Source organism: Diadema setosum, chromosome 6 (assembly GCF_964275005.1).
Source record: "Diadema setosum chromosome 6, eeDiaSeto1, whole genome shotgun sequence".
Lineage (NCBI taxonomy): Eukaryota > Metazoa > Echinodermata > Echinoidea > Diadematoida > Diadematidae > Diadema > Diadema setosum.
The window spans coordinates 21,477,004-21,549,092 of record NC_092690.1 but is presented as its reverse complement, the minus strand read 5'-3'; the positions used below and the strand labels follow the sequence as shown (position 1 = coordinate 21,549,092).

General features: G+C 39.8%; 4 protein-coding genes and 1 pseudogene across 4 annotated transcripts in view; 4 read left to right on the top strand and 1 right to left on the bottom strand.

The window, feature by feature from the left end:
• Positions 1-10,841: 10,841 nt before the first annotated feature.
• Positions 10,842-15,226, top strand: LOC140230009 (UDP-glucuronosyltransferase 1A1-like). The gene is made up of 4 exons (XM_072310216.1): positions 10,842-11,696; positions 12,059-12,224; positions 13,355-13,574; positions 14,581-15,226. Exons 1-4 carry the CDS (start codon positions 10,869-10,871, stop codon positions 14,858-14,860), a joined length of 1,494 nt encoding a protein of 497 aa, XP_072166317.1. The 5' UTR covers positions 10,842-10,868; the 3' UTR covers positions 14,861-15,226.
• Positions 15,227-18,480: 3,254 nt separating this feature from the next.
• LOC140229632 (UDP-glucuronosyltransferase 2A3-like) lies at positions 18,481-24,111 on the top strand. The gene is made up of 4 exons (XM_072309878.1): positions 18,481-19,458; positions 20,436-20,601; positions 21,578-21,797; positions 23,832-24,111. Exons 1-4 carry the CDS (start codon positions 18,481-18,483, stop codon positions 24,109-24,111), a joined length of 1,644 nt encoding a protein of 547 aa, XP_072165979.1.
• A 10,148-nt stretch (positions 24,112-34,259) lies between these two features.
• Positions 34,260-37,890, top strand: LOC140229631 (UDP-glucuronosyltransferase 2A1-like). The gene is made up of 4 exons (XM_072309877.1): positions 34,260-35,234; positions 35,734-35,899; positions 36,691-36,910; positions 37,611-37,890. The coding sequence occupies exons 1-4, from the start codon at positions 34,260-34,262 to the stop codon at positions 37,888-37,890; spliced, it is 1,641 nt and encodes a 546-aa protein (XP_072165978.1).
• A 4,614-nt stretch (positions 37,891-42,504) lies between these two features.
• Positions 42,505-47,416, bottom strand: LOC140230267 (UDP-glucuronosyltransferase 2C1-like; annotated as a pseudogene).
• Positions 47,417-61,514: 14,098 nt separating this feature from the next.
• Positions 61,515-72,089, top strand: part of LOC140230008 (uncharacterized) — an 88,402-nt gene continuing 77,827 nt past the window's right edge. Inside the window, exon 1 of the mRNA XM_072310213.1 lies at positions 61,515-61,551. The gene's annotated coding sequence lies outside the window, so the exon portion shown is untranslated. The remainder of the gene's footprint in view (positions 61,552-72,089) is intronic.

The window sequence follows — 72,089 nt, the reverse complement described above, 5'->3', positions numbered from 1 at the left end:
ACGGACGACTGTGCCAAACAAAATAATACTTTAAGAAGACAAGTAAAGAATAGTTTACGCAATACCAGTTTCATAGTTCTTGACTACGCTCCCGAGGCTCACGTGTTGTTGTTGTTGTTGTTGTTTTTGTTATGAGTACAGCATGGGAACATAGTAACGGATCTTCCATGTTGTCAGAATTATCAAATTTGTGTCTCTCTATCTATGATGTACAGTGCCCCTGCTAACTTTCATCTCTATTTCTCTATCATCGCAGCTCTTTCTCACACGCTACAGCAGATGCAAGAAAAGACAGATCCCCCCCCCCCCAACCTCCGGGCTGCCAAGTGAAAAGGCGATGTGCCATCATGTGTCTAGACCCACACAGTATGTTCTCGGCACTCTGTTATTCTCTCCATTGTGTTTTTACTGTAGGCGATGCCAGGAAAACACCACAAATGGGGGTTAAAAAAAAATCTCAGACTCTCCTCCACACGCCGCCACGCGACTTGATGCCAATGGCGATGCCAGGAAAACACCACGAATTGGGGTTAAAAAAAAAAATCTCAGACTCTCCTCCACACGCCGCCACGCGACTTGATGTCAATGATCCGCATTGTCGTTGGATCAACCCGCCCCTAAGCAAAAAGCAAGATCTGCTCCTGACACACGCCTGATCGGTCAAGCGCCGAACACGAACCAAGGAAGTAAAGATAAATGTGATGAATACAATCAATGTTACACAAGGAAGTAAAGATTTAGAAGAAATGGATATCTTCACCTTCTTTGGGAGTAATGGAGAAATCAGAAACACCCGATGTAGATAAAAGAGTTGAATTTGGCAAAACAAGAAAAGCCTTAAAACAGCTGAAGAACTACTGGCGGTCGTCAACCATGTATTTCAGAACAAAGATTAGGATCCTCAACACACTGCTTAAAGAGAAAATCCACCCCAAAAATAAACACTGAAAAAAAAAGAATCCGCAGAGAGCGTTCCAAAAAAAAGGCAAAAACTAGATAAGAAATAAGCAAGGTATGATCATTTTTTTTTTCCTGGAATCAATTTTTAACCAGTCTTTATGAATATTCAAATGAAGGAGTTGATGATTTCATGCCCTCGCAATTTTCATGTATGTTATATACAAAATCGAAAAAAAAAAGTTATTCTTAGCTAATACAGGTAGAAGCATCTTCCCATACCAAAATGTATCAGAGCTTACACCATGTGTGTGTGTGTTGTTGGTTTTTTTTTTCTTTTTTTTTTTTGGTGGTTTTAAGGCAAGTTTTACATTTATACAGCTGAGATATGACATTCTTGTCACTTCTGTATATATGAAATGAATAAGAAGTTATGAGAGCATGTTATTGTGAACTTGCTGATTGAATATCCTTAACGACTGGTCAAGAAGGATTAAACAAACCAATGAGATGCCAAAGCTTCACTATTTTTCATCCGTTTTTTATCTTTTTTGCACTGTTCTGCAGGGTTTTTTTTCTCTTTCCTATAAAATTATAACATTCTGGAGTGAATTTCTTTTTCAAACCTGCATATGTCTATACTTTCATATTGAGGACTAGAGTGCAGTAATTATGGTTAGATGAATGCAGACGTTTATCAACTCTTGCATATGGAGAACACTTAGAATACGCTTTTCAGATGTGATCAGCAATCAGGAGCTATTGGAAAGGACAATCCAGCAGCCCACTGAACAGGAAATACACAGAGACACTAGCGATGGTTACACACCCTCCGAAAACCAACTCAAAATATCACAAGGGAGCACACAACTGGAACCCACACGGCAAAAGGAAATGTAGCCGTCCGTCAAAGAAACACATGGTGAACGAGGCTGGATTCTAAACTGTACCTGGAGGAAAGTGGAGAGACTGGCACCAGACCAGCCTGTTTGGAGAAATCCTGTTGGTAGCCTAATGTCCCAAGAGGGATAGGTAAGTGAGCATCGTTGCATAGGTGGTTTCGCGTGGATGTACTACATAGTTATACTGAGTTTGAGTCAACAGTTTACTGTTCGTCTACATAATTATAGTATACACACGACAAATGTTTATGGGGGCAATGGACAGAATACTTCATGGGGTGAAAGATGAAAATGCAATAATAGACTGAATTGATCAATAATTATTCTCTTTCACCGAAAGGAATATTGTCATGGATGCATATTGCATGGATGAAAAAAAAAACAACAACACGTTCATTATTTGTTTGATATAACACCTAAAAGTCATCCTTGTCATTAGATGATCTATGAATTCAGACTCAAGAAAGAATGTGGGAGATCTGACTCTGAGATCGAGAGAGTGCTCACTGAGTGCTATACGCTAGCGCGCTCTTCGTTCATTTTTGATCGCAGTCATGCACACGGCAACGCCAATCAATCGCGTACCATCACCGGGCTTACGGCGTGCGTGCAATAGAGCAAATCGCATGGATCCACGATTGCACGGTATGAAATTAGGCCACAATTGCACGAATGATGACGTAATAGTGAAATGGTACAACCAATAAAATTATAACGATTTACATAACGCCTGAGGAGATCCTTGTCATTTGATTGGTTGTTTAACATTGATCATTCGGCCCATTTCACTATGACGTCATCATCCGTGCAATTGTGGCTCCATTTACCGTGCAATTTTGGATCCATACGATTTGCTCCATTGCACGCTCGCAGAGAGCCCGGCACATTACGCGCTTGCGTTTGCAGTGTGTGTATGCGACAGCGCGCCAGCGTAAAGCGCTCATGAGCACTGCACTCTCGCGATCTCAGTGTCTCTCTTGTTTCTAAATTAATAAAACAGCAAATGACATGGATCTATTTTAGGCGTTATATAAAACAAATAATAAATGTTTTTCATTCGTGTAATGGACAGAATATTTCATTCGGTGAAAGATGAAATGTTTGGTCCATTCAACTGCCCCTCGTTGAACGGATCATTTTATCTTTCACCTCATGAAATATTCTGTCCATTGCACTCATAAACATTCATTATTTGTATACTATCTAGGTGTTAAAGCCTTACCAAAAAGACATTATGAATCATCATGAAAAGATGGAGAAAGCATAGGCCTATAAATCATCGAACATGATTCAGAATATTATCGACAGCTGGGTCGTGGATGCACAATTTGAGCTCAGGCAGGTCCACGGCCATGTAAAGTTAACAGGCCACAGAACGGGCAGCGGACGGACAGGCAGCCTAGCGAGATATATCAAGAAGAAAATCGTTTCAAGCAAACGATTAGGCGGGAGTAGCTAGCTAGCAGAATGTCTCGCTATCTCGCACCCGCTTGTACATAATTTAACTCCCGCGGATACTTTTTTTTTTCCCACACTGAACAGGAGTTCTTGAGTATACATAACACCTGATTATGTACATGCTGTGTTGAGTTCTGGCTGTTCTAAATGATGATTTCGTGATTTTAACACAAAATATCATCGCACATTCAAATAAAAATAATATAGATTATATTTCCAAATTTAAAAACACGTTTTTGCGATCCATTAACTATTTTTCTGTCAATAAATTCAACTTACAAACATCATTATCTTTTAAAAGTGTCAGGAGCCAGCAACTTATGGTGATAGTTATGTTAAAACGTCGTTACCTATATTTCTATGCTTACTTTCGCTGAAAAGGAGTAGATATATGCATTACAAAAATAATAACAGTTCATATAAAAAGAAGTAAAAATAAGTAATAGACCTATTTACCAAAACTTGGAATGACATCTGTAACCCGATCAGTTGCTCGCTGTCTGTCGACTCTCGGAAAAAAAAAAAATCTCTCCAGTCTCATGTTGCGCCTGTTCACTCTGAGCGTAAGTCACCTGAATGAGGCTCGAGAAGTTCTCGCGAGCTTTTCCGATGTGCCACTCGAACGCTAACACAATGCACCCCATCAAGTTGGACAATTCTATTGAAACAGCTGTCGCGTCCCGCGCAGGTGCAAAACACTTTTTTTTCTTCTTTTATCCTGGTTAGAGACATATCAGTAGTGAGCCATCTGCAACACGAACGCCTCCCTCGCACACGTGCAGTCGTGTTTTTTCGCGTTGGAGCGGGCGCTGCGCGGCCCAACTCTGCGTACTGGCTTCTCAGCCTTTTTTTTTTCGTTTTTAAAACCTGATACCAAGTTTTTCGCGGCAGAATTACAATACAAATTTACGGCCTTGAAACACCATCGATTTTCGTTATGTGTGATTCATAGCCCCTACCCTCCTCCATAATTAATTTATCATTTGGTTAACTACATTGCATACTAGTTTGTTACTTTTAGGTTTATCGTAACTTATACTACCATGCTGTATGTTAACATTTTAGGGCCCTCTGAGTGATTTGCTGTTTATTTCAGGGCTTCAATTCATTTCGCTTTATAATTGTTTTACTGTGCTGTACACATTAAGATGGAAAGAGTTCGTTGTGTAGAACATTGTAGAATATTGTTGGTGTTTTGATTTTGAAACTGAAAATAGTTAAATTTAAATTGACAGGGAAACCCATTTCCTCTTCATGGCCACAGATCATTTATCAATACATTCATCTTTGAAGGCTTCCGAGCATAGGCACCCACCAAAGAATGTTTGGTAAGATTAAAATCAGACCCGCAGGGCATATGACACGAACCCGGTCATGCTCGTCGAGTTGCAGTGCCATTGGAAAAAAAAAAATCAGCCAAAAAACGTCTGATTTTTTTCTATTTGTTCCTAGTTTATCCGCCAACAACATTATTAAAATGGCTTGGTGGTACCTTTCCAAAACTAATAATTCCTAAAAGTACTGTAGAAATCGGAACATTTCTACTCTCAAACTGCTATGATTGTCATCTTCTTACATCTTAACAATGTATATAAAGTGGAAGAAGAATGTTTTATACTAGAGGGAAAGAGTTTATCTTTCGTAAAAATTTAAATAGTTTGAAATTTCAATTGTACTTACAATCCCTATTTGTATGGCCAGGCATTGTGCGTGCAAGGGGAAAGGGGCAATCGAGGAAATCAAGAAGCTATCACTTAATTGCGAACATTCAAAAGAGAGAAAAGTAAGAAGCACTCACAATCCAACAGGATAGAATAAAAGACTGCTAGTGTGCCATAGCAGCGGTTTGATTCATTATAGTTCTATTTGCAGATTTCGTGTACGAACAGAAAAAAGTGATGAGCAAATCACTTTTCGTTTACTTTTTTTTGTCTAACTTTAATGACATCATTCAACAAAACAAACAAAATGTAATATTACATGGCACGAGTGAACATAATAACTCTTTTCTTAAGTTAAATTTCTTAAGTTCTAAACTGCTAGAGGTTGGATAGCTCCTACAAAATCAATGCCCTATGTGATGTGCAGTTTTCCATACTATTTCGTACTATTCACCATGCATGCATTGGGAATGGATTATTTCGCCTTCTTCCTTCTCGATACCCATCCTTTAACTTGTTATCAACAATATACATATACTTTCACCTGTGCCCGAACAAATGGAAAAGTCTTAAAACTATCAGAATTACACTATTTCTTTACTTGTTTTGTTTGACAAAGATATTTATTCAAATAACACATGAAATCACTAGCCGATATTTAACCTTGTAATCGCACATAGACGTGTTCGCGGAAGAGTTTCTTATAGTTCCACAGTACCTACCTTTTTTATGTTTGACATCATTTTATGTTCTCCACAATCCCTTCCCACACAATCCCTTCGAACAGATGCCCTATAGGCCTAAATATTGTATGAAACATAATATTGCATAACATACCACTGTCATTCATATAACGCCTTTCCTTCAGCAAGCGCTGTAACATGAACCCCAAATGTACAAGCATAAAATAAATTTGCATGCATGATTGATTTCATAGTGAAGACGTTTCCAATTTGATGCTCCTTAGAAGAAAAGAAAGTGAATGCTTTTCCAGTTAACGTTTTTCATAGAAGATTTTAATCAAAATCAATACATAATGTATCATATTAAAGGGATCGTATAGCTTTGGTTGAGACCTAGTTTCAGGTTTCAAACATTTTTTTGTGAGATAATGAGAAACCTCTTATAAAATATGAAAGAGCATGTAATTTCATCAGGAATTCAATGTTTATTTGATGAAAATTGGTTTTGAAATGGCTGCGATATCCAAAACAGAGCGACTCTAACAAGTGTGGGACCCACACGTTATTACGATCGCTTTGTTTTACTTTGTTTTTGGATGTTTCAGTCATTCCAAATCCGATTTTCATCAAATAAACTTTGAATTCCTCTTAAAATGGTATGCTCTGTACTATTTCGTAAGTGTTTTCTTGGTATCTCGCAAAAAGTTAAAAGCCCAATTTTTATCTCCACCAATACTGTACCATCCCTTTAAAGGTGATTTATTTGGCTATCAGGCTGGTAGGTCAATACAAAGTGAATCTTTACGTTTGAGTGAACACATTTGTTTTTGTCCTCAAAAGGACAAAAGTTAAAATTGCAAAACTTAAAGGGGATGGCTAGTAACTTATCAGTGGGAATCAGTGGGAATGCTGGGGGATGATTTTTTTTTATTTGCTTCATATTTATGGTCTCGTATTCAAGTAATGTGAAGTTTAATGTTTCCAGCTTAGCATGCCTGTACAGTGACGGTGTGATCGCCCCGTCACTATAGTGTACAGGCATGCTAACTTGGAAAAATTAAACTGCACATTACGTGAGTATGATACCATTCTAAAGCAAATAATTTTCACACAACTACAGATATATAATGTACTCTTAAATAAATCCCACAAGGATTGGAACAATCATTCCCCAGCATTCCCACTGGTTCCCACTGATCAGTTACTAGTCATCCCCTTTAAATGTTGTCATTCATTTTACAAATGCGTTTCAAGTTAACAATGGTAACAAAAGACCAATTTAACACAATGAGAGTCATGAATGAATGAAATATCAAAAATAGGTTCTCATTCTCTTGTATCTTATAGCCTCAAACAAAAAAGGGAAAAACTAAAAGGGGAAATAAGAATTGTCTGTCAACTCTGACTTTTAATGACAAAGGGAGTGAAGCCAAAAGGTGATTACATGGACAGATTTTTTTTTTTCTGGGAATAAAAGAATTCATGAGACGAATTCAAGAACCAAATGTTATCTTACATTTTTCTAATATAAAAAAAGACTATTCAAATTTCTACCACTTTAATCAATATTGCTTTTTTTTTTTGATGTCATGTGAATTGGGATTTAACGGAGGATGTTTCATTTTCCTCCAGACATTTTCAGCCTTTAATCATCTTTGGAGCTACAAAGTCATTATTGATATCAGGTTTATTTTTGCTTATCAATTGCTTCTTATTGTGTAAAAATTGTGTTTTGTAATCAGTGTCAGTTATAATATTGGTTTGTAAAAAGTTCGTAGATCATACATTATTATATCCGTTCCATTACATAGACTGGATTTGGCTCTATAGAGCAACAGACAAACTAGTGCTGAAAACGAAACTAAGACTCCGGTATCCACTTTTTACCATGCTGTCTCGTTATTTCATTTCATTTCATTTTTTTTAATTGTAATTATTTATTATGTTCCTTCCCTACAGATGTGTTTTTATTTTTCTCAGGAGATGGGCATTGGAAAGAACGATACATTATATCCATCGCTATCGTAAATATTTAAAGGAATATTGTAGGAAATATGTACAAAGTAGGGTTCCGGTAACTGCTGTTCATTTGTAATAGTTTTATTCATTTTTGTCGTCATTAGGCTCCTTCTATGATCATGATGATTTGGGTTTTTTTTCTTTCTTTCTTTTTGCTCAGGACAGTGAAATTCTACAAAAGCAGTATGTTGTATACAATCATAATGTCCCGATGTGGTATGTGAAGTAGGCATAAAATAAGTAAATATAATTCTAATCTGGTATGCTTTCGTTGTATTTACATGAAAAATAAACCATTATGTAACGGAACACACGAAATTCTTGTTCCATATATGAGTTATGTCCATGTGTACTTCAACACCAAGTTAGCTTAGACAAAGGATTTTATCTTTTACCTTCTGTAGCTGCCATTTTGTTTTTCCTACTGTTGTTGTTGTTGTTGTTGTTGTTGTTGTTGTTTTGTTGTTGTTGTTGTTGTATGGTAACAGAACCATTTGTTTCGTGGGTAACATGTGTTAAAGATCTATCCACCTATCTTCACATGCATTCATAAACTTGAAATGGATTTGTATGGATTAGAAGGCGGGTTCCTTCCTTGGTGGATTGATCACCTGCATTAACGAATCACTAAGATAATGACGGACTGTCTATCGTCTTGAGACTCTTCAGCATCATGACCAGAGTCTTTTTGAAGTTATACTATTTTAAAGGTAAAGGTCTGCCCCGGCCGATCCACATGCCCGGCTGAGATTCCCAAATCTAGCTGCATGAGCAATGCTGTGAGTATTCACACCATCCACTCTATACAGACACAATTAACTCTCTGTCCCTCGCAGAGAACATAAAATAGAGGACCCAACTCTGACAGAGTCACAACTAATGTGCGTATAAAAAGGTCGAGCTTCGTTCATTCGTCGAAAAGAGCAGGGCGCATAACCTATAGTGTTGTGGTCCCGCCGCACATCCGACGGGGTCCAATGGAAGACCAGTTACTGCAGCTGAATACAGGCTATCCAGTCATCTTCCTAGATGGCAAATGAAACAAACAAACAACACAAATAACAAACAAACAATCACGAAACATTTACACTCCCTTCTCTCACTCCCAACGACTACACGGTATTAGCAAAGAGAATGTTTTTGTTCTCCTAAACCGCCTCAACCTTCGATATACAGCAGCTTCAGACCACTGTTTCATTCTTATCCGTTCCCTCTTACATGTATCGTCATCACTAGGGCCATATAGGATCAGGATGAGATCATTATCCTCGTCGAATCCGATACCACATACATCGATTCTTAGGTACGAACAGCAATGACGTGATCTTTGATACCTGTTCACCTCACCATTGTCCATCATACATACAGTATTATCATCATAAACAGGCCTCACCCCCCCCCCCCTCTCTCTCTCTCTCTTTCCCGTAACGGCCGACAAATTCTACGAGACATTGTGTTCAGGTGCCAGTTTCACGTATCTGAGAAGATAAAATACAAATACAAAATGGTTATTTTAATAGTTAGTTTCTTCATATCTATTTTCTTTTGAATTCAAGACTCGAAAAACCTGCGCGTCAACCAGCTGGAATGTGACAGAGGAGTGATATCATATGAGAATACGAGAGTTCATCGTGTTTTTACCAAATTGTGGAAAGTGGCAGCAGTGGCGTTTCTAGGGAAAACGGCGCCCGGGGCAAGCGCGAAAATTGCGCCCCTAATTTCTGAAAAAGTGTTCAACCCCAACCCCATCCCCACATGATATGCTTTTTCAAGCACTTAAAAGGGGTCTTTTGAGGGTGATTTAAATGTAATGAAAATTTTGACGAGCGAGCGCAGCGAGCGGGCCGAAAATTTTTGTATTTCAGCTTACAAAACATGGAATTCTTGTCATTTTTTGCTTATGAAATCTTACAATTCTAATCACGATATAGTGACGGCCTTATAGATAACGATTTATACCAAAAAACTGAAGACTTGGAAAAAAAAAACTGTAAATTAGTACGCGCGTGTGACCGAAATTTGTATATTTCCGCGTCATCATCACGTTTTGTTATCTCTTTTCTTCTGTTTTTGATAAATTTTGGCGAGCGAGAGCAGCGGGCGAGCCGAAAATTTTTGTATTTCAGCTTACAAAACATGGAATTCTTGTCATTTATTTTGCTTATTAAATCTTACAATTCTAATCAAGATATAGTGACGATAACGATTTATACAAACAAACTGAGGACTTTAAAAAATACTCTAGATAAGTACGAGCGAGTGAGCCGAAATTTGTATATTTCCGCGTCATCATCACGTTTTGTTCTTATCTCTTCTTTTTTTTTTTGATAAATTTTGGCTAGCGAGCACCAACTGCATTAAACAAACTGGTCAATAACACAACATTTCTCGGATAAAAAAAAAAAAAGATAAAGAGAAATATGATAGAGCCCATTCATATAAAGCTAGCTTGTTTAATTACAGAGGTCGCTTTGAATCCTTGATTGTTGTCTGGTCTGGCTAGTCGATCATTTTCTCTTGAAAGTGTAATTTATCATCAGTAAAATAACACGAAAAGTAAATTTTGGTTGCCCACACGAATACCAAACGGCAGTATTACACACAAATTTCATATCGGTTTACAACGACAAAGAGTTTGGTTCCCGCCGGTTTTTCTGTAACCCGTCCATGCATGCATCATTTCTTGGCCACGCCTACTTTTTCCTGATAATGTGACGCCTTGTGTACGTTGTACTGAACTGTCGCAATCTGTTTTGATCGTGCACAACTTTGACCTCTACCAGTTTGCTCGCATGAACACGGTTTTAGTTCATTGACTCACTTTGCTGCTCGTTGGACCTACGTACCATTCGAAAGGTGTACTACTGTATGTAACATGTATAGTTTGATGCATTGAACAAAGGCAGCACTTCTGTTAACAGCAAACTGCGTTTCCAGTCGTCGTTGACTCACGCTGTATGATAGGAAAGAATCGATCGACACGCCTGGCAGACACATAGCCTATATAGTTAGTGGGAATTTGCACGCTGTTTCTACTAATGTCTTCATCTTGCTGATAATTATGATCAGATCTTACCATCATTTCATCTGTCAACATGAAAAGTTTGCCACATAACTCTTCATTCTCCTATCAGCCATGGCTAGCGCCGGTTCTCCTCGTTATTAGTCTCTCCGCGTTGGTGCCTGCCTCGTCGGGCGCCAACATTTTGTTCGGTAGGACGAGCCTAACCACCACGCCGAGCCACTACATGGGTCTCACCGCCATTACTCAGGCTCTGGTTGAGAGGGGACACCACGTGACCCTCCTCCTCATGGATAAAGTTGGCACCAAAGGCTTCCTGCCAAACTCTTACTCCAGCAACATCACCTACCCGAACCCGAAGACAGAAGAAGAAATAAAGAATTTTAATAACATGATGTCCACAGGAGCATCCAGTTTTGCCAATATGTCATTAACGGAAATCCTGCGTGATGAGCGACTCGGGCTCGCATGGGGAATGATGTCATTTGGATGCTTCGAACTTTTTGAATACGAAGAGACATTAGAAAGGCTAAAACATGCAGATATTGACTTGGTACTTACAACGCCTGTTGTGGACGTTTGTGATATTGTGGTTGCGGCTTACCTCGATGTGCCGTTCGTCGTAGTACTAGGCGCCCGACGAGCGCCCGTGTGGCACGAGGGACACATGGGTATCCCGACACCGCTGTCCTACGTACCCTTTAGCTTTATCCTTCCTAACCTCTCAGACCAGATGAGCTTCACTGAACGCCTGCTGAATGTGGTAGCCTCCAACACCATTCAACCTTTCTTAGACTACATCTTGGCCTATCGTCCCATTGCCCAGCTGCAGACGACGTACGGCATCCGACCCGATCTCAGCCCAAGAGATTTCCTGGCTAGAGCAGCCTTGTGGCTTTGTCATTCAACAGTGGCCCTAGAATACCCGCGACCGAGGTCTCCAAATTGGATCGACATAACAGGTGCAACGATCAAAGACCCAAAGCCTCTTCCTAAAGATCTTGAAGAATTCGTCGAGGGCTCGAAGGAACACGGTTTTATTGTATTCACACTTGTAAGTCACATTTTTATTCATTGTTTCTTATGTCAAACAAAAAAAGGGGAGGGGGAGACATTAACCCCCTGGTCGAATGAATCTTGTTATCTTGGTTGACTCTGAATGGTCTGTCCTGGTGTGTTGTTACATGCACTGTTTTCAATCACCACCGTGCGAAGGGCTTGCTTCCAAAAGGCACTAAATCCATTGAAAATGATAGCCCCTTTTGGAAGCAAGCTCTTCATATAATCTACATGTATATATTAACAGAGAGGGATATAGATGTTAGCTCTCAGTTACGTAAATGCATTCAGCATTCACCACCAGTGATGCATGATATGGCGTCGTATGATTATTTCCTGTTTTCTTTTCTCCCTCAGGGTTCTATGACTGTGTCCTTAGGCAACCAGCTAATGACCGATACAATATCAAAAGTTTTGGGTGAGCTGCCTCAAAGGATCATTTGGAGGCATATCGGGCCGAAACCTCTTTACCTTGGCAACAACACTCGTATTGTTGATTGGCTACCTCAACGTGATTTGCTCGGTAATAAACATGTCTATTTTTGCTTACACAATCTTATACAATCAAGGTAACAACATTATCTGTATGATGGTGTCTTGGAACATGAATTGAGTATTTTGATCACATCATCTTTCCGTTTCCGTTTCATTTGAAATTCTAATGATAGGTTCGTGTGTGTGTTTAGCTACGATGACCGAACTCCTAAGTGAAATCCCTTGTCAAATTTCATTCAGTTCATAAGCCATCTGTCTAACAACTAGTCATGAAGCGCTAGTCTCAATTTGCCAATCCCAGTCGTGGCGTCGCCTAAGTACCACTGCCCGGGCAGGTACATGTTTAAACTAACTATGAAATAGTTACACACCCATAAAAAGTCAAAATGTTGAACTTAATACTGATCTGACAAAATTTAATGTGCACAACCAGGGTGTGTTTTGAATATGAATGCCTGTCTAATGACTAAAAATGATTGATTGGTTCTATTTCATTTTTGCACGTTCCCTAAAAGTCATTTCTGTTTTTACAAGACATGCACTGTGTATTTTGAACCGAACAATGTACATAATGAATCCTTCGGCGACAATAACGATATTCGTTAGTATCAAATGAATGTAATGTTATAATATAGGCCCTGGACGTAGCGTAGTCTCCCTTTTCGTGGAAAATAACGTTATTGTATTATGCATTCTATTGTCACCAGAGTTGGATTGGTTGTTGGTCTTGTTCTTCATCTACTATACCTCAGTCTGTGTGTAAGATATTTCATTTCGGTGTGTCTGGGTTCGAATTTTAAGACACTTGACTATGATCAATGTTCAACAACAATCACCACTCCTCAAAAAAAAAATGCGGTATCATGAAGACAATACATAACCTATACGTGTGTAAAGACTTCTATTTGTTTAGATATGCTGACGCTGCACTCTAAATACAAATAACCTTGATTTATATTGATTTATACTTTATATTTTATGGATGGACTGTAACCACATAGTAATTTTGGATACTATCTGTATGTCTTACGTGCCTTCCACACCAATGTTCAAAGTGAGTGAGCTACATGCAATGATTATAAAAATGTTCACATGGCACCAAATTAAAAGCGAATGTTGGTTTCTCTTTGACCCGATCTCTTGCCATTGTTGAAACAGCGCATCCTAGCGTCCGTCTGCTGATATACCACGGTGGAGGCGGTGGCGTACATGAGGCCATCCACTGCGGCGTACCTATGCTTCTCATGCCGCTGGCAGGGGACCAGCCAGTCAACGCTCACCTGGTAGCAGCGAAAGGAATGGGTCTCACACTGAATCTGGGCGATCTTGACGAAGAGAAGTTTCGTCGCACCGTCCACGAGATTCTAGAGACTCCAAGGTATGCTATGAAAGTTAGAAGTCCGGTGCAAAGCATTCCCTTTACTTCTGAAAATATTAATCCTTGTATAATATTATCTTATAGTTCGTGGTAATCTGTTTCCTGTGAGCAGGTGTTCCAATACGGTCCACTCAATGATGATAATTCCGGTGATAATATTGATGTTAATGATACAACCCTATACATCATAACAATCAGCATCATTTTATCTGCTAATACAACTGCACCGTGATAATGGTACAGTGATAATGACGATAAGAGGAGCTAAGGCATTATACATTGTATCACCTCTGCCTTTTTTCCGCCAGTTCGAAGCGCAGTACATCCATAGTGTGATTGTGTCATGATATAGCGTCAATAATTTGTTTGGTACGATAAAATCACAATTCTGATTAGATGGAAAAAGGAGACCCTTTCATTATAGTACCCATAATTATGTGTAGGTAAATTTAAATAATAAATTGACGTTTGCTCGTGACTCATCGACAAATCTCAGCAAAGATAGAATGTGATGTTAGAGTTATTTTCATCAATGTGTTTGATAATAATTTTCGTTACGATAATGCGTTTGCTGGCTAATTATAAACCACGAGGACTTAATGACATTTGAATAATGTACATTTGTGACGGTTCTCTCCAATCTCCGTTGTGTATGAACGGTAAGGAAGAAATGTAGGAGAGAGGAGCGTCGTGTATGTTATTGTGTGCAGTGTGTGTGTGTGTGTGTGTTTCATTTACTGTGCAGTAGATAGCTTTCTAGTTCCATTTAATAGAAAATAATGTCGATTATGTTCAAAACTGCAGTAATGGCAGTTACTATGTAAGGAGATGAAAACTCAGTTGGAAGTATAGTTGAAGTTGCACTGCACAGTAACTGTAATCATTGCAACATAGAAAATTACATTACATGTAATGTCTTTGTGCATTTGGACGCAAATCTCTAGAGTTGTGAGTATCCATAGAATTACTATTACGACCATGAAGTCTCATTATTTATCTCTTCTAGTTACAAAGAGAATGCAATGAGAGCTTCGGCCATTTTGCGGGATCGCATGGCCAGCCCGCTGGACACGGCAGTCTTCTGGATTGAGCACGTGGTCAAGTTCGGCGGCGACCATCTTCGACTACGAGCGGCCGAGATGGGCTTTATTCAACTCCATTCTCTGGACGTCATCGCCTTCCTCGTCGTAGTCGCTGTTACATGGTTGTACCTGTCTTACGTCTTGTTAGCAGCATGCTGCCGACTGTTGTGCAAACGGAAAAGCCACAAAGCCAAAACCGACTGACGCCTTTTCGAACTGAGCTTCCACTTAATTCCCAAGTGCATTTTGAAGAAATGAGTAAAAAACTAACAGATATTACACAGAAACTTCATTGTAAGCGGACGAGAAATGAGACAGGTATGGAATTACACACTAGTGGAAAATGAGCAAAGAAAATAGGATTGCAGTAGGATTTCACCGGCCTAGCAATTCGGAGGTCTCGGGTTCGTATCCCTTTGGAATCCCATTTTCTTTGCTCTAACAAAATTATATTCATTTCTGGGCCCCGTTGCTAGAAACTTTGTGTTTAAACGCAACTTGCAACTGATTGTCACTGGCCAATCAAAATCATTGTTGCATGCATGTCTTCTTAATAGGGCAGACCCTGAGCCAATCAGAATGGTTGTTTCAAAATTAGCAATTATTTACAATTGATTGCAACTTTCTTGCAACGGGGCCCTGGTCAGTTTCCCTCTGTTTGCGTTTGTTACTTTCATATATTGTCACAATACATTGATAGCGGTCACAGCTGTATCATGGAAATGAGCTAATGTGATGATATCAGGCCCCCTGGGACTCCTATTCGCTTGTAAACAAAACTGAAACATTAAATTTGTTTTCCTTTTCACGTGAATTCGAGATCATTTGTACAAGAAATAAGTACTTTTACAATTTAGTAATAGTTTTGTTATGTTGACAATAGCATATGGAACTCGAAGATAATTTGTTTGCACGAATCAGTGAAGTGAAATCATTGATATCACTCCTCTTTTGATCTATCACACTCTTTCGCGAAAGTGTGTTAAACAGTGAAACTCCTGAGAAATCGAAACTGATCGAGTGCACTTTCAGTGAAATTATGAGACCCCTTTCACTTTGCTCTTCTTACCAACCTAGCTCAGCTGGAGGATGGAGTGGAGTTTTCCTATATGAGCGAAAGAATTATGTCTTAGACAGTAAACGTATTGTTTGTGGTCTATGTTGTAAAATGGGATGTAATTGAAGTCATGATATGTAAATCCTTTTTATTAAAATGCAATATGACACGCCAATTAAGAGTATTTGTGTGTATCTTAATAACTTGTGTATGTATGTGTATGCGACACAAACTTTCAAATGATCCTTCCCTCACAACTTGACATTACTGTGCTCTCCATAACACAGGGGAAGCGGAACGTTCCTTCTGAGTTCGGGGGGGGGGGGGGGGGGGGGGTAAGGGCTTCGGGTCATATACCCTATACAACCCCCCCCCACACCCCTAAAAGAAAAAACAAACAAACAACCGCATGATTATGTGCCATGCTGTGTGACATAATGAAAGGAACGTAATAGACCAAGGGAAGAAGTGACTTTCTACGACGAAATGCAGAAAAAGTTCAAAATGCTTTTTCAAGAATAATGAGCGCCCTGCAGTGGGAAAGATAAGAATTATGTCACAAATGGTGCAGTAATGGAATTGCCCAACTGTGCGATGAATAATGATATCCATGCATGCAGTATATGTATTCGCTCCCCCCCCCCCCCCTTTCTCTGTGTGTGTGTTAGTGGAAGCAGGCGTGAGTGTTCGAGTGTATCCATGCACTCTATCTAGTAAACAGGATTTCCTGGAGACCTTCACATTCAAGAAGCAATCGAAATTAAATATTTGCTATTGATAGCATACCATGACGAAGTTTTTGTTGTTGTTGTTGTTTTTTTTTTTCTGGTCATGCACGCCCAGTAGCATGTTACCTCTGTCCTATAGCTCTCTGTTTACAGAGGCTATTTCTGTGGGTCTTGAATGCTGTCGTTATTCAACAGAGTTTAAGAATGTTTGTGAAGGTTATCAGAGAAGTTTGTTCAATTAAAGTGCGTGTTGAATCGGAGATCAAATTCGATCGATGTGGATAGATGCAAAGCATGGGGGCATAGGGGTATTTGCGTTTGCGCCCACCCTTCTAATACAGCACTTTTTGTGCACGACATTGGTATATCCAATGAACTCACTGTAGGCCAGTGTTGAACTCCGAGGGTGCTCACTAAAAGCTCCGACACCATAAGCAAATAAGGTCTAAGAGCTCAACACTATAGGATAACAAGACCTGAGAACTTGGCACTATACATTATCATAAAAGATAAAAACCAAAAGGTCCACAAGCTTGGCATTTTATCACGAGGCTTAACATATAACATTATAGTGGGCCCTGTTTCTAGCACGTACGTGCTCGTAGGCTGTGTGATTCGCTCATTTTTTTTTTCAATGTCTAGCTCTGAGGTCGTATGACTCGTAGGTGTCGTGGGATGACCTCGACTGTAATCATGTCAACTTTCCTAACGTTCTCTTCTTTAATTATTGTCATGGTTTTCACTTCTTTTACATTCATAATAAGAGAAAACATGAAAAGAACAATTAATGTGACCTACAATACAGACATATATACTTCAAGCATAGCCGCAATGAACAAATTGGTCAATTTACTGTTCGGGTACCAATGGGATATAGTAAAAAAAAAAAATGTTATGATACAGCCTAATCCAGGCAAGCTTGTTAATTCAACTATAAGTCTTCCTGAATCCTTGGTGTTATGTGGTCTAGTTTCCTGTCTATTTTGTCATAAAATTGTTATTCAACCTTATCAAATAAATATTCATTCTAAGGAAAGAGGGTTGTTTTCCTCGGTCACAAATGCAAGATTGCATGCTTGTTACAGCTTTCAATTGTCTACCAATACCAATTACACTTATTATCATGTTATTTCTCTCCGGTTTCTAATTCCAACGGTCATTATTTTAATTCATGACGTTTTCAAGCAAATATCTAAAGACCAGATTTACAGATAAATCATATGAATATATGCTTCATGTAATATACATTATGAAGTTGTAATATTCTAACCCACGTCGCTTCCCCAGAAGTTCATTCACATGCGTTCATTTTTCATCCATTTCGTTCATTCATTTATTATTTTTCAGATCCAACAAAAACAAGTCGATACGATTTGTTATATAAAAAGTGCATTTATATTGACATAACGTAGTTTACGAAATCTCACGTGTGAAACGCAAAATATACATTATACAATGGCATACAGGCATTACTGGGTTGTATTCAACTAGTGAACAGGCTTCGGAGTTACACTTTTGAAGCATTTTGGAGAGCACTGAGCGAAGCATACTCGTCTCTTTGGCAAATTCCGCCTTCCATTACCCCTCCCCCCGCAACCCCATGTCTCATTCCTAGCTACGCCTACCTTTTCTTAATAGATTCTACGCCTTTCGTACAATGTAGTATACCCCTTCAGTGTGCAGCGTTAGTACAGTGTATTTACACTGTCCGAACCACATTGATTCATTCTGCATGGCGCTCGTTTGACCCACCATTCAAAACGCTTTTCCGGTAGGTACTTGGTCTGTCGATCGTTGAATGCATACACACTTGTACAATAGAGTAGCTCCATGACTGAACATTAGCGGTGCTTCTATTCGCAAACCGGGTTCATTGTACTCACAAGTGAAACCTACTGATGGACTCATCGCTGTATTAGGAAAGAATCGAAAAGACACGTAGGGCCTACATATAACCCAGTGGGAAACTGCACATTGTTCTTCCTGCATGCCAATGTCTTGTCGTTTAAAACCTCCAACTCGTTTCATATCCTCTCAGTATGAGGTTTTTGTCGCCCAAATCTTCGTTTGTCCAGGGATGGCCGACACCGGTTCTCCTCGTTACTGTTCTCTTCGCTTTGGTGCCTGCTACGTCGGGAGCCAATATTCTGCTTGCTAGGACGAGTCTGTTCTCTATGCCGAGCCACTACATGGGTCTCAGTCACCTTACCCAGGCTCTGATAGAGAGGGGACATCATGTGACTCTCCTTCTCATGGATAAGATTGGCACCAAAGGCTTCGTGCCAAACTCGTACTCCAGCAACATCACCTACCCGAACTCAAAAACGGACGAACAACTGAAGATCATCAATGATCTCAAAGCCACAGGAGTTTCTAGCATGGCCAGTATGTCATTCACGGAAATCCTGCGTGATAAGCGGCTCCGACTAGCATGGGAAATGCGAACCTTTGGGTGCTTCGAACTCTTTGAGCACAAAGAGACGCTAAAAAGGCTACAGGATGCAGATATTGACCTGGTACTTACATCGCCCGTCGTAGATGCGTGTGATATTGTGGTAGCGGCTTACCTCGATGTGCCGTTCGTCGTAGTACTAGGCTCCCGACGATCGCCCGTGTGGCACGAGGGACACATGAGTATCCCGACGCCGCTGTCCTACGTCCCGTTTAGCTTCGCCCATCCTAATCTCTCCGATCAGATGAGCTTCATCGAACGCCTGTTGAATTTGGTAGCCTCCAACACCATTCAACCTTTCTTAGATTACATCTTGGCCTACCGCCCAATTGCCCAGCTGCAGACGATGTACGGTATCCGACCCGATCTCAGCCCAAGAGATTTCCTGGCTAGGGCAGCGTTGTGGCTTTGTCATTCAACAGTAGCCCTAGAATACCCGCGACCGAGATCTCCAAATTGGATCGATATTACAGGTGCAACAATCAAAGACCCAAAGCCTCTACCTAAAGATCTTGAAGAATTCGTCGAGGGCTCGAAGGAACACGGTTTTATACTATTCACACTTGTAAGTCACAACCCATTATTTGAAATCGTACTAATCTTAATATCTTCTTTGACTCTAAGGAAGAAAATCATTTCTAGAAGTCTTGAGCTTAACAAATCAAACAATAATGGAGTAATAAACATGAGTTCAGTGTGATTTCAGCATGAGCTATGTAGTTACTGTAAATAATGAACCTTTATACGGACATAATTATCACCAAATAAGAGAAATGACAAACAGAAACAAACGAAGAGTTTGTTCGCAAAAACCGATAAGTCTATATTTGCCAAATGGAAATATTTGCGATTAAAGATCATGAAAAATAAAGAGAATAATAAGAACATTTTCGCTTCTTTTAACCATGACTTCAAAAATGTACCTTTATATGTAATGACCAATATATGACTTAAAAGGTATTATTTTGTACTTTATAACAGAGACCGTACTTCAAAATCTTCAAAAATGGACTTATCGGTTTTTGCGAACAAACTCTTCTGTCCTAACATATTATTCATATAGCAATACTTCCAAGTGTATAGTCACCTGCTTGACAGACGTGTGTTTTGCTTGCTTGTTGTTGCATAACATCATGTCACAATTATATATATATATATATATATATATATATATATATCATTTCATTCATTTCATTTATTTCATTCTTTCTTTTCGGCAAACATAACAGGAAATGAATCAGAAGATATAACATAGGCATGTATTCGACTTTGATTGGTAGATAATGGATAACAAATACGATATTATACATGCATACGGCAAAATACAAAGTTATGTCTGGAGTAAAAAGAAAAAAAAAGAAAGAATGAGAGGTCTACTGGAAAGCATGCTTGTAAATTGTGAACCTCTAATATATATATGCCATTATGACTATCAACAGATAGAGACAGAAGAGGGGTATCTTGTTGCAGAAAATTCATTGCAATAGTCTACTCACCCTTGATGCATATTAGTGTTTCCTGTTTTTTTGTTTCCACCACCAGGGCTCTATGACTGTGTCCTTGAACAACCAGCCTTTGACTGATGCAATATCAAAAGTTTTGAGCGAGCTGCCGCAAAGAATCATTTGGAGGTATATCGGTCCTAAACCTCGTTACCTTGGCAACAACACTCTGGTTGTTGATTGGCTGCCTCAACGTGATCTGCTGGGTAATCTATTTTTTTTTTTGTCGGTACCATATCAACTTTTATTACTCAGTGTTATGATGCAAGGAGACCATTACTCGATTGCATCATCTCTACTTCACATTGCTCTTACAATTCTATAAAAAGATAGATATAGTAAAGAGTTATTTTTTCTTGGACAATATCAGCTATATGTCAAAAGTTCAACGTTTTGTTGTAAAGAAAATTTTCACGAATGAATGTTACGTGAATATACGGCATACGGTGCCTTCTTGGGTAGTTATTCACCTAGTCGCAGTACTCTACAACTATTCTTTTTAATGAATCAGAAAACTGGAAGAAAGCCAGTTGAAGCTGTTTCTTCATCGGCGGAACATCTCATGACGTGAGTTCAAAATCCAGTTTTCTGATTCATTCGAACTTTGGAGGTACTGAATGCTTTTAATTTACATATGAAGAATTTGCTTTCAAAAGGTGCTAAAATCCATCATTTTCAAGGGATTTAGCGCGTTTTGGTTGAAAGCTCTTCATACGCCTATCTAGAAAACAAAATACCTTTTATGTCGTCTAAGAACATAGTATGCATTGATTATGGTAAGAGTTTGGTTCGGTAGCAGATTGTTCTTCATCTACACTGTATAATGTAATTACTGTGATCGTTGCGTTTGTGAAACATTTCATTCTTGTATGTGGTGTGTTTTAAGTCACTTGCTTTATTGGACGGAAAACACGTGTAATCGTCGAGTCAGAATCCATACTTATTGTGCTCATGATTGACTTTGCGTCTAATCTAAATAGGGACTGCTTTCACATCTGTGTCATTTGGCGCCTATTTGTCTCTCAAACCAATAATGAAGGTGAAGTAGATACAAGTGCATATAGGTCATTATTATGAAGATATTCTGCTGCTAAAGCTTTGCACCCATGGTCAAATGTTAATGAGTTTTGGTCTCTATTCTTACTGACCTTGTGCCCCCGATGTGTGTCTCCTGTGTAACAGCGCGCCCTGGAGCTCGTCTTCTGATCTACCACGGTGGCGCCGGTGGCGTACATGAGGCCATCCACTGCGGCGTACCCATGCTTATCATGCCACTGGCGGGGGACCAACCAGTCAACGCTCACCTGGTAGCAGCGAAAGGAATGGGTCTCACACTGAATCTGGGCGATCTTGACGAAGAGAAGTTTCGTCGAACTGTCCACGAAATTTTAGAGACTCCGAGGTATGCTATGATCTGAATTGATAGTCTGGTTCTTTAAGGCGGTCCCAAAGAGATTATACCTATAGAGTAAGTAGTCGCCATACGCGCGCGTGCGTACAAATAGTGCGTCCAAAATTGAAGAGGGAGCGCACACTCAGCTCCTGGCACTGGATTTAAGTCTACGGTCAAGTCATATCTTCTCATATCATATCTGGAATGATATGTTATTCTTCATTACACATTTTCATTTTCAGAATCACAATGCGATTAATTGTTTAAAAATTAGTTTCTACGACGATATCATATCATTTGAACCATTTGGTAGAGTCCAGCCCTTTTTGTTGTTCGCAAAAATAAACAGTGGGAACTTGGGTGTAGACTAGACAGTACTTGAGCATTATGACGTTTGTTTCGCGTACATTCCCAGGTACTCACGCCATAAAATCAAACAACATCAGCACCATTATGACGCTTAAACATGACCATTGTGACGTCACAATAAAACAATGCAAGGTCACTGCGCCGAATATTCAAGTCGAGCGCATTAAACAGTGCGCTGCCATCTACTGATTAAACTGTACAGGATCCGTGCAATGGCGGCTCCCACAACGCGAAATGGCAGCTCCCTCGCGCGGCTGCCTCCCCACTGGACTACGCCCTCTTGTGGTATAATCTCTTTGGGCGGTCCAAAAGTTTTTCTTTGCTTCTGAAAATGACCAATCCTTGTGTATATAGTATACAAATGATGCACAGGATAGAGTGCGTTAGTGTAGGCGTAGTGCACTCGAGGGTATTTACAATTGTGAAACATGCACGAGGCGAAGCCGAGTGCATGTTGCACTACATTGTAAATACCCGAGAGTGAGCTACGCCTACACTAACGCCACGAAATAATCCTGTGCATCATTTGTTTTATAAAATGGGTCGAAAATTCGAAAACTAACATCATTATTCAGCGTTTTTCACGTACCTCTGTGGGTCAAGACGTCCGAAGATGTTCGTCCCAAACTTTTACGCACGTCGCACTCGCGGAAGTCCCGCACATACAGTATAAGTATAATGGGGGTTGGGTTTCCGGACACCCGCATGAAAACTTACTTATTTTACATAGAATATGCACCCTTTACCTTAAAGACTTGATATAGACTCCTCATATAGGCCTACTAGACAACATACTCTGAAAACGGCGTGAGAATTAACCTGCTAAATCGTTGGATTTGCTCTTCAAAGTGACTCCATGTACGCGTCCGGTCTCATAACGCTTGGTCTACTGTACTGTACAAAGTGTACATAGTACAGTATACGTACGTACGCCACATATGTTATGCACAAGGGAAGACGTAGACAGGCCGGCCGGCCGGCAGCAGCCCGAACTAGAAGTTGTTTACAGGATTGACAGCGCGTACGCGTATGCATGCAATTCATCAAAGGAGCCGCCGCGCGCACAGACGATCGGCAATCTACCATAGGATTACAGGCAGTGCAATAGTACTGAAGTAAAGGAAGGAGGTGTGTCTCATTTCAGAGCTTCCTATTGGCTACATTCTTGAACCCATTTTATAATACATCATAATCCGTTTCCTGTAAGCAGACGTGTAAAATCAGTGCTCTCAATGATGATGATTTCGATGATAATATTGGTTTTCATTGGTTTCTTTAACATCCATTGTGTATGAAAGGCAAGGAAGAAATATAGAAGGAGCGTCATGTTTGTTATTGTTTCTTTTTGTGTATCATGTGCAAGTGTGTATATCATTTGCTGTGATGTAGTAGATATCTTTTATGGTCCAATTTGATAGGAAAAGGTTTATAATGATAAAAACTGCAGTTATGGCGGCAGTCACTATACACTGCGTCAGCATCAAGGAAACACCTACTCAGTATGGAGTAATTGATGTTGCACTGCACAAAAAACTGCATCATCGCAGAAATGATTATAGAAAATTGCAATACATGTAGCTGTCTTTATGAATTAGGGCGCAAATCTCTGTAGAGTTGCAATTATCTATATAGATACGACAATGAAGTTCCATTTTTATCTCTTCTATGTCGTAGTTACAAAGGGAATACAGTAAGAGCTTCGGCCATTCTGCGGGATCAGATGGCCAGTCCGCTGGACACGGCAGTCTTCTGGATTGAGCACGTGGTCAAGTTCGGCGGCGACCATCTTCGTCTACGAGCGACCGAGATGGGCTTCATTCAACTCCATTCTCTGGACGTCATCGCCTTCCTCGTCGTAGTCGTTGTAGCGTGGTCGTACCTGTCTTACGTCTTGTTAGCAGCATGCTGCCGACTGTTGTGCAAACGAAAGCACCATAAAAGCAAAACCGATTGACGCCTTTGAACTAAGCTACCACTTAATTTCTAAGTGCATTTTGAAGAAAGGAGTAAAAACGAACAAAATTACACAGAAACCTTTTTTTTTTTTTTTTTTTTTTTTGGTATGCACCTCAATAGAGTGGTAGTCTTTCCCATAAAGGCTCTGAAGTTTTTCTTTTAAGGTATAACGATTTTGTTTGTATTTTGTTTTGTTTTTTCTTGTTGAGCGATATTTTATTGGTCAAGGAACAGTGTAGACAACTTAGACAACAAGTATTACTTTGGTTTATTGTGTATTTTGACAGAGAATTTGTATGCACGAACCAGTTGAAGTGAATTTAATGGTATCACACTGTTTCCGTGTGCTAAATAGTAAAATTACTCAGAAATCTTAATCGGTCGAGTCCGGTTTCAGTGAAATTATGACACCCCCATTTACACTTTGCTCGTCTTATAAAAATCAGCTTGAGGATGGCGTGGAGCTTACTATAAAAGCGAAGAAATTATTGTGCGTTAAGACAGTAAATGTATTGTTTGTGTGCTATGTTTTAAAGTTGGGGTCAACTTAACTTTGCAAATACTTTCTATTAAAATGCAATATGACACACCAATTAAGTCCGAGCCGTTTGTGTATGTATGTCTATGCAACACAAACTTTCAAATGATCCTCCCCTCACAACTGGAGAGTACTGTGCTCTCCATAATTCAGCGGAAGGAGTCTTGTCTTCGGAACGTGTTTTTCTAAGGTAGGTGTGAGTGTGTGGGGGGGGGGGGGGGGCTGCGGACCACTGGTTCCCTATACACCCGCTCCCCTTCCCCCTCCAAAAAATATCACGATTTTTAGAGTATGTTGCATGCTGTGTGACATAATGAAATGTAGTTGCCAATCCTTTTTCACCTTCTCATGGATGATGAGAATGCCACATTCTTGTATCTTGCTCCTTACATCATTAGCTCGTCTGCTCTTGGCCTGTTCTTTTTTACATATTTCATAAACTGGCGTTATTATCCCAGATTGTTTGCATTAATATGGGGAGTAAACCAGCAGTGTCATTATGGATATAAAAATTCTGCAAAATGTTATAATTATACTCTTATAGATGAGGCGCAAATCCATTCGTTTGATATTCCAGGACCCCGTTTCATAAAAAGATGTTAGGATGACAACTCTCGCTGGAATGGCAACTTTCAATCGCAAAAGCCAATCAGGAAGCTGGATTCTCATCGTTACCATGACAATTGCCATTCTAGCAAGAGTTGCTATTATATCAATTTTTTATGAAACGGGGCCCAGATTAAAATAACACTAAATGGGATATTTGTTTTAGCGTACCATCACGTTTTTGTGATCATGTACAAACTACAGAGGGCGATGCCCCATGATCACCTTGCCCTTCTCTCTCTACGGGGACTTTGTATCAGGGGATACTGAATGCCGACAAGCAATAGAGCCTACTGAGTATTTCAACGTTTGGGAACATCATCAGTGGAGTTTGTCCAGTTAAAGTGTGTGTTCTGTCGAGGTTAACGTTCAACCGAAATGGTTCAATTCAATTCAATTCAATTCAATAGTTTATTTATTTCCATCATCACAAAGAAAGAAAAGAAAAAGTTGACATAATCCAAAGTGATACATTTTTTTTTTCATTTCTCTTACACTCGTCCGATAAAGGATTTTTTTCAATACAATATAAAGTATATTATACACGAATGGTGTCGTAAAAAAGAAACAATGCACTTTGTCATGGCAACAAAAATAGTAAATAATCACAATGATGGAAAACAGTGTTCCACTAAAAAAGCCACGCTTGTAAAACGTGGAACACTGGAACAAAACAACAACAGCACCAATTTGTTATACCAAATAGACATATTCATTTAAATTCTTCTATATACTATTGTACATTTTACTAATTGATATAATGATGTTGATACTATGAACAATACTTACTAGGATTTTAGGATGCAATCGTATAAACTATATAACATATCACATTTGTGGCACAGACACTATGGGGCCAGGAAAATTGAATGGAAAAAGATATGCAATCGGCCACAAAAAAAAACATAACGACGACAACAACAATAACACAATACACAGAAATAACAAAATTTGAGGAAATGCACTCGGACAGATACTGGACAACGAAGAACGAGGAAAAAGTAGCAGGGAAGAATAGAGAAGGAAAAGGAGAGGGATGGAAAAGGTCTGTGGACACACTACAAAATCTCAAGGAAAAGTGAAACATGACGGGTTTTTCCATTGAACAGAATTAACTGGTATATTTAGAAACAAATATTTCTTGAGTTTATACTTAAATGTAATTAACTTCACAGATTCTTTTAGATCATTATCTAAGCTATTCCAAAATCTGGGTCCGGTATAAACAAATGTATTTTGAGTGTGTACAGTTCTAACTAAGGGAAGATGAAATTCTTTAGATTGTCTAGTGGGATAATTATGTACGTGGCTGTTACGGTAAAAATTATGTACGTGGCTGTTACTTCAAAAGTATAGATGACTCGCTGCTTGAATTTGCGCCCTTTATCTCAGTTACTAATATTGTGTATAATATCGATCTATCCAACGAACAGTGCAAGACTCTAACAAGCCAGTTCGGGGCTCCGGTTTGGAGCTCGATTTAAGGCTGTTATTTGGGGGAGCAGCACTAGCACTAGCACAAGCGCCGAACTTGAAATCACCCGCCGGTTGATTTTTTTTTTTTTTTTTGATTTCTGGGGGGGGGGGGGGAGGGGGCTGTGTTACCCTGCTGAAAAAAAAAACAAAAACAGTGCCCCACAGTGTGACATTGTCGGCTTTGTAAAAACGCTCGAATTTAACAGTGTGCATGAAATTGACTTCACACTGTGGTTTGGTTTTTGTGATAGTTATATTCTGTTTCCGGATATGAACTGGTGATTCACAATGACCCGAATTCACGAAGTTGATACAAATGAAACCATGGACAACAACCATGGAGCGCCAAGTGTTGCATGGAATATTTCGTTACGAAGTCAGTCATTTCGTCGATGAAATGAATATTTTGTAACAAAATGACAACATTTTGTAGCTAAATTAACATTTCGTTAACGAAACGGTCATTTTGTCCACGAAATGACCAATTTCGTAACGAATATTCCGTGCGACACTTGGCGCTCCGTAGTTTTTGTCCATGGTTTAAACCATAGTTTCATTTGTATTACCTTCGTGAATTCGGGCCTATGTGTTTTACAATGTTAAAACGCTGAGGTCTAACAGTGTGAAGAGATTTCAACTGTGTTTGCAGTGTTCACCCTGTAAGTATTTTACATTGTGTTTTAAACTGTGGATCACTGTGTTAATTCTTTCCAGCAGGGAAAGAGACTTACAAATCCCACCTTCCATCACCCCCCCCCCCACACACACACACACATACACACCATGGGCGTAAATCCCGGGGGGGATGGGGGGGGGGATATATCCCCCCTGAAATGGAGGAGGGGGGATGGCCTGTACAATCATCCCCCCCCCCTGAATTTTGAAGAAAAAAAATGGAGGAAGCAGAAATGTGATTGTATCAATTTTGGCATATTGCATGACGTTTGTACGCCGGCCTTCAGACAGGTAACAGAGCTGAACAGTATTCTATCTTGTAGGAAATCGAATGCATAATTTTCTCAAGCGCTCGCTCGCTTCGCTCGCTCGCGGACATGGACATACACTGTAAGGTATGGCTCAGACGTTGACAACGTCAAATAGTGTAGGCCTACATGTAAACATGCTATCGGTTTGTAGAGTAACTTGGGACCATCTGCAAAATATGTACGAAAACAAACAAACAAACAATAATAAAACTATATTGCCATAATTGAACCCCCTCCATTTCCTGAATCATTCATGAGGAACGACAGTGACTGATAATTCAGTCAAGATACATCTATGGGTATACCCAGGGAATCAGGGGCGTCGAAAATATCTCGGGGGGGGGGGGAGGGGGCAAAGGGCATTTGCCCCGCCCCTACGAAAGTGTTTAGGCAGGCAAATCATTTATCCCCCAAGCAATTTCCGAGATGAGGACAAATTTCGAACTTTCTTAATGGAATTATTGTCCAAATACCGCCAGAACTATGCACCAGATCGTTGAATTGCAATCATAAACATGCAAAAGCTCCGCTATACTGGATCCCTTTCGATAAGTACACTGTTGAGATTGACGTATATTTCCCTAATTTGTCAAAGAGTGTGCAGCATATCTTTCACTTAACAAAGCTCCCTCATATGCAGAGCGTCGATGGGGGGGGGGGATGGTTCCCCCATAAAAGTGGGACAAACCCAAATCGCAAAATATAGCTAAAAACGGCAGTTTTGGGGGTGTAAAATGTCAAAATTTTAAACGCTCGCTCGCTCCGCTCGCTCGCATGTAGGCTAAGCGCTAAGCCATTCTCCTGATGTTGCTACCAGTGATTGACAGCAGTTGCGCCCGGTGCGCTCCCCCCTAATTTCCAAAGCGAAAAATATAGCTACAAATGGCAGTTTTGGGGACTGTAAGATGTCAAAATTTTTCAAGCTCGCTCGCTTCGCACGCTCGCATTTAATCATTATGCCATTCTCATGATGTTGCTGCCGCCTGTAATTGCCAGCAGTTTTGCCCGGTGCTCCCCCCTTAATCTCCACAGCGAAAAACATAGCTACAAACGGCAGTTTTGGGACTGTAAGATGTCAAAATTTTGAAGCTCGCTTCACTCACTCGCATTTAATCATTATGCCATTCTCCTGATGTTGCTGCCAGTTATTGCCAGCAGTTTTCGCCCGGTGCTCCCCCCCCCCCCTTAATTTCCAAAGCGAAAAATATAGCTACAAACGGCAGTCTTTGGACTGTAATAAGTCAAAATTTTGCAGCTCGCTCGCTTCTCTCGCTCGCATTTAATCATTATGCCATTCTCCTGATGTTGCTGCCAGTTATTGCCAGCAGTTTTCGCCCGGTGCTCCCCCTTAATTTCCAAAGCGAAAAATATAGCTACAAACGGCAGTTTTGGGACTGTAATAAGTCAAAATTTTGAAGCTCGCTCGCTTCGCCACTCGCATTTAATCATTATGCCATTCTCATGATGTTGCTGCCATAAACTGTCAGCAGTTTTCGCCCGGTGCCCCCCCCCCCCCTTAATTTCCAAAGCTAAAAATAAAGCTACAAACGGCAGTTTTGGGACTGTAATAAGTAGAAATTTTGAAGCTCGCTCGCTCCGCTCGCTCGGATTTAATCATTATGCCATTCTCCTGATGTTGCTGCCAGTAATTGCCAGCAGTTTTCGCCCGGGGTGCCTCCCCTTAATTTCCAAAGCGAAAAAATACAGCTACAAACGACATTTTCTGGGATTGCAAAATGTCAAAATTTTAAGGCTCGCTTGCTCCGCTCGCTCGCATTTAATCGCTATGGCATTCTCCTGATGTTGCTGCCAGTGATTGACAGCAGTTGTGCCCGGTGCGTTCCCTTTAATTTCCAAAGCGAAAAATATAGCTACAAATGGCAGTTTTGGGGACTGTAAGATATCAAAATTTTCAAGCTCGCTCGCTTCGCACACTCGCATTTAATCATTATGCCATTCTCATGATGTTGCTGCCAGTAATTGCCAGCAGTTTTTGCCCGGTGCTCCCCCCTTAATCTCCACAGCGAAAAACATAGCTACAAACGGCAGTTTTGGGACTGTAAGATGTCAAAATTTTGAAGCTCGCTTCACTCACTCGCATTTAATCATTATGCCATTCTCCTGATGTTGCTGCCAGTTATTGCCAGCAGTTTTCGCCCGGTGCTCCCCCCCCCCCTTAATTTCCAAAGCGAAAAATATAGCTACAAACGGCAGTCTTGGGACTGTAATAAGTCAAAATTTTGCAGCTCGCTCGCTTCTCTCGCTCGCATTTAATCATTATGCCATTCTCCCAATGTTGCTGCCAGTTATTGCCAGCAGTTTTCGCCCGGTGCTCCCCCCCCCCCCTTAATTTCCAAAGCGAAAAATATAGCTACAAACGGCAGTTTTGGGACTGTAATAAGTCAAAATTTTGCAGCTCGCTCGCTTCTCTCGCTCGCATTTAATCATTATGCCATTCTCCTGATGTTGCTGCCAGTTATTGCCAGCAGTTTTCGCCCGGTGCTCCCCCCTTAATTTCCAAAGCGAAAAATATAGCTACAAACGGCAGTTTTGGGACTGTAATAAGTCAAAATTTTGAAGCTCGCTCGCTTCGCCACTCGCATTTAATCATTATGCCATTCTCATGATGTTGCTGCCATAAACTGTCAGCAGTTTTCGCCCGGTGCCCCCCCCCCTTAATTTCCAAAGCTAAAAATAAAGCTACAAACGGCAGTTTTGGGACTGTAATAAGTAGAAATTTTGAAGCTCGCTCGCTCCGCTCGCTCGGATTTAATCATTATGCCATTCTCCTGATGTTGCTGCCAGTAATTGCCAGCAGTTTTCGCCCGGGGTGCCTCCCCTTAATTTCCAAAGCGAAAAAATACAGCTACAAACGACATTTTCTGGGATTGCAAAATGTCAAAATTTTAAGGCTCGCTTGCTCCGCTCGCTCGCATTTAATCGCTATGGCATTCTCCTGATGTTGCTGCCAGTGATTGACAGCAGTTGTGCCCGGTGCGTTCCCTTTAATTTCCAAAGCGAAAAATATAGCTACAAATGGCAGTTTTGGGGACTGTAAGATATCAAAATTTTCAAGCTCGCTCGCTTCGCACACTCGCATTTAATCATTATGCCATTCTCATGATGTTGCTGCCAGTAATTGCCAGCAGTTTTTGCCCGGTGCTCCCCCCTTAATCTCCACAGCGAAAAACATAGCTACAAACGGCAGTTTTGGGACTGTAAGATGTCAAAATTTTGAAGCTCGCTTCACTCACTCGCATTTAATCATTATGCCATTCTCCTGATGTTGCTGCCAGTTATTGCCAGCAGTTTTCGCCCGGTGCTCCCCCCCCTTAATTTCCAAAGCGAAAAATATAGCTACAAACGGCAGTCTTGGGACTGTAATAAGTCAAAATTTTGCAGCTCGCTCGCTTCTCTCGCTCGCATTTAATCATTATGCCATTCTCCCGATGTTGCTGCCAGTTATTGCCAGCAGTTTTCGCCCGGTGCTCCCCCCTTAATTTCCAAAGCGAAAAATATAGCTACAAACGGCAGTTTTGGGACTGTAATAAGTCAAAATTTTGAAGCTCGCTCGCTTCGCCACTCGCATTTAATCATTATGCCATTCTCATGATGTTGCTGCCATAAACTGTCAGCAGTTTTCGCCCGGTGCCCCCCCCCCCTTAATTTCCAAAGCTAAAAATAAATCTACAAACGGCAGTTTTGGGACTGTAATAAGTAGAAATTTTGAAGCTCGCTCGCTCCGCTCGCTCGGATTTAATCATTATGCCATTCTCGTGATGTTGCTGCCAGTAATTGCCACAGTTTTCGCCCGGGGTGCCTCCCCTTAATTTCCAAAGCGAAAAAATACAGCTACAAACGACATTTTCTGGGATTGCAAAATGTCAAAATTTTAAGGCTCGCTTGCTCCGCTCGCTCGCATTTAATCGCTATGGCATTCTCCTGATGTTGCTGCCAGTGATTGACAGCAGTTGTGCCCGGTGCGTTCCCTTTAATTTCCAAAGCGAAAAATATAGCTACAAATGGCAGTTTTGGGGACTGTAAGATATCAAAATTTTCAAGCTCGCTCGGTTCGCACACTCGCATTTAATCATTATGCCATTCTCATGATGTTGCTGCCAGTAATTGCCAGCAGTTTTTGCCCGGTGCTCCCCCCTTAATCTCCACAGCGAAAAACATAGCTACAAACGGCAGTTTTGGGACTGTAAGATGTCAAAATTTTGAAGCTCGCTTCACTCACTCGCATTTAATCATTATGCCATTCTCCTGATGTTGCTGCCAGTTATTGCCAGCAGTTTTCGCCCGGTGCTCCCCCCCCCCCCCTTAATTTCCAAAGCGAAAAATATAGCTACAAACGGCAGTCTTTGGACTGTAATAAGTCAAAATTTTGCAGCTCGCTCGCTTCTCTCGCTCGCATTTAATCATTATGCCATTCTCCTGATGTTGCTGCCAGTTATTGCCAGCAGTTTTCGCCCGGTGCTCCCCCCTTAATTTCCAAAGCGAAAAATATAGCTACAAACGGCAGTTTTGGGACTGTAATAAGTCAAAATTTTGAAGCTCGCTCGCATTTAATCATTATGCCATTCTCCTGATGTTGCTGCCAGTAATTGCCAGCAGTTTTCGCCCGGTGCTCCCCCTTAATTTCCAAAGCGAAAAAATACAGCCACAAACGACAGTTTTGGGGACTGTAAAGTGTCAAAATTTTCAAGCTCACTCGCTTCGCTCGCTCGCATTTAATCGTTATGCCATTCTCCTGATGTTGCTGCCAGTACGAATTGCCAGCAGTTGCGCCCTGTGCGCCCCTTAATTTCCAAACCGAAAAAATACAGCCCAAAATGGCAGTTTTTTTTTTACTTTAAAATGCCAAAATTTTCAAGCTCGCTCGCTTCGCTCGCTCGCATTTTATTGTTATGCCATTCTCTTGATGTTGCTGTCAGTTATTGCCAGCAGTTTCACCCGGTGCCCCCACCCCCTTAATTTCCAAAGCTAAAAATAAAGCTACAAACGGCAGTTTGGGGACTGTAATAAGTCAAAATTTTGAAGCTCGCTCGCTCCGCTCACTCGCTCAATCATTATGCCATTCTCCTGATGTTGCTGCCAGTAATTGCCAGCAGTTTTCGCCCGGTGTGCCTCCCCTTGATTTCCAAAGCGAAAAAATGCAGCTACAAAGAACATTTTCTGAGATTGCAAAATGTCAAAATTTTAAGGCTCGCTTGCTCCGCTCGCTCGCATTTAATCGCTATGGCCTTCTCCTGATGTTGCTGCCAGTGATTGACAGCAGTTGTGCCCGGTGCGTCCCCTTTTATTTCCAAAGCGAAAAATATAGCTACAAATGGCAGTTTTTGGGACTGTAAGATGTCAAAATTTTCAAGCTCGCTCGCTTCGCACACTCGCATTTAATCATTATGCCATTCTCATGATGTTGCTGCCAGTAATTGCCACCAGTTTTCGCCCGGTGCTCCCCCTTAATTTCCAAAGCTAAAAATAAAGCTACAAACGGCAGTTTTGGGACTGTAAAATGTCAAAATTTTCAAGCTCACTCGCTTCGCTCGCTCGCATTTAATCGTTATGCCATTCTCCTGATGTTGCTGCCAGTACGAACTGCCAGCAGTTGCGCCCTGTGCGCCCCCCTTAATTTCCAAAGCGAAAAAATACAGCCCAAAACGGCAGTTTATTTACTGTAAAATGTCAAAATTTTCAAGCTCGCTCGCTTCCCTCGCTCGCATTTAATTGTTATGCCATTCTCCTGATGTTGCTGTCAGTAATTGCCGGCAGTTTCACCCGATGCCCCCCTTAATTTCCAAAACGGACAAAATACAATCACAAACTGCAGTTTTGGGACTGTACTAATGTCAAAATTTTGAAGCTCGTTTGTAACAGTTTGTCAGAAATATATCACTCTCCTCCCACTTTATATTTCATGCAAAAGAGTGAGACATCCGATCCCTGAAGTGTGTGTGTGTGTGTGTGTGTGTGTGGGGGGGGGGGGGGTACCAAGCTTCTCTCACCCCCCGTCCCCCTCAAGGCTGCGCCGGTTCGGTCATGGGCTTGTAATCGTGGTGATGGTGACTATCGCCGATCATCCCCCCACTCCTCAGTGTGGATTTACGCCGTTGATACACACATGAACTTTCTCGGGATTGCATGTATAATCCATTTCTGTTTCATTTCCAAACCACGCCTACCTTTTCTTCATAGATTTTGCGTTTTGCGTAGTTGGTACTGTATTTTTGTTTCGGTCTGTTTGACTTTGACCCCATTCAGCTTGCTAGTATAAACACAACTGTCTGCTTCACTGACTCGCTTTGGTGCTCGTTTGACCTTCCATTCAGGCCCTCGAACATGAGCAGCGCTTCGACGTGTATATGGCAAAACGGGCTAACCTTCACAAGAGTATAAGCCTACTTGTGAGCTCGCGGTGCATTATGAAAAAAATCGGAAAGTGCTGGCAGACACGTACATAGCCGAGTGGGAAATAGCACATTGTTTCGTCCTGTCATTATCTTGTCGTTATACCGTGCAATCGTTTCAGGTGCCAGCATGAGATTTCTGTCGCATAATTCATTTTCCAAGCCATGGCTGACACCGGTTCTCCTCGTTACTGTTCTCTACGCTTTGGTGCCTGCTTCGTCGGGCGCCAATATTCTGCTTGCTAGGACGAGTCTGTTCTCTATGCCGAGCCACTACATGGGTCTCAGTCACCTTACCCAGGCTCTGATTGAGAGGGGACATCACGTGTCTCTCCTTCTCATGGATAAGATTGGCACCAAAGGCTTCGTGCCAAACTCGTACTCCAGCAATATCACCTACCCGAACTCAAAAACGGACGAACAAATGAAGATCATAAAAGATTTCAAGGCCACAGGAGCTTCTAGCATGGCCAGTATGTCATTCACGGAAATCCTGCGTGATGAGCGGCTCCGACTAGCATGGGAAATGCGTACGTTTGGGTGCTTCGAACTCTTCAAGCACGAAGAGACACTAGAAAAGCTAAAACATGCCGATATTGACCTGGTACTTACAACGCCCGTCGTAGATGCATGTGATGCTGTGATTGCGGCTTACCTCGATGTGCCGTTCGTCGTAGTACTAGGCGTCCGACGTACCCCGGTGTGGCACGAAGGAGCCATGGGTATCCCGACACCGCTGTCCTACGTCCCCTTTAGCTTCCTTCTCCCGCAACTATCGGATCAGATGAGCTTCATCGAACGTCTATTGAATGTGGTAGCCTCCAACACCGTTCAGCCGTTCTTTGATTACATCTTGGTCTACCGCCCCATTGCCCAGCTGCAGACGACGTATGGTATCCGACCCGATCTCAGCCCGAGAGATTTCCTGGCTAGGGCAGCGTTGTGGCTTTGTCATTCAACAGTAGCGCTAGAATACCCGCGACCGACTTCACCAAGTTGGATCGACATAACAGGTGCAACAATCAAAGACCCAAAGCCTCTTCCTAAAGATCTTGAAGAATTCGTCGAGGGCTCGAAGGAACACGGTTTTATACTATTCACACTTGTAAGTCACAACCCATTATTTGAAATCGTATACGAATCTTATGTTCTCCAACCCTAAGACGGAAAAAACAGCTCTAGAATTCTTGGGCACAACAAATACACCACAAAGGGATGATAAACATAATGAATTCAGTGTGATTTCAGCATGAGCTATATACTTATTGTACATAAACATAAATGTAATGGGCCTATATTCATATGATTACATGAACATATCATAATAACAGAAAATAACAAACTGACATTAATTTATCACAAGAAAACTTTACAGTGTAGTTATCTGCTTGACACATGTGTGTTTTGCTTCTTTCACTTACTTCTATCATACCATATATATATATATATATATATATATATATATACACATTACGTATATGACATTATGAATATCAACAGAGAGATAGGGATAGGTTATCTTTGGTGCAGAAAATTAATTGGAATAGTCTACACCACTAGTAATGCATGTAGTATTTCCTGTTTTTCTGTACGTCCACCTCCAGGGCTCTATGACTGTGTCCTTGAACAACCAGCCCTTGACTGATGCAATATCAAAAGTTTTGAGCGAGCTGCCGCAAAGAATTATTTGGCGGTATATCGGTCCTAAACCTCGTTACCTTGGCAACAACACTCTGATTGTTGATTGGATGCCTCAACGTGATTTGCTGGGTAATCTATTTTTTTCTCTGTAAGATAAACTTGATTCTGTCAGTGTTTATGATGCAATACTTTTACAGTGTCACTGAGTGTTTGGATCCTATTGCTAGATTGCATCATCTTTACGTTGCACTTGAAATTCTATACAGATAAATATGGAAAGTAAAGAATTATTTTCGTAGACAATATCAGCTTAAGTTCAACAGTTTCAAGTTTTGTTGTAAAGATTATATGAATATATATATATATATATATATATATATATATATATATATATTTAGGAATTAATGTTATGTGAACATAGTTATGGCATATGGTGCCTCCTTGGGTAGTTATTCATCCAGTCGCAGCACTGTACAACTTTTTTTTTTAAGAATCAGAAAATTGGAAGAACACCAAAAGAACCTGCTTCTTCAGCGGCAAATTATCTATTGACTTGCGTTCAAAATCCAGTTCTCTTTTTCATTCAAACTCTGACGTAATTGCTTTATATTTCCTATGGTACAAAGAACATATATTAGGTAGTCTATACTTTCATTTCGTTATGATTTGCGTTCGATCGCAGGTTTTTTCATCGAATGAAATTACAGTGATCATTCTGTTTGTGATGAGACACTGTGTCATCTTGGCCATTGGCCCCTATGTGTCTGTAAAACCAATGGTGAAAGTGAAGTAGATACAAGTGCCCATGTAATTGCTATGTAGATACTCTGCTGCAAACCCTGGTACCCACATACAAAATGAGTTTTGGTCTCTCTTCGTACCGTTCTTGTGCCCTTGATGTCTGTCTACTGAATAAACAGCGCACCCTGGAGCTCGTCTGCTGATCTACCACGGTGGCGCCGGTGGCATACACGAGGCCATCCACTGCGGCGTACCCATGCTTATCATGCCACTGGCGGGGGACCAGCCAGTCAACGCTCACCTGGTAGCAGCGAAAGGACTCGGTCTCACACTGAATCTGGGCGATCTTGACGAAGAGAAGTTTCGTCGAACCGTCCACAAGGTTCTCGAGACTCCAAGGTATGCTATGAAAGTTAGCAGTCTGGTTTTGACAAGATAGTCTGAAGCTAACCCTTTTCTCCAGGAGGATGTTACGTAATTATTTAATACTTAGTACAGTACACAGTACATCCGTTTCCCGTAAGCAATATCGTCTAATAATTATAGCTGCTTACTCTCACTAATGATGATAATGATACAAATTTCTAAGTTGATAATCAGCATTATTCTATCTGCTGATACAACTGAACGTAACGCGATCATGGAAACGTGTACTCGTGATTAGAAGAACGAAAAGCGTCATTATACCGCCTATACATGTAAGTAAGGTTCCACATCCCTTGTTTAAGAGTTTGAAGTGAAGCACAACCATGGAGGCCAAAACTATAATATTTTCTTCTTGTGTTATAGCGTAAATTATATATTTCCTTTTTATTTCAGCAAGGTAGCCCTTTAAATTGAAAAAAAGACCTGCTCTGCGAAGGCCCCTCCACAATTAAAAAAAAATGATACAAAAACAAATTAAAATGCACATAATTGCACTCAAAACAAAAGTACATTTATAAACGATTTGTAGAAGATGACAAATTCTATGGAGTGGTAGAAAGAAAACTTCGAATGATGGTACACACTGTATGTGTAACTGAGACTTGAATATTGAAGATTGAGTTACTGGAAGGTTTGAGCATAAGAACTAATGAATTTAACTTTGCATTGTCAGTTATAAAGAGAATACAATGAGAGCTTCGGCCATTCTGCGAGATCGGATGGCCAGCCCGCTGGACACAGCAGTCTTCTGGATTGAGCACGTGGTCAAGTTCGGCGGCGACCATCTTCGACTGCGAGCTACCGAGATGGGCTTCATTCAACTCCATTCTCTGGACGTCATCGCCTTCCTCGTCGTAGTCGTTGTAGCATGGTCGTACCTGTCTTACGTCTTGTTAGCTGCTTGCTGCCGAATGTTGTGCAAACGGAAAAGCAACAAAGCCAAAACGGACTAACGCCTTGAAAGTGAATTTTCACTTTGTGTCCAAGCACATTTTGAAGAATAGAGTGCATAATTAATATCTCACAAATAGAACACAGAAAGTTCGGTTTAAATTGATGATAAAAAAGAAAGATATTGAATTTCACATTTTCATCCGTTGTCACAATATGGTGATATTGATCACAGTTGCGTATTAGTTCATGCTCATTAGTAATTCGTTTGTAAAGAACTCTTTACAGTTGTTTATCATATTCAAATGAATTCCACGATTTAGTAATAAGTTGTGATTACCCGACAATACACTAATATTTCAAGATATTTGTATGCACAAACCAGTGGAATTGAAGTCAATGACACCTCTACCTTTATCTGATTTGCATATGAACTTCGGCGAATCCCACTGTTTCACTAAAGCGCTTTGATTGTAAAATTTCTCCGAACTCTTACTCTATAGTCCACTTTCCTTGAAGCTTAGTTTTCTGATTGGTTTCACTTCGTTCTTCCTATCACAGAGTCAATTTGAGGACTTAGTGGCGTTTTCCTATAAAAGCGACAATGCAAATGCATTAGATGCGAATCATACCGTCTGTAGGCTGTGAAGTAAAATTCGGGCCAATTGAACTTATGCAAATACTTATTCTTCCATTTTCATTAGAATGCAATATGACATGCGAATTAAGAGTATGCATGTTTGTGTGTGTATGTGTGTGTATCTAAGCGGTTTGTGTATCAATGCGTATGAGGTTGTCATACCTCTGTATACTGTTGTTTGTCTTTGCACAATGTTTTGTTTTGTTTTTGGTAATGCAATATTCAGGTAATTTTCAAATAATTCTCTCCTCTCAACTCTACAATATTTAGACGCAAGTAGATCTGGATTTCCCTTTACATAATATATAAAGGGAATTCATGTACATTATATTATGCAAAACCTAAACATACATAAATGTGTAACTTACCCTGACCTGGCGCCAAAGTCGTCGAACGACAATGCTTTAAGAACAAATGAAAAACGCATGTCTTCTGAGTGAATGGTGCAGGATCTGGTGGGATAATTTCCTTTCCACTCATTTTATCCTTATTTAAGAAAAGCAGAACCACTTTCCCTCTTCCTCTTTTCTTGTAAATGCTCAAAGCACGTCACTACCAAACACGCAATCTTTTATGAGCTTCAAGAGATTTAAGCTCGTCAAGCTTTTCCAAAGTTGTAACTCTTCTTTTTCTAGAATGTTATCCTTGAAATTATACTTCACGTTATTACTGCCCAAAGAGAATTGAAATACATCTGCGATCACAAGATAGTAAATATGTAGATGTTTTGTATGCGTGTGTGTAAGTTAGGTATCACAGAAAGCGAAAATAGAATTAATAAAATAAATAGCTCTGCTTTACTACAAGTGATATTTTCTCTTCACATAAATTATTCCGACAGTGAGCAAGCACAGAAAGGTCGGTAGATTTCAGTGACGTATTTCTGTTCCCCTGTGTATAGTTTTTTTTTCTTATTTCAAAGGATTTCAAATTTTCATTTCAAGTACGAATTCTGAGATTTTATTTCCAAAGTTTGCAATTTTACTGACACTTTATGCATTCGTATTAATTGACAGCATATAATTAGACAGTGGGATGTACAGTTACATTGATCTGGAGTGAATGTCGTGTTGTGTGACATGATAGGAATGTAATACACAAATTTAAAAAAGAAAATTTTGCTTCCATTTTAACGTCATTTAATGTCATGATAATCAACCATTCGCTCATTCCTTAAGCACAACACATTGTAAATGTGAGCATAGTTAGATGTAAAATAATGAAACATGAAAATCACACTTAACGCTATGACTATCTGGCATATTGCAACAGAAAGGAGGTAAGTTACAGTTGTTGTTTTTTGATGGGGTGTTTAGTCATGGTGTCAATCTGACGTAGCGACTTTGGAGATATTATTTTGTAATAATCCATATGCTTGAATATGTATATGTTTCACTAGGGCAAGTGGCAACAAGTTTTACAGTGTATTTGAAATAATGTACTACTGAAATAAAAGTAAATCAATGAAATTATGATTATCCCACTAGACGATCTAATGAGTTTCATTTAAACCTCCTGAGAACTGTATTGGCTCAGAACACATTTATATACACCGGTCCTAGATTTTGGAACTCACTGAGCTGTGAAATAAAAAATTCCCCATTTTTGTATTCTTTTAAGCGCAAGTTGAAATCTTTTCTATTAAATCCTCTCTGATTTAATGAAATCTTTTCTGATATTTTTCTGATCTTTTCTTCTCTGATATGTTTTTTTTTTCCTTAGCTATAGGTCTCGTCAACCTCAGGGTTTATCATCCACCCACCATTCATTCAATCACTGAATTCATTATTACGTAAAGAAGTAACCATCACAATCCTTGCAAAGCTGCATCCAGCGCCAACTCTATGAAGCACATTCTCTACCATCCCCTGTTCCATTTCCCTTGTTCAGCGTGTAAGCATTCTCTCATTCTCTCTTTTTCTTTCTTTCCTTCCATACTTTTCATCTATTCCGGCAAGTTGTGTCATGTTGTTGTGTTTCTTCTATTTTGTCCCGTCCTGTCGTATATCATATTTGTCACAAGTGTTTGTAAATAAGTAATTCACAAGTTTTATGAGTGGTTCACAATCTACAAGCTTTGCTTTTTAGTGGACCTCTCTATTCTTTCTTCCTTTTTTTTTTCAACTGAAGCATGACTTTGTATTATTATTATTTTTTTTTACCAGTATGTGCTTTTATGTTTATCGATATCATTTATTTATTGCAAAGGCACTTTTTTTTGTGTTTATGATGTAATACCTGATTTATCTTGTGTTATGTTTTTGTTGAAAAAAAAGAATGAAATAAATGAATTGAATTGAAATTGAATTGAAATGAACAACCCCTGTTTTGTTGCGATATTTTACTTGTAGCCAATATTCTATATCTTTACCCATATGACTTTGTACAGTATCAAAAAAAATAAAAAAACTTTGTATATACATATACACATACACGTATGTATATATATATATATATATATATATATATACAAATATCAGGGCTCGACACTATTTTTTTTTTCGGGCCGGCCCTTAGGGCCACCGCTAGTATTATATATATATATATTTATATATATATATATATATATATATATATATATATATATATATGTATATATGTGTGTGTGTGTGTTCTAGGTTCATATGCATCAGAACTTGATCTCACTCAATCACATACCACACATGTTATCTTAAGCTCAAATGTTGTGCTAATGAAATATTTAATCTTGGACATTTTTTGTATAATCATTACCTAAATATGGTTGTATATACATTACGACGTCATTGGCCAGATATATTTAAAGCTGTTGAAGTCACGTAGATATTCGCCTTTTAAAAAGCTGATAGGGTTGTATTAGGTACTTAATACCGACACTTTTTTGCTTGGTCGTGTGGAAGATCAGGTTTATTCTCTCTCTCTCTCTCTCTCTGTCTCTATATATTTCTTTTACACTTTCTCTATCTCTCTTGCACTGGACTTTGGAAATAAGCATATTAGCTGACGAATTATTGAGCATTTTTTTCCAACTGCTAGCTCTCAGGGTGACTATAGATAAAAAAAAAAAACAAACAAACGACAACGACTCACCACCACATAAGCGAATCGTGCAGCTCTCAGGTTGGTATATAATCAATGTTTCTTTCTTTGTTTATACTGTGACGTACGATCAAAACCAGTGATAAAATTCGTTTCTAGATTGTACAATTAACGCTGACACAAAATAGTTTCATAAATATGTTTGTTCATTTAATCACTATCTTTTTAATTGACACGACATGCAAGTTTTGGCGTTGAAAATGATGCCCCGTTGTGAGATGTTCAGTATTTTATACAAACAGCAATATGAAACAACGATTTAAATAAATAATAGAAATTCATTTGTACGTCTGCATTGGCACATAATGATGCATAATGTGGTACACAGTACAGCCATGAGTTTGATAGCTGAAGAGAAAAATTCGATTGAAGTAGCCATATATACATATAAAAAGTTAAATCAATGTAGGCCCTATTTATATTCATTTCGCACCTAAAAATTAATGTTTAGGACCAACAAATTAGATACTAAAGTTTACAACTTGCGGGGTGCTAAATGAAATAGATGTTTAAAATTGTGTTATACAGAGGATTACAGATGTAAACATGTATACTCACATAACAAATTCGACTACAAAGTTCACAAGGTTCAAATATCAAAATACGATTCCACTTGATATTCAAATTGGCTTCAATGAATAAGGTGAGATAAGACATTTTTTTTTTCATTCAAAGCAAATAGCGGAATTCAAATTTTCAGAATTTAAATTTTCATTTCAAAAACTGGACAGGACTTTGAATTAAATTTCCGAACCTGATCTATTCATTCATTTTTTTTTCCATCTTGTGCTTAATGTAGAAAACAAGTTTAGAAAAAAAAAAAGATATTTTAGATAAAAAGAAATCGTGGAGAGAAACAAAATAGACGTTTTGTTACTCATAGTTTAGGCAGTTTTACTTCGATCTTTTTTTTCTTTCTTTTTTTCTGCACTATCATGCTTGAAACCTAGTATCCGACTCAGTCTTTTTTAGTTTTACTGGTTTTGCTTTTGCTTCGTTTGCATAGCGACCTATAACAACATGCTGCGAGAATAACGTACGATAGATACGACCATGCAACAACGACTACGACGAGGAAGGCGATGACGTCCAGAGAATGGAGTTGAATGAAGCCCATCTCGGTCGCTCGTAATCGGAGATGGTCGCCGCCGAACTTGACCACGTGCTCAATCCAGAAGACTGCCGTGTCAAGCGGGCTGGCCATCCGGTCCCGCAGAATGGCCGAAGCTGTCATTGCATTCTCCTTATAGCTACAGTGATAAATAGATAAGTAGACAAATAGATAAATAGATAAATGATTTAAAGATAGCCGAAGGTTATTATTCAGGGTATAGTTGCAGATTTAAAGATCTGGGCCCTGATTCATGATTGTGTCTGCAATTGACAGTTGCTATAATTGAAGTAACTTTAGTTTCGGTGTTTCATGGTTGTTGCCACAGAGTATAGTGATCACTAGCCAGTGCACATATTGCCACGAAAACTTTACAACTGAAAATAAACATTACTTCTTGTCAGACACTTAAACATTATAATGGCGTTATGAATAAGACTTTTCTTAAACAATGCATCACCAAGCGATGTAACACATCACGTATGTACAAAGATACCTTGATCAATGTGCTGCCGAAATGTCGGGACATTTGCTATTGAAAACAACAATCTTTCATCGTTATCGATGTATAGGTATACACAATAGTTGTAATCGGCTACCCGTGTAGTACTGCTGTAGAAGATTTTGTTCCGCCAGCTGAACTGTACCAGTCTTTACTTTCATTTATCTATTCATATATCTATATACTTTTATAATCATTTATTTATTCATCCCATATATAGTTATTCATTTATTTACTTTTTGATTTATATATCTATTTGTTTACTTCGGAATACAGCTTTAACGGCCAATTATGGGAACAACTTGTGTTCAAATTAGGTATTGGTGACGGGAAAGTAATTTTAGCCTAGTTATGTTTCCGGTGCACACGACCCTCCCGAAGCAAAAAGTATACCGGAACAACATCTGTTTTATCAATGTTTATGGAATAAGCAGTCTTGATCTGTGAAAAACACAGGAAAAAATACCGGAACATAAAACCAATATAGAAGCCCATATGAAGTTGCACTGGACTCCTGGAATCTTCTCGGTCAAAATTATAAACCTACTAAACGACTAACCAACTCCAAGCACTCAGCTCTTCAACGATCATATTGCACGGATTTCTTTATCTATGCTTTCACCTGGTTCACTTCCGTTAGCAATACACATTCTCCGAGTGAAAGGTAATCCTGCATACCGTAAAACCAATGTTGCGGAGCTATAAAACTCAAGGTTCGTTGTACAAGTCACGATCAAAACATATGAGGATAACATACTTTCACGATGGCTTTAAGGCATGATTCACCATTTGCATATGAAACAAAGACCTAGCATTATTCCTTCAAAATAGTAGGCCTACTGAAATATGAGTCAGGGATAAAAACAACAAATCTTAAAATCTGAACCAGTACAATCGATGTTGAGTATTGTTAAATATACAAAATGTGAACAATAGTTATAATAAAAATGCTTCCTGACTGCGCCGTATAGGGTTTAATGAGAAAAACAGTGATTTATTATCTCCTTATTTTTAGGCTTTATTGCAAAAATGTGTATATGGTAGGATGTTTTGTGACACAAGCATCAAAAGTGATGTCTTGAACATTTTTTTTTTTTTAGATCACTGCTCCCAAAGGTAAACAGGACCTTTAAAAGTTACCCGGTAAAGCATTATAGCATTATTCCTTGTGCCGGAAGAACTGGAATTTTTTTTTTCTCTCACTCCAAAATTGCACGTGTAGCCCAGAAATCCCTGGCCCATAGCAGTGTGCTATGAATACAGTGTATCATAATAATCTGAAACATGAACTTGCTGGTGCAAAAGAGATTATGACTTGCATAGTGTCCTGTATCGTATGCGTTTAATCACATTTTTAGATGAAACTCTTGGGATGTTGAGTGGTTATTTAGAGGTTATGACAGTCAGCTGCCTTGTTACCTGGTGTTTTGTAGCAGCTGATGCAGAGAATCCGTTAACAACTTCTCGTCTAGGTTTCCTAACTGCAGCGAGATTCCGATCCCTTTCGCTGTTACCCGCTTGGCGTTCGTGGGCTGGTCTCGCCCAAGCGGGAAAAGGAGCATCGGTACACCGAAATTGATCGCCTCGTGTACTCCGCCGCTGCCGCCATGGTAGATCAAGAGGCGTACACTGGGATGTGCTGATAGCAAGAAAAAAACCCCAAAGACCATGATTATGAAATTTAGTCATTATTGTGCTGTGATACGTTAGACTCCGAAAATCTCTACAATTGACGCTCATTTACAACTTCAAAGACGGGTTTGGTTTGGTGTTTATTTTAAACATCCCTCGCAGATATAATTATTAATGATGCTGCATCTACTACTATTGGCCTATAGCCATCAAAACAGAAATCCTTTTCCTCCAAAAGTTAATGTTGATACACACCACTTTGTCGATGCGAGTTATTCCTCATTTAGATTATTAAATTGATTGAACTGAAACTTGCAGTAAGCGTATTTAACATGATTTGTATAGTCATAAAAATACGGTACACCTATTTACAAATTAAAGGATTATCTTTATCATAATCTTCATTTTTTGTTGTTGTTAAATACATGCAGTAATGACGTAAATTGCATCAACAAAGAACACTTGTACCTGCACTCCACAAGTCAACGCTATAGTGGTAAGCTATGCAAAAGGCTACCGTTCATACTTCGAGTCTCTTAGGGTTGTTTCTGTTGAATGATTACGTCAAAAACATGAAACATCGTAGCAACTGAAGCAATGATATTTCCCCTTTCGTGTCGAGTGCTTTCTTGTCCGTTGTGATTATATCGATATTAAAGAAGGGTGTAAGCTATGCACCCGAATCAGAGCTATAGACGAGGTTAATATCGTATAAAACAGCATAATCGTGATATTACTGGATTTTAGCCTAGTGCATGTTCTACATGTACACGTTGTAGGCCCACTTGTTTCACGGCGGTGGCTCAGAGTAAATTTATACCTGTTGTTATCTCCCTGTACAAAACCCATGATTTCATGCGTATGTTCTTGCGGCAAGAAGAGTTCGTTGAAGCAAATATTATAATTAGCATCGCCAGTACATTACGTTCAGTGGATATAATGAGAATCTATAAATGAGATTCTGACAATCTTACCAAGCAGATCAGTTTGTGGAAGCCAATCAAGAATGAGAGTGTTGTTGCCTAGGTAACGAGGCTTCGGTCCAATGTATCTCCACACGACTCTCTGCGGCAGCTTGCTGAAGACCTTAGCGATAGTATCGGTCACTGTCTGGTTGTCAAAAGCCGTGGTTCCGGAGCCCTGAGCGAAAATGAAAAGACAATGGAAGAGTCTAGATCTCATGATTATGACTTCCTGCTACCTGTGTGACAAAAACACTGAACAAACAGACATACATATCATAAAAACAATCAAATATAATTCATTCGATATCGACGCAATAAATACAAACCAGAAAATGAACTCACTTCCATCGATGTATTATCGAAACTAATTTGCTACGTTGTAGGCAAATTCACTTTCTTTTCCACGCAGCCTAATCTACCTTTCGATGGATTATAATCACCATTACCACAATATTGTCATATACTCATTTGCCTGGCCATTCAATATTTGCATTTTTGCTTTCGTTATCGATTTCAACTTAAAAGTAAATTATTTTAGATCACTGCGTAGATCAACCTTTCTTACGAAGATTTGTGTATTCATAACTGTGAATGATTTACAGGCCTTCTACTAGGCAGGAATGATTACCAAAACGGCAAAATAAAACGCAATTTGAAGGGTGTGTAACGGCAGTTGATGATAGCTTGTGAACATACGAGACTAAATACGATGAAACCATCCCTGGAACCTTCTACGAATTCTTGAAGCTTCGCCGGAAGGGGTTTCGGATCCATGGGCGTGGCTCCGGGTATTGGGATCCAGTTAGGAGCTGTCGGCTGCGGATATTCGAGAGCAAGTGTCCAGTGGCACAACCACAGGGCCCCTCTGTTAAGGATTTCCCACGGGTTGAGATCGGGGCGATTTCCATGCAACGCTTGGAGCTGAGCTACAGGACGGTAGGCTATTACATACTCTATTAGCGGATGGATAGTATGTGAGACTACAAAATTCTTCAATCGCTCGGAAAAGTCCATGCGGTCGGAGTAGATGAACAGGAAGGAAAAGGGAACATAGGAAAGAGGTGTGGGTACCCCTAAACGTCCTTCGTGCCAGAAGGGGGTACGTCGGGTAGCTGTGACAACAATAAATGGTACATTGAGATAAGCCGCGATGAGGGGATCGCATGCATCCGTGACAGGTGTATATAGTGATCACCATATCGATGTCCTCCTTTTTCAGCTTTTCGAGGATATCCTTGTTCTTGAAGAGCTCAGAACACCCGTAGTTGTACAGATTAAGGAGTCTGCTGAGCTCCCCATCCCACATATTGCTCAGTGACAGTGACATGCTCGTAGATTTATCCAACATCTCGGAAACATCTTTAACCTCTTGGCCCGTCATGGAATGAGGGATGGTGATGTTGCTCGAGTACGCTCCAGGAACAAAGCCGGATGTTCCCTTCTTGTCTAGGAGGAGCAATGTTACGTGGTGTCCACGATCGATCAGAGCCTTCGTGATGGGAGTCAGGGCCAGGAAGTGGCTATGCATTGCTGTCAGACTCGCCCTTGGTAGCAGAAACCTTGCTGCAGTAGACGTGTGTACTGACATTAAGAGAATCAACAGAAAAGCTCCGAGAGCAGTCCATGGTAAGAACGATTTGATTCTTGGCGAGAAACCCATGGTTGTACTTGTAGAAGAGGCTTTTGATGCGAGGGCTAACTGTAAAGGGCACGTGGCTCAATGCACGCCGTAAATCTCGCAAAACAACAGAATCGAATCTGACACCGCACGATGGCACCTTCAATAGGTGACGGGGTGAAAGTTAAAGATGAATTCTCACAGCAGCTCCAATTATAAAGCACACCACGAGAGCTGAACAGTCTGCAAGCTTCAGTCACTGGCATGATCAAACTGTGTGCCTATTACCTTCATTGGTGCTCCCAGAATGTCAGAGCGACGGCGGAGAAACCACTCCCACTTTAATTTGTGCACATCGACAGTGATATGTCGCTTGTAAAACCAAATCATACATGTTCCCATTGTGATAAAGATTATTCTCTACATTATGGTGTCAATAATCCTTATTGACTCTGTCTCGTTGCGGGTCCGAAGTCCACCGCTGTCCACACGGGTCCACACCATATTGTACCCGGCATGCTTTATAGGTCGAAACAATGATGAACAGACGATTGCCTTAACTATGCATACAGACAAGTTCAATACTATTAAACAGTACTCTAGCGGGCAACGACGTCGTATTTTTAGCCCAAATTATTCACAGATTGTTAGTCAGCAGAGGGCGCGATTTTCGAGAGCTGTTGGCCGGTGTTGTAACCCAGCAAACAACGTTTCCAGAACGCGTCCTTAGTATTTTGTTGTTGTTGTTGGGTGTTTGTTGTTGTTGTTGTTTTTTTGTGTGTGTGTGTTTTTTTTTTTAGGATCCGTACGTCTACGTCAATGGACGTTACAATACGAACGTCCTCTACAAAACTTTTGTAAACATTATTGGATGTTACAAATTAAACTCCTGGTACCTAACGTCTGCAAAACATTTTTCCCGAACCCATTTGTTGTTGTTGTTGTTGTTGTTGTTGTTGTTGAATGTTTATGTAACGTTCTAAGTATGTCAAATTCAAACCCAGCAAACACAAAGCGTTTGCAGAACGTTCAGAAAGCATTTTTTTTTTTTGGTTAAATTTAAAGTCCGCTAGCGTCTTCGTCTTAATAAACGTTCACAAAACGTTTTCATTGCGTCCGCTACGTCTTCGGTTGGCTTCTTTATCACGAATGTTCATACATATTTTGAAATATTCAAGTAAGACCATCATAACTTGAAAACTGATACAGAAATCGATGAGAGCAATTGAAATCTAAAGTACGGGATCGAATTCATGCCTGGTTTAAACTTTTTAACTGCATTAAAATTGAGCTGAAGTTACAGTTATTCACAATTTCATCATGTTCGTATTGTGTCATGGAGAGGTATTTTCACATTTTTATAGGCCTAATCAAGGTATATGCGATTTAATTTTAGTAACCATGTCTTCCCGCATTACAACATATTATTTGGGGGTATATAAAAGAATGTTATATAGATATTATTGTAGAATAATGTAACACGGACTGAATTAAGACTATCACGGTTGAAACGTTTGTCAACGTTTTGAGTATCACGAGCGGACACCAAATAAAGATCTGGATGAAACTGCAATAATAGTTTCCTTTTACCCTCTTTTGCGTGATTCTACATGGTAGCAGCGGCGGTAAACGAACTATGGATAAAAATCTGCCTTTACCAGAAAGTTTCGAGAAAATCGCTGGACTAAATCAGGCAGAGCAGTGGCCGAAATGGCTTCGGAGATTCAGCCGCTATCGCACTGCATCGGGGCTTGCAAAGCAGGCAGACAGCGAACAGGTCAGTACACTACTGTATGCAATGGGTGACTGTGCTGATGACATACTAGTAACGCTCGGAGTGAATGAATCAACAGCGAAATATGATGAGGTGATCACAGCACTGAACAAATATTTCAATCTACGGAAAAACACTATTGTTGAGAGAGCAAATTTCAACAAACGCACACAGCGCCCGGGTGAAAGTGTTGACTCATTCATCAATGACCTGTACAGATTAGCTGAAGACTGTGAATATGGAACATCGAAAGATGAGCTGATAAGGGACATAATAGTGGTTGGAGTGCTTGATGATGCCTTATCAGATCACTTGCAATCACGAGAGGACTTAAACCTGACCAAAGCAGTACAACTAAGCAGACAAGCTGAAGCAAGGAAACAAAATAAGCCCGTTGTCAGAGGGGAATCAGAGGGTACAAAATCAAACCCTACTGTTGAACATGTTGGCTTCAAGCGTAAGCCGACGGCTACGAATACGTGGGGCAAATCGTTCACTTCACACAACCATGGAAGTGGGAAGACGTCCCTGCCATCACAAGGTAACTGTAAATGGTGTGGCAGAGCTAGACATAACCGCGTAAATTGCCCTGCAAAAGACGCAAAGTGTCATCAATGTGGAAAGATGGGCCACTTTCAGTCTGTGTGCCACAGCGGAAAGCCTCCACCGAACAAATACAAACCAAAACAAGAGAGAGTCAATGAAATAGATGGAGCGGAAGGAGATGATGATTCCTCTCTTGAGGTTCCCTTCCTCGGCGAAGTCCGAGAAACAGACAAACGGTACTGGAGTGCTGATATTCAAGTGAATGGAAATGAAACACACTTCAAGTTGGACACTGGTGCTGCAGTTTCAGTACTCTCAGATTCTACGCCATGGCTGGACAACAGCATTCTTCAGCCAACAAGTAAGAAACTACATGGTCCAGGAGGGAAAGTTCTTACAGTCATTGGACAAATGAAAGCAAACCTGCAGTACAAAGACAAACAAATCACAGAAACAATGTATGTGATCGAAAATCAACCATGTTCACTACTCAGCAGAAAAGCATGTACAGATTTGACTCATCGTCCTTGTCGGTGAACTTGACAATCAAGGGGACACTCACGCAAATTTCCGAAGGAATTCCCCGAGTTGTTTCAAGGACTGGGACATCTGAAGAGGACACACCATATCACCCTGTCTGCGGATGCTAAACCACATTGTTTGTATGCACCGAGAAAGGTCCCCCATCCTCTGTTTCCCAAAGTGAAAAAAGAACTGGACTCAATGCTTGCACAAGGAGTGATTTCTCAGGTATCGGAGCCTACAAAATGGTGCTCAGGGATGGTCCCAGTGCCCAAGCCAAACGGGTCAATACGAATTTGTGTGGATCTCACCCAACTCAACAAAGCAGTCGAACGAGAAATCCACCCGATGTCGTCTGTGGATGAAAGCCTCGCCAAGCTGGGAAAAGGCTCTATATTTTCCAAACTCGACGCGAACAGCAGGTTTTGGCAGGTACCGCTAGATCAGGAATCAAGACTCCTGACCACGTTCATCACACATATGGGAGATTTTGCTTCAACAGACTACCCTTTGGCATAGCGTCAGCACCGGAGGTCTTCCAAAAGACAATGTCATACATCTTGGAAGGACTGGATGGGGTGATTTGTCACATGATGTGCTGATACATGGACAAAATCAAAAGGAACATGACACCAGAGTACGGGCAGTCCTTCAACGCCTACAAGAAGCAGGACTCACACTGAATGACAAATGTGAGTTCTCACAGCAGCGGGTGAAATTCCTGGGGCATATCATCGATGAAACTGGTGTGAAGGCTGATCCAAACAAAACGAGAGCGATCAGAGAATTCCCGGCCCCCAGGAATGTGAAGGAACTCCAATGGTTCATGGGCATGGTGAACCAGGTAGGAAAGTTCATACCTGGACTTGCAGACATGAACGAGCCTCTTCGTCAGCTCCTATGCAGGGACAATGCATGGAAATGGGGAGAAGAACAGCAGAGGTCTTTTGAGCGAATAAAAGACAAGCTAGTATCACCTAAGGTATTAGCCCACTATGACCCAGGACTCCCTACAATCATCGCCACAGATGCATCCAATACAGGAATGGGGGGGGGGGGGCAGTCCTGTATCAAGTGCAGTCAGATGGAAAGCGCAGGCCAGTGTGCTATGCATCACGCTCACTCACAGAGACAGAACAGAGGTATGCGGTGATAGAAAAAGAAGCTCTAGCAGCAACATGGGCATGCGAGAAGTTCACAGACTATGTCCTCGGTCTACACTTCCAGGTAGAGACTGACCACAAACCACTAGTCACACTCTTGAACTCCAAAGAAATAGCAAAAATGCCCCCAAGACTTCAACGGTTCAGATTGCGAATGATGAGATTTGACGCAAGGACAGTCTACGTTCCAGGAAAGCAGCAGTTGACGGCAGATACCCTATCACGCGCACCTGTCATGATGCCAGGAAAGGGTGAAGTCGCCTTGGTCGACGAGGTTGAAACATTCGCATCAGCCACAACCGCGAATCATCCAGCATCCAAAGAAAGACTGGATCAAATCAGAGAAGCACAAAAGTCAGATGAAATATGTGCTCAAATCAGACAGTACTGTGTCAAAGGATGGCCAGACTACATGCCACACAATCCAGTCCTGAGACAGTACTATGAACAAAGAGGACACTTGACCGTCGTTGATGATCTGTTGATCTACGATGAGAGATTGGTGATTCCTACGATCCTGAGAATGGACATCCTCCAGAAACTACACCAAGGACATTTGGGAATCACAAAGTGCAGAGCAAGAGCAAAAGAAACAGTGCGGTGGCCTGGTCTATCCAAGAATGTGGAGGAAATGATTTCCAGATGCATAACATGTGCCATCCACCGCCAAGAGACGAAAGAGCCACTGATGACATCGTCGTTTCCTACAAGGCCATGGGAACGACTAGGCATGGACCTCTTTGAACACAAAGGAAAGTTGTTCTTGATAGTAGTTGACTACTACTCAAGATGGATCGAGGTCAAAGTACTACGTGGCCAATCTTCGGAAGCAGTGATCCAATCGCAGAAGGAGATCTTTGCAACCCATGGGATTCCGGATTTGGTAATCTCGGACAATGGACCACAATTTGCAAACGAAAACTTCCAAAAGTTCACCAAGGAGTATGGATTTGTCCATACAACCAGTTCACCAAGATATCCACAACCGAATAGTGAAGCAGAGAGGGGAGTGCGCACAGTGAAGGCCCTGCTGAGGAAAAATGAGGACATCCAGCTTGCACTCCTAAGCTACCGGTCGACACCATTGCAGAATGGTATGGCACCATGCGAGCTCCTCATGGGAAGGCGACTGAGGACGCAACTTCCTGTTCTCCCTCAAACACTCATGCCTAGAGGTGCAAACACAGGACTTGGAGACTGTGAGAAAGAAGGAGGACAGATATCGCACAAACCAAATGGCGAACTATGACAGGCGCCATTCATAGCATGTTCTCCGAGACCTTCAGCCAGGAGATGCCGTCTGGGTTCGAGATCAAGCTCGCTTCGGAGAGGTGGTGGGAAACGCAGAACAGCCGAGGTCCTACCATATCCAGACAAACCAGGGGATAGTGCGACGGAACAGAAGTGCCTTGGTTGCTCTTCAGGGGCAGCCATCCACAATGCCGCAGCAGGATCCACCAGAGGAGGTCTACGCGGAGGTGCCACAGGACAACCGAGTTGCTGAGCCGGAGGCGTCTTCGAGTCCACCACGAGCCCAGCAGGTAACCAGGGGCCGACAGGGGGACTCACAACCACGAGCGCCGCCTGAGACGAGAACTCGATCTGGTCGTCTAGTAAAAACCACCACAGCGGCTCTCGATTTGAGAATAAAAAACTAAACTAATGAGTTAACCAAAAATAGAAACTGGATTGAATTTTTTGGACTTTTGGATTTGTATCAGAATGAAAGTTTGGACTGATTTATGAAACACTCTTTCTAAAAAAAAAAAAAAGAAAATTAAAAGGACTGTCGAAGAATTTTAATAAGAACTGTTGGACTGAAGAATTTGATTTCAACAGAACTTTGGACTGTGAGATAAATTATCTTGGAGGGAGATGTAGAATAATGTAACACGGACTGAATTAAGACTATCACGGTTGAAACGTTAGTCAACGTTTTGAGTATCACGAGCGGACACCAAATAATGATCTGGATGAAACGGCAATAATAGTTTCCTTTTACCCTCTTTTGCGTGATTCTACAATTATCAGCTAGAATATAGGTATTATCAGCTAGTATAGGTATACAATAGGTGGGTAGGACTTTACGTACAGGTTAGGATATACACTGTAGGATTACTTTTATGATTGTTTAAGATTAGGGCTAGAGTACATTAATATCAGATTGCGCCTGTATAATCTCGTGTCAAAACACATCACAGAGCCGGAAGGAATGATAATCTACTCTGCTAGGTGTATAACAGATTGTCTTAAAAAACAGAAAATTCCCTGTCTCTTTCACATTGTTACAGTATTTTTTTCATTCTTTCCCGTTCATTTGAGGTGTAGTACATCTTACCCTGACTTCAAACAAACAAACAAAAAGAATGATAAAAAAAGCAATGCAACTATCTTCATTTGAAAATACATGAAGGTTTGCATGCGGAACTATTCCAAAATTACTGCCAATGCAAATAAAATCTTTTACTTTCGGGGTAAAGTCTATGTGATACAAATCACTGTAATAGTCCGTTTTGGAAAATTGTGTCGATGACATTGCTACCATTTTTGTTTAGCCTTGAGATACCGTATATTTTCATTTTAGATTATGACTAGTAAGATATTTGCTCAACATCAATAAAAATGCCGTCAAGATAACAATCTCTATCACACTGCATATTGTTCATATCTATGGTAATTACGTGATTACACTAATCAGGCTAATAAAAAGTTGCCCAAGGTTGCCAAAGTGGCAACCAAGCTAGATTTACTTCATTACCCATCTAGAACAAGAATAAAAAACGAAAACAACAACGACGATGACGACGACAACAACAACAACAACAACAACAAACACTTTTCAGGGTCCTAAAATTTTCTACTGGACTACTGTTGGATCACTAGAAACCAAATAAGTTGCCGTTCATGAAATGAGAGACGGTTATATAGGTGAACACGAGCTACATAGTCTACAAGCATTGTAGTTCTGTACTCTTTTTCTTTCGATTTTTTTTTCCCCGACTATTAACGCGATAAGCAGACAATGACGCGATTCCGAGAGCTGCAGCTCTCAGGATAGCGTCATCACTCGGCTTAACGCGCAAAGTCGGCAAAAACAGAATCGACAAAAAGGGTCCAGGGGCCCGTTGCATAAAACTCCAACCGGATTTTTTTCCGGTTGAAATCACAAAATTCCGGTTGGAAGCTCCCAACCGGAGTTTTTATGCAACGGATTGTACATTCTTAGATTAGCAACCTTAAAAAATTCAGGTTGGGCAAATCCCAACCTGAATTTTTTAAGGTTGCAAAAAAAGTTTTATGCAACGGGACCCAGAGATACACTACGAGATATGGCGCGCCGTGCTGCAGGGGACAACACGACCCAGGACGGGACGAGTTCCATTGGACGGCAGCGACGAGGATGACAATCACTACGAGGGCGATGATGGCGACGATGACAGTGACATCGACCATCAGCATGACGTAATCCTCTTTCCTCACTATAATCTCGGCAACTTTCCCCAAATTTAATCAAATGTTCTTTGTTCATTTTGAAACAAAAACTCAAATTAATGCTACTTAAAGACACCCAGTCGCGAGGATACATGGTAATATTTCAGCCGTGGGCGGCAGCACGTAAACTCGCTTCCGAAGTTGCAACGAAGCGAAATGTGTGTGTGCGCAAGACATCCCTAAAGCAATGTATCGCGCTATAGTATCTCGTTTGCTCGCTTGATTGATCTGAGCGCGGGGAGTACGTTTTGTGTAATGTGAATTGAATGTATGGTGTACTGTATGCACTGTGTGATGCAATATTCGCATGAGCTATAGTAGCTAGCTGCCTATACTTCGTACGACTACAGTGTACGCCTTCTCTTCATCGCACCGTCGATCGTCGTCACTCGTTAACTACACTTATCGTCAGATCACATTATATAAAGGTAGGGTGGCCATCATGGACGATGACACATCGTCATGGGTAGCGGATATTACCGCCGAGTTGTCCATCCTGAACGCGGACGATTGGGTCGGAGACCCTGTGTCTTGTATGGTAGCCCTACTACATATCGACCACCCTTATTGAAACCGACCGCGTATAATCCGCGCACTGAACACTTAGTACGCACTTCTCTGCGCGCAAAGCACATAAAAATGGATTGGCTTTGAATGTAGATGAGGATGGTGTGGGGAAAACGCGATAATTCATTGTTCATTAATGGTTTTAATCAAGGACAAAATTTCGAATGAACATTTTCACCGAATCGTAATGACAGCACAATGTAATGTCTATGGAAGTTTCTAAAAGGCTTCTAAAAAGCTTCGTACAACACGGTGTTCAATACAACTCGGTTTGCGTGCATTGTCAATGCAAAAACATTTTACCGCAGGGAGCTGAAACGAGGCCACGCAAGTTCGTCGGCGATATTTTTGCACTGAAACTTCGAATCGAAAACGGAACAACGGCATTTGATAGAGCTGGATTTTCTCAATCACGTAGGTCAAGTTTTTTTTTACGTGAATTTCAGTGTTAAATATTCTTATCAAGCAGATAGACATTAGGCGGTCGATTAGTAGTAGGTCCAACCATACTTGCCCTGTGTAAATTCAGGACGGGGAAGCGACTGTGCCCGTGCAGGGCCAACGGCTACAGTTGCACTGCACAGTGTACCTGTGGCCGTGGTAGAAGGGGGCCGTGGACCAACCGATATACCTTCAAGTCGAAGTAGGGCCTAAACTAACGTTAGAATCTATTATTGTTAGATCTATCATCTTTGAACCTATAGTTCCCCTGTTTAAACGTTAGAGTTCTACCAGATCTATTGGGTTAGACTACATGTATGATGGAGCTTGCGATATATAGATCTATTCATTTTTTTAGATTTATTTGCAAATCCTAAATCATATTCTTGGGGAATTTGCATAACATGATTGATATGAAAAACTTCTCATTTAATGGGACTAATGACATTAAACTGACCAAGCAAATGTCATTTCAATTACGGCATTATCATAATTTGACATAAATGAGAACTTAGAGAAGTTTTTCGCGGAATTATACATAGAAAAATAGGCCTACTTGTCGATCAAACGCAAATGCCCTAAAGTTACTGATACTAGATTAGAAAAAGTCATTCCACTTCAATCATTGATTCATGTGTAGACTTCTACTACGTTCTTCGCCAGTGTGTTTTATACTGCCCTCTTACGGGCAGTGTTTGAGAAGTATGTTAAATTGTTGTTGTACAACCTTCGCCCCTTTCGGCCGGTTGTGTTGCGTGAGCGTAATAAAGTTTGCTTAAACCTTAACTATTGTGACTGGTTATCCATCCCCGAACGATGTTCTTTTAATGGCGTGGTGGCAGCTACATGGGATAAAGTACCCTGCTCTTCCCTCATTACCGATGGATTTTATGCATGATACGGCAGCCAGTTGGTCGGCAAAAACGTGTCGTGATAGGTAGTTATGGTTTGCTCGCGTCTGCTGTAGTCCCATACGTAGCCCTTGAATGGCTGTTCCCTGTCCCCTTTTGAGGCAACGACCTCGCACCCAGGCCCGAGAGAGAGGCCGCCCCTACCAGTATTGCCAGAAGTACAATGTACCAGGTACCTTACCGTGTTTATGATTCTGAGCCAATTCAAATCAAAAGAAATGAAAGCAGAAATGAATGGATGACCGAAGATGATTATGTCGGTTTTGATTATGATGATTTCTGTGACGATTATGAATATGATGATGAAAGTTACGACAGTTGTGATGAGCCCTTCGGGGACCCAAACCAACCTCGTCCCCATGATAGAGTATTGCATGCTACTCGGTATGATGCAGTCGGTCCCAGTACATGTAGCAGTAGACATCCTGTCCCTATGTGTATGAGTAGTTTTAGTGAGTCCAGTTGTTCTACAGTTAGACATAAAGTTCACAGTTGCCCAATATGTCTCGTTGCCAATCGTCCGAACCAGCATCACATCAGTGATTGCTCATTCCTGCCAGAGCATGAAAGAGATATCATTACGTGTGCTCGCCAAGCGGCTTCTATCCTTGGCTACTCTGATTCCCTGTGTCCATATGACAATTATCTGGATGATTATGATGAGCTAGAGTCAGAATGTGATTTCTCAGAAGTTGATGAATGTTTTGATGATCTTCATGACAGTGCTTTGGCTACAGATATTGTCTGCTTGTCTGCTAGGGTATGTGTTGCTGATTCAAACAGTACTAGTCTTGGAGATGCAAAGGATATGTCAGATTTAGACAGGTCAATAGGGTTTCAAGACAATTCTTACTGCTATGATCGTGGCTCATCGCAGTCGGATGAGCTCCACTTCCGGGTTGATCAGTCACCACAGTGTCCAGTAGATAGTCCCTCGGTGTTGCCTGAAAAGGCCTGTATGTCTCCCTACATTGATCTTGACCATGGTCAACAGCGGACTATCCGGGTTACCCTTGCCAGTGGTTCTCCACAGAACTCCATTGGCTATTCAGTATTCAAGAGTCTTGGAGGTGTTTTTACGGACTCTTCTGAGGCTTGTCCAGTTGACCATTCTTCACCGTATGCAGTTGTTGGAGGGACGTGCCTAACACTTACCAGAGATGGAAAGGCATTTCTCTTTGAAGGGTTAGTTGTTTACTCTCCGGATGTTATAGTTGAGGCAGGCATTCCGTTCATAGTGTTGCACGACATTACCATCCGTCCCGCAAAGCGCCGTATCACAATTGGTGATGGACCTTCGTACACCTATGGTCCTGATCCTCCGCCAAAGGCAGATATTCGGCTTTCCCGTACACCTCCGATGTCTCTCAGCCTTCCCCGGTACAACCCACCTTCATTCATCTCAAATAATGTGACCGAACCTTCACCAGCCAGCAACGGTCACCACCAAGGCATAGGCCTATGCCCCCGTTCCCAGGATGCTGAGCCTGAGCGTCAGTGTCTAGCTCAGTCGGAGCTAGCCATCATTCCAACCTCTGAGATGAATGACACCATCCCTGATATCACCGACGATGATTCCTGTGATGCCCTAACCACACCTCGTCATCTCTCTGGCTGGCCAGCATGTCGGCCATCTTCAGATGTCAATAACCACTGTTCCTTGGACACCTCACCCACTGATGAGCTTCCTCAGGATGTTCTCAACATCAGTGTTGGTAGCATCACCTCTCCCCATCACCACGGTGGTCCCCCAGACCATCCTCGCCTTATCGAGATCAGTGACCCTCCTGGGCGCCCCCCAGATGCATCCAGTGGACCCCGTGCCTTCACCAATGCCTCCACACCTGGAGGTACATCTCGCTTTCCACGGCGTGAGAAGATTACTGCACGTCATTTTCATCTCCGCACACCTGTGATGTCTCCAACCTCAGACATTGCTTCCACTCCTCGACCAGGTCTCTCCACATGCTTGCATGTAGGACCCCCTCCTGGCCGTCCTCCAGACATTGACTTTTTATTCAGAGGCTTCATAACCTCCACTTCTGACCTCGGCTACCGGATATTTCTGGACTCTGACTTCTGAACTGAACTGTGTGCCAAATGCATGCTTTACCTCTATAAGTTTTGTTAAGCTTATATATTTATGCATGTAATAGGATAAACTGACTGTTTTCAGTGAAACTAGGATATCCCAGGTTATGAGATATTTTTTACTGCAATTTACAATGTAGGCCTACAGGTGTATGTGAAATTAGTACTTAGCAGTGAGAAAAGAACTTGCGATGCATAAATTTGTGATCTATTTTGCAGTATTATGTTTTTGTCCAAGGTAATACATGTATTGTACATTTTAGTTGACAATTATGTTAGTTACACTAGAACATCTTCAGACAACAAGTGTAGTTTGTGTGAATTGTATAGTACTTGTACTGCAACCCATTGATATTTTCAACAGTGTTGGAAATGTTAAGTTTATGTTTATGTTTGTTTGTTTTTGTGATTGTATGTAATAAATCTATGCATGTATTTTTTTCCCAAGAATATTACAGACTTGATAATATTCTTGCTATAGAAAGTATCTTGAGTGTTTTGCATTGATTCTGATTCACTTTAGTGTACAGAAACAGTACATGAATATTGTTATTGGACGCCAGCAGTATGTACATTGCGTAGACAGCCGGGTGATTTGAACATAGCAAGTTTTGTAAATCACATCAATATGTTTACCTTTTCATGTATGTAACATACGTACGATGGTTTTGATGGCAACTCAGTACGTATAAGACAGTATCCTTATGTTTTTGTGCTGATTTTGTGCAATGTGTATGATTCTTAGAGTTCTTTCCTGTGTCATATGTTAAAAACATATTGCACACATGTAGGAGAGGTGAGTTTTTATCATATTATTTTTGTTTGATTTCTATTGTTGCACAAAGGTAGAACATCAGTAACAATGTTGTTAATAAAGAAAAGATGGATGTACGTATGATAATTTGTAATTACACGTTCATGATATGTATGATAGTACATTGTACATGGCTCATAGTTTTGATGTACCTGTCACTCATTTGTTTGTTTTTCTTATATACGAATTATGTGTCAGGTCAAATTGTATTGAGTGATGCAGATGTAGGATTCTATTTTTGATGCATACTGTACAAAGCAACAGTTCGTATAGTGATACACTTCAAGGACAAATTATGTTTAGGAAGTTTGAGTATGTTTTCAAAAGTATAATACAGGTGTATTTGGTCACTGTTTATTTCTGATAATTTGTTTTCTTATGTCACTTCTTTTTGATGAATGTATTGTTGTCAGTTGTTCTGTTTGGAATATGCCAAAGGGTTTTAATAACAACTCACATGATAAGTTGATGATGATACTTCGGTTTTATATTGCTGCACAAGATGGGTGGCTATTTTCAGTGGCTTTTATGTACAAGACTCGTTTGTGTCTTACTCATACCAATTTCAATATCGGGCATTATAATGAATACACACCATTGTTGTTTTCCATGCCATATACTGTTTACTTAACTTGTAATGTGTTTGTGCCTTAACTTGATTTATTTAGGGATTTTTGTTTCTGTCCTTCTGGGGCCTATAGTTGGTAATCTACAATGTATTTGGTTCTGACAGCATTGTGTTTCTTTGGGGGATTGTAAAGGAACGACAGCTATGGTGTGGTGTTTATGTACTATTGTTTCACATTCCATCAGAAGAAAAGTGATTACAGCTGTATGTTATTCATGTACAGTGTTTGATAGTGTTGTAACAAAAGAGTGAATGAGAATGTGGAGATCATGGTACAGAGTACTTATGTACAGTAGTAATCTTTCATGTTGTGAGAAAAGGTAGAATGTGAGTGAGTTAGGTATGGATTTGATAGTTGACATTGTGAAATATTTTGTTTTCTCTACAGCGTAAGGTAGTTGATTTTACAGTTGTGTTAAGCGTCATTTTTTTTTATAATTGGTAGAATATACATGAAGGCACATGTATAGCATAGATTATTGTTACATTTGTATGCACGTGATTCTGATTGTTGGTCCAATGAGTAGGTATATACAATACTGTATAGCAGTGCTGATTACAGCTAATGTAAAGTTAATGTTTTTTATTAGTTAGTTGCCAGTCAGTTCATACACGCTTTTGGAGACATTGGCCCGTATTCTACTGTAGACCAAGGTTTAAACCAAGTTTAGACTCACCTATGGTTTAGCTAGACCCGAGGTTTAATTTTGTATTCTGCTAGCGAGGTTAAGTTAAACCCAAGTCTATTTCGGGTTTAAATTAAACCCGAAATAGTCTTGGGTCAAGCCACCATGGTGCCCTCTATGGAAGAAGAAATTCTCCCTCTCTGAGTACTTTTCTCTCCACAAATCCACTTATATTTATCATTGGCAGTGTATCAGCCACATGAGCGTGACTTTCTTGGATTTTGAATAGTTTTTACGGGTATTTATGTCGAATAAGGGCATGCTGTATTTTTGCTTGCGACGACTCGTGAAGCACTGTACATTACTGTACAGTTTGTGTACGTGTGCGACGCACATCACAGGATACATGGTAAGCGTAGCGCTATTATATTCCTGGCTACTATATCTTTGAATGCTCAGTTAATACTTACCAGCAGAGTCATCGCGCCGCGCCGGCCGGCGGGACGGTTGCTGTGTGCGCTGGATGGGACATGCCTTTTTAGGTCGATTGAATCGTGAATAATTCGGAATGGATTGACGATTGATCAAACCAGGACTTTGAGGTAGGAAATTAAATAAAAGCTTTTCTCTTAAGATTGTCAGTTAATAACAATGGAAACCATTCTAAAATTTAGAAATAGATCTCAGGCAATCCATCAACCCTGTCTCGATATTGAAGTAGATTTTACCTACCGTACCACACTAACCTAACTTTTAATAGATCTCCACGTTAGTCCTAACGTTACAATAATGTACACGTACTTTAGCGTTTAACGCTATTCGAATAGGTTCTAACGTTAGTAGGTCGACCCTACTCCTAGTCCTAACGACCTAACGTTAGTCCTACGATCTAGGTTCTCGATCTAGTTTACTAGTATCTATGCCAAATCGACCTCATCTGCAGGCTCTATCCTCTAGTCCTAGTACGTTGAGTTCTTGGTCTAGTCTTCAGGTTATTTTCATCGTAAAGTTTTAATAGACTAACGTATATGTAGGCCTAATACTAGGTAGTAGTAGTAGCTCTAACATTTAGATCTCGAGTCTCTTCTAAGTGTACAAGTACCGTGGTACGTAGTAGGCGTATCTCGTGTACGTGTGTACACGCGTAAATCGTGTGGCCGGCAAGCTAGCTGCTGTACGTATCCAGCCAGCCACTCGTTTTGTGCCATTGGCATTGATTTGTGTGCTGGTACCCTTACCATTCATCGTTAGACTCGATTTAAACTCGAAATAAACCTCCTCCTGGGTAGGTTTAATTTAAACCCAATTTAGACCACAGCTGGACTTAGTAGAATACAAATTAAACCTGGGTTTAAACCTGGGTCTAAACTGGTGGTTTAAACCCAGGTTTAAACCCCCAAAAACCACTTTAGACCCAAGCGTGGGTTTAAACTCGGGTCTAAGTTTTTAGCAGAATACGGGCCATTAATGAGTCTATATCGGGATAATGTTTGTGTTAGTGTTATCAAATCATTGACTGTTCGTAACGTGGTCTACCTATCCATGCAATAGTCGGAAGTTTGACTGGCTAAATTCCACACACATTCCTGGCGTATTTGAATGTGCATGATTATTCGAATGCCAAGTGTTTTCCTTTCCGTTATGTACAAGAAGAAGACAGAAAGAAGAAAGTGATTGCGCCAGTGTGTTTTATACTGCCCTCTTACGGGCAGTGTTTGAGAAGTATGTTAAATTGTTGTTGTACAACCTTCGCCCCTTTCGGCCGGCAGTTTGTGTTGCGTGAGCGTAATAAAGTTTGCTTAAACCTTAACTATTGTGACTGGTTATCCATCCCCGAACGATGTTCTTTTAATGGCGCTTACACATCATCTGGATCTGGATTCCTTGAAGTTGTTGACTTGGCCAGCTGGGGTTGCTTGATTGGCATAAGCCGTGGCAACACAATTCCACCGTGCATGTCGTAACACGAATTTGCACATTCTAAATAAAAATTCCTGCAAAACTGTTCATGCAACTCCAGCAAGTGGAAAGCAAATTTTTCATCGGCACGCTGTCGCTGAAGCCTCCCCCTCTGGTCTCTTGTCCTCCAGCTAAGAACACGTCTCTCTGCGTTCTCCACTCGTCGATAGCGTCAAACAAGTAGATACGTTGCCTCGAGTTGGACGGCTGTTTGATCTCCATTGTGAGGTTTCATCAAGCCGAAACAGTACAGCACTTTTTATTGCAAACAGTACACGCATACCACACACAATATTGATATTGACATACCGGTACCGACGACTTTCTATCAACTTTGTTATGTTACGATCCGGCCCAACGTACTGTAAGCTGTGCGTATAACACATGCAGCTGACGCAGCAGACAACATTGCACGATGAGATCATAACAACCTGCCATATGGCCATATGCATTGCAACTTGCTATACATGAAGCTTAGAGTTTTAATATTTCTTCATCAAAGCATATTTATAAATACCAAATATTAAAAAAACGTAGTATATGAATAGTTTATGATATTGTTATATAATATTTTCAGACATTTTGAAATATCATTGCTTAGATTGCTGAAATTGGCACCATACAGTAGTGCATATAAACAGAGACTGGAGCCAGATATGTACGTACGTACACACCCGACAGCTCTCACTACTTGTTGTGTCGCGGACCGGGAGAGATTTTCATGCGCATGGCTGTTGTGCGGTTTTGTGCATGCACCCATTCGGCCCCATTCGGTAGGTATTCGGGCGTCCATGTTGAAATTACAGTGGACAGCTCGCACGGCGCTCGTGCCCCATCTGCTTTTTTGCTGGTGCGCTGCGTAGCGTCGTGTTTGGCATTCGGTACGTACGGGGGTACAATAACGGGAGGAGCAGCTTCTTGTGCTTTTCTACTGAGCTGCGAATCGCCTGCGACGACCGGCTGCCTTTAATAATTATAACTTGCCTGATTTGAATCATTTATTGTTTGCCATCTCCTTCTCTGTTGTCATGTTTGAACATGTTTATTTTATATCTATCTTTGCATTTTTTGAAGCGCCATATTAAGCACCGAAAGGTGGATCTGTGTGCTATACAAGTAGCCGCTATTATTATTATTATTATCATTATTATTATCATTATTATCATTGTTACAATACTTTATTATTATTATTATTATCAGTTTTATTATTATTATTATTATTTAACCTGTTATTTTACATTATCCTCTTTTAATGCATGGCGGATCAATTTGCCTAACCTCTGGTTTCAGCGTTCATGCTACCATATAATCACTAGTACTCATACTTTGAATTCGTTATGAACTTGATGGTAGATATATGCTCGTACACTTATGTATTTAAATGCTGGGTTTTTTTTCACTCAGTTCTTATTCTCTTCTCTTTTCTTTTACTCTTTTCTTTTACTTCTTTTGTTTTTGTACCTTGCTACTTTAGCTTTCATATATTTTTTTTTCTTCATTAGTAATTTGTGTCCTATCTCCATTACAAAACGTGTTCACATTGGTATTTTTTCCTGGAACCCGTGGTTACAAGCTTTGCTTTTCCTTTATATTACGCAGTCATGTTTATGAGAATGATATTTCTTTTTATGTACATTATTATGTTCACACACTTTCTAGACATGATCCACTTTATATCACATGTTGTATCTTACTAGTTTGCATTTTTTCTTTTTTTTCTTTTTTTTTGCTAAGTATATGTATTACATAAAGATAAACGTGCTGGAACTGTTCCCTGTGTCTAGAGTGTAAGACCAGTGCAGTTTCAGTAATTCAGTTTAATTCAATTCAATCATTTTCACTGCGCCCTGCACTTACCCCAAGATATCGTCATATATGTTCAATCATTGTTATTTTGTTATCAGTGAACAGCCGCATTTTTATATAATTAAACATTGTAATAAAACTTATGAAAATAGGACCGACAAGAGGATAGTTCCCCTTTTTGATAGCAGGTAGCTTATTTAGACCCTTCATTTTGTGTAGGCCTATACCTTTTGTCTTATTTCGTTATGACAACAGAAAAGGAGAATTGGTGAGTAATAGCAAAGAACTAACGAATTCATTGCGTCCCTATACAGACCAGGCGCTAGCCGACTTACCCCTCCCGCTGGCGTCCCAAGTCCGGGGCAGGTGTGTCTGGTCGAGAATATATATATATAGATATGTACATGCATATATACATATATATATATATATATATATATATATATATATACATAACGAGAGTAAGGAGGCGGTATCATCATTTTTTGTATATGATATCGATGTTTTGTATTTTGTCTGATTTGTCTTCAGTCTTGAGAAAGGGCAGAAAGCCCGAAAGCTTGAAGTAAAATCACTTGTGAGGATGAAAAAGCAACGTCTACCGCCTCCTTACTCTCGTTATACACACTCCTAAAAGATGCGACGGCCCAGGGGTTTAGTAGCTGAAGATATACGACTCACACTTATATACATATACATATACATATACATGTATATATATATGGGTGAAAACGTTGAACGATGTACAATTGGTCATTTTCAGGCTTTTCGATATTCAAACCCTTGTAAAATTGTCACCTGGGGGTGTTTTTCATGGTTTTAAATATCATTTGGTAGGGGAGAGTTGTACCTTTCAGAAAGTATATACTTTGTAGTGTTCTTACTGCATTTTCTTAAAAAATAATGCCTTCAAGCTGAAAAAATTGACAAAAATGCATGTTTTGCGAAAAAATCCCAGAATCACACGTCTTAATTTTTGTTCTAATGCAATTCTACAGCTTTGTTTTTCCTTGTGAGGAAGCCCACACACTTCAACTATTTAATCAAGTACTTCTGCCATGAACGTGTGTATTATTTATCTTATCAGGAAATGTTGAATTCACATATGTCTGAAAAAGAACGTCTCTGAATGAATTATCTTTTCCTTGACGCCAAAAATTCAGGGTGACTATGAAAACATGTAAGGCCATATTTATTTAGTGTCTCATCCATACTACCATTCCATCAAAATTTGTGAGTGAGCTGTGTGAAATAATCGTGTGGTGGCTCATTAAAGAAAATTATACTGAATAACCATCAGAGATGTTCAGTTGTTTAATGGTGTCATTGATGAAAGTGGATTATGCTTGAGATAAAAAGTGGTTATCAGTATGTCAGTGCGAGCCAGGCGACTATAATGATTGGCAACTTTAGTAGCATACTGTCCACAAAAATGAGTTCTGGTTGAAAACCCGAATTGGCGAATGTCTCTGATCAAAATGAATGTCCCTGATTGAAAGTCTCTGAAGGGATATTCCCTCTTCTGACACTTTCGCACTGCATGATACTTTATTTGCGTGCTTATTTTACGCACTGACGAGCCATCCTGGAATTGAGTCAGCACAGTTCAACGACAGATATGCCCACAAATCTTGAAAATGTGAGTAATAACAAAAACTTTCCTGGTGTTTATGCCAATTTATTAGAATTATTATTCCGTAGATTTGCCAATCAGTATCATTTGTGAAATTATGTATTTTAATCTTTGGATTAGAGGTAAATTAAAAAAGGATAGACAGTAAATATGTAAGAATCTGCACGAAGATCAAAGACCGAACGTCTCTGAGCAAAATGAAAAACGTCTCTGAAAATTACTGTTTCATGAAATAAAGACATCCACTATACAAATTATGAGAACATTAAAGTAAATTTATGTCTGGCTGGGCTCAGTTAGTATAATAGGAACAAGTAGAACCAAGTTAACACGGGCGTGTTATAATTAAGAAAAATGAAGCTTCCTGAAAGATGTTGAAAATATGTAAAAGAGTTTCAAATTTAAGATTTTCTGTTGATTAAGCAAGTGTAAACACATTGCCAGGACAGAAACTATGTTTTATGACTAGTAATAGGTCAATAGTCTATGATTATTATGTAGTAGTCACTTTAGTTTACGTATTTTTTTGTGAGAGAGGCAGAAATGTAAGAAAAACAGGTTTAGGTCAGAGACGTTCTCTGAACAAATAGGATCTGCTCTCAAACCAATATCAATGACCCATCATGGCGAATTGGTGCCTATGTTTGTAGCACATAGGTTCCTCAATCCAAATATAATGCCAATATCTTGTAAAAATCAAACCCATTAAGTACTGATAAGAAAAGATGTTTACATCAGAGACGTTACACTGAACGTTTTACATATTTTCAACTACTACAATAAGGAGTAGATTTTTCATTATTCTACAGTATATGGTCCTCGTGTACATACATCGTTCTAGGTAATTTACGCAATCTAAAAACAATGTTGATTTTATAATTTTGATCAGAGACGTTCATTTGTGCGCACATTGTTCTTCCAGAGCATGATAAATATATTTTAATATCATTTTAACTCTATCTTTTTTTTTCTTACAGCAAGATGGGAAGACCAGATGGATTTTAAATGCTCCGAATATTAGAATTTCGTCCTCAGGATCTTTAGGCTCAGTCATGTTCATGTAGCCTACAAGTTCCAGACAACGGCCGTGGTACTGGCAAGATCGGACGGACATCTTGGAGGTGCCATCTGTTTACAAAATAATGACTATCCCAACCCCTGTTTCAGGTAGCAAGCGACGCAGTCGGTACCATGCACTGATTGAGGACATGGAATACCAAGTGTAGGGGAAATGCAATTCAATGTTACAATGCGGACTCTGTTTTTAATGCACATCACTACGTTTGCTTTTGAGCATGTAAAATCTGAGGCTTACGCGCTAAGAAATAAATGTTCAAATTTGCACCTAATTTGTAACAATAGCAGCACACCTGCTGTGCATACTTGCACCATCATTGTGCTTAATTGCACCCTTAATTAATTGCCTTTTTGAAGTTTTGCTAATTTCTGCAAACAAGTTCTCGTACAGTTGTTAAGAATATGCAAATGAGTGAGCTAACCATGTCATAACCTCACAATTTTCCATTGATCGTGTACAAAATATAACGAAACTTCAATTTTTCTGTCTTTGAAATCTGAAACATGATGCTATTCCTGGTTGATTACCTTCAGAATAGTGATCAGTTAGATATACCCGGATTTAAGCCTCGGGCATAATTATGTTTGAATAAAAAACTGAAAATTTCAAAATGTTTATGTACAAACATTATTGCAAGTTGTGAGGGAATGACAAGCTTAATTTACCATTTGCATATTCATTATGACCGTTCAAAAGCTGTTTCCTGAAAAATTAGCGAAACTTCAAAACGTCATAACTTCCTTGTTTTTCTTGAGCCCGTAAGATTGTATTCTTTCTTATCACCGGCTAGCTCATATTTGGGCTGAATTTCCCCTGTAATGACTCTTTTTCTCTTAGAAGTAAGGTGAGATATTCTAGTGGTATTATTTTTGAGGTTTGTAAGCAAAATACATGAGAAAAGGAAAAATAACATCTGTGATGAAACAAGAGAGCGTCTATTAAGAATGTCCCTTTACTTAGTTTCCTCTACAACACTACTTATGTATCGCCTTCGAGTAGAAAGAAGGATTGGTAATCCCCTATGACTGATGTGACAGTTAAAATGTGATATTGTTATGTTCATTTTTGGTCAAACGATTGCTGTACCACACCGTTGATATTCTTTTGAGTTTGGTGTTTACAATTTATATCTGCCATATAGTATACAAAAAAAGTACAGCGGAATTTGATGCTTCTAGGATGAGTATAGGCTAACTACAGCTTTCTGAGACGTCATCATAACAGTGGCCCAGGTACGGTCCCTAATAAAAATCCGAACTGGCCTGACATACACATATAATCATATTTGAGGTATAGTGGTCAAATTAGAATATTAGTAAATTCGTGTTTACCTTTGTTATAGATTTGGACTACATTTGAAAGAAAACATATACAATATTGATAGCATGTGGGCACACCTTCGTATACACCGAAAGGTGAAATACAAAGTAGTGGTCATCATAAACAAAAACAATTCTTGACATATGTGCCTAGGTAAAATGATTTCTCAATGAATGTGGAATGTTGAGTTACGAGCATCTTTTAAAATAGGGAGTTTGGTCTAGTGAAAACTTACAGCCGAAACGTCCCTGATGGAATCGCAAATGTCTCTGATATAAACAAATAATTTACGTAAGGTAGTCGAAATTGCAAGTATTTCATGTAATTTTTATATGTCTCTCATTCAAAAGTGTTGTAAGATATGAATAATATAACAAGGACAGGTTTGTTGTTGATTTTTTGGTGTAGAAATCGAAATTCCTCTTACAATTTGGAGGTTTGTAGTTACAATCGGTACGGGGATGAAAAATAATTCAAGTTGAAATTACCATTCTGAATTGTTGACAAAAGATAAACATGTGTTTAATAAAATAATAATGTTATTTGTTCACAAACCTCGTAATTATGGATCAAAGGACATCATTTGTATTGTCTATGTCTGAGGAACGTCTATGAGTGAAACCTGAACGTCTCTGATCAAAACATGGCTTACTTTCAGCATCTGTAAAGGGCTTTTATGGGGATTTGACCGAAGGAAATGCACTGAATTCATTATTAGTATCTACTGAACATTAACATTTAAACATATGAGACCCCTGCTATCTGTTTTGTTCAAATGAGATGAAAGTGAAGATAAGAGTATAAAAATATCTGCTTAAACGACAAAAACTCCACTTTTATTTTAATTTCCGTGTGTATTAGCTTTTGTAAACTTCACAGGAGGTAAACAGTATTTTAGGAACAAATTAACACAGTCTTCAAAAGCATGAACAAGATGAAAATATATTCATTTGAATATTTTTCTACCCTTCATTTGAATTTTCACTAAAACAATGTTTTTTTTAGTCAGAGACGTTCGCCAATATGTCACAGTTCTATCTAACCATGAATAAAAACAACACCCTTGGAGATATCCCAGTATAATCGGGTTTGCAAGAAAGCTGATGTCAATGACATTTGACTGAGATATATTTATATCAGTGAGTCACGTTTTTCAATTTTGACCCCTGATTTGCCCAATTGTACATCGTTCAACGTTTTCACCCATATATATATATAATGTACCTTCAATTCATGGTTTATTCAATCATCTTCGCAGCTGAGTAGCTGATGCGATATTGTGTACACAGTAAAATGACATCAAAATAACATAATTCAGTCAACTAAAACACAACATTATCATAGAACACAATTCTACTATTCAATGCTTCACTATTTTTTTTTGAATATAACTTCATTTACTATAATAATTCATATACACATGTTATTTTATGATAAGCCCACAAGCTTTGCCAATCTAGGAGGTCTTACATTGTACATATCTAAACATTCAAGATTCAAGATTCAAATTTATTTCACTTCCATCTTGAATAAACAAAGAAATTGTATACAATGTATATGCACAGGATACTTGTAATAATTACAGAATGTGATTTAATAAAGTACATATGAAAATGAGTAGCAGATCAAAAAAACAACAACCCACAATTATATCTTTGTTAATATATACATAAAGCATATAATACAAGTTTGCTAAGGATGGGGATGGAAATGGAGGTCCCACTAAGAAGCAAAGCTTGTACGATATGGGACCCTCAGAAAATACACAAGACAGCAATATAAAACAGCAATATAAAACAGAATAAACATGCTTATATATATATATATACAACGCAATTTCCGAAATATGTTTAAAGCTCTTCAAGTAAAGTAGAAATTGATCTTAGCAGCTAAAAATAAAAGTTGGGGTGTACGGAGTTTCGGGTTGTTTTTTTTTTTTTTTTTTTCCTCTCTCTCTCTCTCAGTAAACCTTCTCCAGTCTTTCCTTCTCTGGAGTGTGGAAATATATATAGATGTGTAATTTTGGCAGTTTACCAATTGCTTGCACTTAGAATGCTTCAGACAAACAAAAACAAACAGAAATATGAATCGAGTAGCTCGCAGGGGGTGTAATTAATACATTTTTCTATGTTTGCATTTTATAGTACAAATGTACCATCAAAGCCGGTGATGCTATTCATTTCTAAATTGTGCTGGTTGTGCTGACACACAAAATAGTTTCATTCATTCGTCTATTTTTACAACTTTTACAATAGATTCTTCATCAACATACACAAGTTTGGGCATATAATAGGTGTTACAAAAACATTTCCCACTTTTGAACCCTATATAGTTCGAGAACTATACATCAGATATCACTGTCTTTGGTATGAGTAATAGATGGATAGTGTATATACAATTTAGTTGGAGGTGATTTGAATATGAGAGCATGAATCAGTTTCATTAAATCCGTGACTAATTTTATAGTTAGGTTAAAGATTTTGGTCAAATTTAAACCGTCTGTACAAAACTTGAACTTTACATAGGAACCAATGATTTCTATGTGAGTGTGTGCGTACAATGACCCCGAACAATAGACATGAATACCACCTTTTCAGAGCCCTGCTGACTAGGCTTCTGGTCTTTTGTTCCAAGGCACATGAATTCATTATTATCAATTCATGATGGATCGCCCCGTCCTGGGCACAGCTAGTCTGAATTCATGGTAAAGGGTAAAATGCATGCACATGCAAAAGGGTAAGCACATGTTCAAGTGCTTGCATAATTTCAGGATTAATGAAGACTAGGTGTGATAGTGGTATTCCTCATGAATGTGTAATAGAGCATTCCGATCCTGGCCATTGTTCAGGACCATTGTCTGAGTGTTAACCACTCACTCCCATACACAAAATTACAGATGGTTGAAAATAGAGCAATATCTGAAGCCTTACTTAGAAATATATTTTAAATCTAATGAAACTGATTTATCCTTTCATCTAACAAAATTGTATACTTTTCAGCTATATTGCTCATATCAATGTTATAGTTTTCTGATAAATAGTTTTTGAACTATTAAGAATCAAATGTACTACTCTCCTAGTACTATCATGCAATGGTATACAAAGAACAATATTATTAAACAAAGATTTAAACAAATACTAGAAATTTGTCTGCACTTATTGACACAATATAGGCCCACTCAGTGCGCATATAATGTGGTGCACGTAGTTGAATGATGAAAATTTTCTAATGAAGTAGCAGAACATCGAAAAGAGAGGAAATCAACATACCCATGGATTAAATTCACATCGAAACAGGTTGTTTGTGGGCGATTATATAATAGATTTCAATTTAAAGGTTGCTGA

Coding starts and splice junctions, on each gene's coding strand:
- LOC140230009 (XM_072310216.1), top strand. CDS start 10,869: ATGGGTCTCACCGCCATTACTCAGGCTCTGGTTGAGAGGGGACACCAC. Junction 12,225..13,354: donor ACCTCAACGTGATTTGCTCG/GTAATAAACATG, acceptor TTGTTGAAACAG/CGCATCCTAGCGTCCGTCTG. Junction 13,575..14,580: donor GAGATTCTAGAGACTCCAAG/GTATGCTATGAA, acceptor TATCTCTTCTAG/TTACAAAGAGAATGCAATGA.
- LOC140229631 (XM_072309877.1), top strand. CDS start 34,260: ATGAGATTTCTGTCGCATAATTCATTTTCCAAGCCATGGCTGACACCG. Junction 35,900..36,690: donor GCCTCAACGTGATTTGCTGG/GTAATCTATTTT, acceptor CTGAATAAACAG/CGCACCCTGGAGCTCGTCTG. Junction 36,911..37,610: donor AAGGTTCTCGAGACTCCAAG/GTATGCTATGAA, acceptor TTGCATTGTCAG/TTATAAAGAGAATACAATGA.
- LOC140229632 (XM_072309878.1), top strand. CDS start 18,481: ATGAGGTTTTTGTCGCCCAAATCTTCGTTTGTCCAGGGATGGCCGACA. Junction 19,459..20,435: donor GTTTTATACTATTCACACTT/GTAAGTCACAAC, acceptor TTCCACCACCAG/GGCTCTATGACTGTGTCCTT. Junction 21,798..23,831: donor GAAATTTTAGAGACTCCGAG/GTATGCTATGAT, acceptor TCTATGTCGTAG/TTACAAAGGGAATACAGTAA.